General features: G+C 38.3%; 2 protein-coding genes and 1 pseudogene across 2 annotated transcripts; 2 read left to right on the top strand and 1 right to left on the bottom strand.

The window, feature by feature from the left end:
• Positions 1 to 29,203: 29,203 nt before the first annotated feature.
• On the top strand, positions 29,204 to 40,423 carry LOC143656437 (interferon omega-1-like). Its single transcript, XM_077128576.1, has 2 exons — positions 29,204 to 29,317; positions 39,760 to 40,423. The coding sequence occupies exon 2, from the start codon at positions 39,842 to 39,844 to the stop codon at positions 40,421 to 40,423; it is 582 nt and encodes a 193-aa protein (XP_076984691.1). The 5' UTR covers positions 29,204 to 29,317; positions 39,760 to 39,841.
• Positions 40,424 to 65,293: 24,870 nt separating this feature from the next.
• Positions 65,294 to 65,857, bottom strand: LOC143656442 (interferon omega-1-like). The gene has a single exon (XM_077128588.1). The coding sequence runs from the start codon at positions 65,855 to 65,857 to the stop codon at positions 65,294 to 65,296; it is 564 nt and encodes a 187-aa protein (XP_076984703.1).
• Positions 65,858 to 69,190: 3,333 nt separating this feature from the next.
• Positions 69,191 to 71,117, top strand: LOC143673488 (polypeptide N-acetylgalactosaminyltransferase 1 pseudogene; annotated as a pseudogene).
• The last annotated feature ends 972 nt before the right edge of the window (positions 71,118 to 72,089 follow it).

Genomic DNA, 72,089 nt, shown 5'->3' on the forward strand with positions numbered 1-72,089 from the left:
AGAATTGTGAGAATGATAAAACCAACCTCAAAGATTCTAGGAAAACCAAATAAGTTCACCAATGTAATCTCCTCAACATAATGACTCACACATATTAAGTCCCATCCTTAGTGTTAATTCCTTCTTTGGCTTCAGCTTTTGTCCCCCTTCCCTTCTGTGTGTCAACCCTTCTTTCTCCTTCTTCCTTGCCTAGGACTCTCTCTGCTATTCTACTCATTTAATTCATTGTTTGGACAGTAAATGTCCTCTTCATGCCCAATTCAAACACTCCTCCTAGAGGTAGAACCGATTTTAATGAGTTGAAGGTATATCAATATTACCATGGTTTCTCATGGTCAACTGAATAATACTAAATTGGCTTATAAATCACTCACAATTGTGTCAATAGAATATTTATGACATATCACATTTAAAAATAATGCAAATTTGGGTGAGTGGATGTGATCAGGTGGCGTCAAAGGAAATGTGTGTGCCCTTGAGACCAAGAAGGGCCCTTTCTTATGATTGTACTTTGATTCTGGTCCAAGTACTAAATAAATAAATATATTTCTAATTTCCATATTATAGACTGATAATTTAATACTGATTGCCACCATATTGCCAATAGTTTTAGTTTTTCAAGGAGTACAATAGAGAACAAATTATCTTGTGGTTAATAGTTTTGTTTCTCACTTTTGATTTTGAATAGTTTTGACTTTCAAAAAGGTTATGTAAAAACCCTGCGTACTCTCACATAGGCTTCCTCCAGCCTTTTCTAATACTAAACTCTTGTCTTAGTACAATTATCAACATTTAATTAATTCACAGTTTTTTACAATACCATTAGCTTTATATAATTTTGCCGGTTTTTCCTTTTCTAATAAGGTGTGGCTGTATTTCTCCTGTTCCAGGAATCCACACAACATTGAGTCAGATTCCTCTGCATTGTGACTCCTCTGTACTGTGAGTGTCCAAACCTACGTCTTAGTGTCTTGTGACCTTTACACACCTGAAGAATTCTGGTCAGTTATTTTACCCAATGAGCATCACTTGCAGATGTCTGAGAATTACGTGCCCTTTTCGGGTCTCATGACGGGGAGGACACAGTATCTGTTTATCTTGCTGCTGGTACAAGCCTTGCTTAAGTGGCGTCTGCCAGGTTTCTACACTGTAAAGATGTTCTTTCTCTGTTTGGAATGAAGAAGTATCTTGTGGGAAATTCTTTGAGTCTTGGTTAATATCCCGTTTGGTCATCAGAACATCTTGCCCGCAGTGACGGCTGCTATCGCCTTCTAATGATGACTGTTACTTACCGCATGCCTTCTACATTTGTTAATTGAAATTACTTTTCAAGGCAGACCTGTCCTTACATCTTCATTTATTTACATATTCAATTATTTATTTATATCAATGTGGACATATTTAAATATGTGATGTAGGGTGGTGGAATTTTACAGAGCTTTCGAACATTGATTTGAATTTAAGTTTCATTTAATTGTTATTGGAAACAAAATATTTGCATATCAAAGTTGGACAAAATATGTGAAGAAGAAAAATGTGAAGTAAAAAAAGCTGTGAGCTTAATGAGATAGACACAGTAAAAATTAAGGGTGAAAAATTTTATTACAGATTACGCATTATTTATACATAATAATGTTTCATAATAAAAGAGACCTGTGCTGCAGTGCATTTTGTTTAAGTAAAACATTTCCATTCTGAAATCTCAGGCAATTGTTAATAGAGATGAAAGTTTCTTTCTTTAAATCTTATAGTACTAAGAAGAGAATTATGTAGTAACCTTTTCTACTCTTCAGTGGAATCCACCTAGTGGACAGATTGAAAACAGGCAGTTCAGAAACATTGTTGGAGCAGGTAAAATTCAAGAAAATCTGGTTTTGTAGATAACAGATCCTTCCAGAGGCTCCCAGTCAATATTGTTTACTCGTTAATATTTCCAGTAGTGCTAGTTTGAACTTTGAACAGCTTAGAAGCTTTGCCACATTCCAAGCCTTTCATAGATTTACCCAAGAAATTGGAGTGTTAACTAAATGGTTAAGTGCTTTGATATCTTTGTCAATTGGAATAAAAGTCAAATTGTGTAATAGTTAAATAAAAGATGATATTAGTCTTCTCAATGTTTGCCAATGAACTTAATATTCTGTAATAGAGAATATCATGAAGAACACATAATAGTCACGTAGTGATGCAACGTTTTTCTAAATAGAAAGCTTATTTTGTTTTATTTTCAGCAATTGTTCAGAATAAAAATACTTTAAAATAGGAAACAGGTTTTCTATTTTCTTCACATTTATGACTGGAAAACATTTCTTGGGTAGAAATTTTAAATGAACAGATAAAATTATTACTGAGTATTATTACATGATACCTAATCAGCAAAAGATTTTGTGATATTCTACAGTCTTCTGAGCAAATCATTTCAAGACCCACAGTCCAGTTACAAGAGATGAATTTAAGTGACTATGACAAATTTTCAAAGTAACTTTATTATGATAAAACTTGTAAACCATTAACAGGCACTCATTTTAATAATACAATTTAATTCATATTGATATATATATATGACATGTCACATATAAGAATATATATATATGCATATATCTTATATACAAATATATATAAACAATATATCTACCACCCGATCAAGATATAGAATATCTCCATCACTCCAGAAATATCTCCACATACATTTGCAATCAATCCTCACTCCATGGCAATGGAAAAACAAAAACCTAATTTCTATCATATGTATTTAGTCCAATTTAAAACATTATATAAATGAAATCTTGCAACACATATTACTTTGTGTCTGTTATTTCTCACTCATTTTATTGTTTTTGAAAAACATCTATGTTGTATGTAAGTAGTTCATTTGTTTTGGTTGCTCCACAATATTCTATTATGTGAAAATACAAAATTTGTTTATTCATTCACTTAATCATGGACATTTGGGTTGTTCCAATCGCAAGAACCGATGCTAAAATGCAGAAGCCTTTTATACAGAAAATATTTTCATTTCTTCTGGGAAAAAATACTTAGAAGTGGAATTGCTGAGTCATATGGTAGGTTTGCATTTGTGTTTCAATTGCCAAGGTATTTATTTACTAAGGAGGTTTTTATCAATTTACATTCCCATTAGGAACACAGAGATTCCAATTCCTGGCATTCTATCACCTCACATTTTCAGTTTTGTTTAGGTTATTTTACATGTTAGACATTCTGGTGTGTGTGAAACACTAACTCATTGTGATTTTAATTTGTATTTTGCTAGCAACTTATTGACGTTGAGCCCCTTTACTTGTTCTTATTAGCCATATATATATTTGGTCACATGAAGTGTCCATTAAAGACTTCCTCTTTTTTAATGAATTATATTTTTGTTTGTTTGTTTGTTTTTGTTTTTTTGCATGGGCAGTCACCGGGAATCGAATCCGGGTCTCCTGCAGGGCAGGCAACAACTCTGCCACTGAGCCACCGTCACACTACCCTATGTTTAAATACTTTTATTTACATTAGAAAGAACATTCGATATGGGGAAGAAAATTACTACATATAATGTTACAGCATCGCTATATATCTGGGCCTTTTCATTTATGAAAGAGATATTATTATTATTTTTTAAACTCTAATTGGAAATATATTTGAACCTAAAAGTGAGCATCAAAACATTAATTGCGATTATCTCTGGGTGACCGGATTGTGAAACTAACTAATGCATTTTATTTTTTTATTAATTTTTAAATTTTTTTTAAAATACCAAAAAACACCGAACAAACGCAAATATTCTTAACTTTTGATCATTCCGTTCTACATACGTGATCAGTAATTCACAATATCATCACATAGTTGCATATTCATCATCATGATAATTTCTTGGAATATTTGCATCTATTCAGAAAAAGAAATAAAAAGACAACAGAAAAAAATTCTTACATACATACCCCTTACCCCTCCCTTTCATTGATCACTAGTATTTCAATCTAAATTTATTTTAACATTTGTTCCCCCATTATTCATTTTTATTCCATATGTTTTTCTCATCTGTTGATAAGTAGATAAGAGGAGCATCATAGACAAGGTTTTCACAATCACACAGTCACATTGTAAAAGCTTTATCATTATACAATCATCTTTAAGAAACATGGCTACTGGAACACAGCTCTACATTTTCAGGCATTTCCCTCCAGCCTCTCCATTACAACTTGACTAACAAGGTGACATCTGTTTAATGCATAAGAATAACCTCTAGGATAACCTCTCGACTCTGTTTGGAATCTCTCAGCCACTGACACTTACTTTGTCTCATTTTGTTCTTCCCCCATTTGGTCGAGAAGGTTTTCTCAATCCCTTGATACTGAGTCTCAGCTCATTCTAGGATTTCTGTCCCACATTGCCAGGAAGCTCCACACCCCTGGGAGTCATGTCCCATGTTAACTGATGTATTTTAAAAAATAACTTCTAATGTTATAAATGAGCCTGAATGATCTGCACAATTAGAAAACAACACAAAATGTTATTGTAAGGAGAAAATCAATGCACTTGCCTGAAATAGCCTTCCCCTGAGAATTACATTTTGAACAGCAGTCACATATTTGTTCTTAGATTAAACTTGATACCCTTCCACCTTTAGCGGATTCAGTTTCATGGCTGCATTCTAATATTTCTAGGGACAGCCCTCCTTTTTTGCAGAAACTAAGTTGCATACTAGATCTGATCACTTTTCTGAAGATATATTTCCTTGGAGGGTTATAAAGATTTTTTCCCATCCCCTATTAGTATTCTAAGGATCTTCTACTTCCTTCTCTAGACCAGAGGCTTACATGCACATGTACACACACACATTTACACACACTCTATCTTGCAGATATGTACAATTTTTCTTTTGTCTGTTCTTTAAAGAGTTCCAGAAAGCCAGACTGGTCCTTTTTTCATGAATTCTGATACAGCCCAATGGTAAGAAATATAAGAAGGGAAGAGGTAAAACATGCCTCTTATTCAACAACTGAATGGCTGACAGCAGACAGAAAAAAAAAAAGCTGAAAACCTCTTAAACACAGCAAGTCAGGGCCTGGTACTCCCAAATGCAGCAACTGCCAGAAGCAGCTTATCTTTGGAGAAATCATCTTACTTGTAACAAAATAAATTCTCTGTTACTGAAAGTTTTACCTACTTCTCTGTTTCCTGACAGATATTATATTTCATTGTTATCCCGTGTTACTTGCAAAGATCTTACTTCCAAATCATACTTTAAAAAATTAAGATTGCTCTCCTCCAAATAATTAAATATCTAATAATCACTTTATTTTGAACTCACATATTCTGAAACTGAGAATCTGACCAGGTTCCAAAGGCATACATTTCAAATCAGCTCCTTTGTAATTTAAAATTTTTCAACACATAAAATATTAACTTTATAAAAATCAATATCATTCTGAATATTCAATACTTATTAATAATTATGCATAAGAATATGTAGAAATGTTACCTACAAGAGTCAGACTGAAACAGAGAAGGCCTGTGGCGATCAATTAAATAATTGTTAGCCCCTTTCAGCTATCAGGTATTGATATACCCAATATCAATTTGCTATAGACAAGCACTGTGCCAAGTCCTTTACATGGATCATCTCATTTAGCTCTATACCGTATTAATTTCAGCTCACAGATGGCAACACTGGATAATTGAAATTAAGAAATTTGACTCAAGTCAAAGAGAAAATATAAGAGTCAGATTTGAACTCGGGCAGTTTTATTCCAGAACTCAGACTCCTGCTCCTAGTTTGAAGGATAAAATATTGTTAACTTCAAATAGAAATATGAAATAATGTGCTCAAAACTAATTTATTAAAAGAAGGTAGATCCTTAAAAATGCAAAAGCACTGTTTGGAAGTTGCTCAGGATAGAGATCAAAAACAGTGATTATGCAAGATTTTTGTGGGTTTTGGGTAACTGCTCTACAACATGATGATGATAGGTAAATATTAAAAGCTTTAATAATATTATTTCATTTAATTTTCACAATGACCTTGTGAGGAAATTGTATTTATTATATGCACTTCTTAGTTCACCAAATAGGAAATCTAAACCTCCTCTTAACTCTTGCGCATTTCTCCATTATTTATCTCTGCTGTTGCTGTGATAGTGCTGATGGTTTCCTTTTGAACGTAGCTCATAGCATGCAATAGCAGTTTTCCCCCGTACCCTGGACTTAAACACTCTATATGAGAATCATATCGATTGTATAACGATACAGCTTTCACAATGTGATTGTGTGATTATGAAAGCCTTGTGTCTGATGCTCCTTTTATCTACCTTTTCAACAGACAAGTAAAGCTTATGGATTAAAAATAAATAAATAATATGGGGAACAAATGTTAAAATAAATTTAGTAGATTGAAATGCTAGTGATCAATGAAAGGGAGGGATAAGGAGTAGGGTATGTATGAATTTTTTTCTGTTTTCTTTTTATTTCTTTTTCTGAATTGATGCAAATTGTTCTGAGAAATGATCATGATGATGAATATACAACTATGTGATGATATTGTGAATTATTGACTATATATCAAAAATGGAATGATCATATGGTAAGAATGTTTGTGTTTACATGTTGGTGTGTTTAATAAATAAAGAAAAATAGTATCGTTGAAGTAATTCTTCCAAGAACTAATTCATATTTCTAGAGTAAATCAGTGGGATACATAGGTCTATACAACCCTTTCAATCTTCTTCATTCAATATGGTAATTTTACTTCTGGATCCACTAGAGAATCACCTTAACTCCTTTCTATTCTTTTGCATTGGCATTCAACCTCATTAGCTAACGGTTCATCCATCTCTAGTTTCCATGTATCTCTAAGTCCCCTATATTCTACATTATAAGCCTCTGATTATGTCTTTATGCTGGTCATAAAACTGGAATCATACAATAACTATCATTTGTGTCTGGCTAATTTCGCTCAGCATTATGTCCTCAAGGCTCATCCATCTTGTCATGTGCTTCAGGACATCATTTTGTCTTACTGCTGCATAATATTCCATCATATGTATATACCACATTTTGTTGATCCACTCTTCTGTTGATGGGCATTTGGTTTGTTTCCATCTTTTGGCGATTGTTAATAATGCTGCAACAAACATCAGTGTGCAAACGTCTGTTTGTATCATTGCTTTCAGCTCTTCTGGGTATATACCAAGTGTTGCTAGTGCTGGGTCATAGGGCAACTCAATATTTGGTTTCCTAAGGAACCGCTAAACAGTCTTCCATAGTGGCTGCACCATTATACATTCCCACCAGCAGTGCTTAAGTGTTCCAGTTTCTCCACATCCTCTCCAACTTCCTGTTTGTTTAATAGTAGCCATTCTTATAGGTGTGAGGTGGTATCTCATTGTAGTCTTGATTTGCATTTCCCTTATAGCCAATGAAAATGAGCATCTCTTCCTGTGCTTTTGAGCCATCTGTATTTGCTCATCATCAAAATGCCTATTCATATCCTTAGCCCATTTTTAAAATTGGGTTGTTTGTTTTAAAATTGAGTTGTTTGATTTCTTTGTATATACAGCAAATCAAACCTTTGTCCAATATGTGATTTCCAAATATTTTTTCCCATTGAGTTGGCTGCCTCGTCACCTTTTTGACAAAGTCTATTGAGGTGCAAAAGCATTTGATTTTGAGGAGTTCCCATTTATCTATTTCTTCTTTTGTTGCTTGTGCTTTGGATGTAAAGTTTAGGGAGCAACTTCCTATTACTAGGTCTTGAAGATCTTTCCCTGTATTTTCTTCTAGAAATTTTATGGTGATACTTCTTATCTTTAGGTGTTTGATCCACTTTGAGTTCATTTTTGTGTAGGGTATAATATGGGGGTTCTCTTTCATTCTCTTGGCTATTGATATCCAGTTCTTCTATGCCCAATTATTGAAAAGACTACTTTGTCCCAATTCAGAGGATTTGGGGGCCTTGTCCAAAATCAGTTGACCATAGATTTGGTGGTCTATTTCTGCACTCTTGATTCAATTCCATTGGTCAATGCTTCAGTCTTTGTGCCAGTACCATGCTGTTTTGACCACTGTGGCTTTATATTAGGTTTTAAAGTCAGGGAGTGCTAATCCTCCCACTTCATTCTTCTTTTTCATTCGGGGTCTTTTTCCCTTCCAAAGGAATTTGATAGTCATCTTTTCCAAATCTTCAAAGTAGGTTGTTGGAATTTTGATTGGTACTGTGTTGAATCTGTAGATCAATTTGGGGATAATTGACATCTTAACTATATTTAGCCTTCCTATCCATGAACAGGGAATATCTTTCCACCTATTTAGATCTTTTGATTTCTTTTAGCAATGTTACATAGTTTTCTGTGTGCAAGTCCTTTACGTCCCTGGTAAGTTCATTCCTAAGTATTTGATTCTTTAAGTATCTATTTTGAATGGAATTTTTTCCTTGACTGACTCCTCAGGTAAGTCAGTGCTTGTGTATAGAAATGTTATTGATTTTTGCACTCGGATTTTATATCCCACCACCTTGCTGAATTTGTTTATTAGCTCAAGTGACTTTGCTGTAGATTTCTCAGGATCTTCCAAGTATAGTATCATATCATCTGAAAACAATGAGAGTTTTACTTCTTCCTTTCCTGTTTGGATGCCTTTTATTTCTTTGACCTGCCTGATTGCTGTAGCTAGAACTTCTAGCACAATATTGAATAATAGTGGTGACAGTGGGCATCCTTGTCTTGTACCTAATCTTAGGGGGAAAGCTTTCAGTCTTTCTGATTGAGTACAATGCTGGCTATCAGTTTCTCATATATTCCTTTTATCATGTCGAGGTAGTTACCTTTGATTCCTATCTTTTGGAATATCTTTATCAGAAAAGGATGCTGAATTTTGTTGAATGCTTTTTCAGCACCAATCGAGATGATCATGATTTTTCTCTTTCAATTTGTTAATTTATTACATTAATTGATTTTCTTCTGTTGAAACATCCTTGCATTCCTAGTATAAACCCTACCTGGTCATGGTGTATAATTATTTTAATGTGTTGTTGGATTCTATTTGCTACTATTTTATTGAGAATTTTTGCATCTATGTTCATTAGGGAGATTGGCCTGTAGTTTTCCTTTCTTACAGCATCTTTACCTGGTTTTGGTATTAAAATGATATTAGCTTCATGGAATAAAGTAGAGTTTCTTTTTCCTCAGTTTCTTGGAAAAGTTTGAGCAGGATTGGTGTTAGTTCTTTGTGGAATGTTTGATAAAGTTTCCCTGTGAAGCCTTCTGGCTCTGGGCTTTTCTTTGTAGGAAGATTTTTGATGACTGATTGAATCTCTTTACATGTGATTGGTTTGTTGAGATCTTCTATTTCTTCCTCAGTCAGTGTAGCTTGTTTGTGTGTCTCCAGGAATTTGGCCATTTCATCTAAGTTCTGTAGTTTGTTGGCATATAGTTGTTCGTAGTATCCCTTTATGATTTCTTTTATTTCTTCAGGGTCTGTGATAATGCACCCCTTCTCATTTCTGATTTCATTTATTTGCATCCTTTCTTTTTTCCTTTGTCAGTCTTGCTAGTGGCCCATTGATTTTATTGATTTTCTGAAAGAAGCAACTTTTGGTTTTATTGATTCTTTCTATTGTTCTTTTATTCTCCCATTCATTTATCTCTGCTTTATTCTTTGTTATTTCTCTTCTCTTATTTGTGTTAGGGTTCATTTGCTGTGCTTTCTCGAGTTCCTGCAGTTTTGCTGTTAAGTCCTCGATTTTTGCTCTTTCATGTTTTTTAATATAGGCATTTAGGGCAATAAATTTCCCTCTCAGCACAGCCTTTGCCGCATCCCACATTCCAAAAGATCTGATAAGTTGTATTCTCATTTTCATTATCTCCAGATAGCTACTGATTTCTCTAGCAATTTCTTCTTTGACCCAATGGTTGTTTAAGAGTATGTTATTTAATCTCCATATGTTTGTGAATGTTCTCATTCTTTTGTGATTATTGAGACCCCATTGTGATCAGAGAAAGTGCTTTGAATAATTTCAATATTTTTATATTTATAAAGACCTGTTTTGTGCCCCAGCATCTGATCTGTCCTGGAGAATGTTCCATAAGCATTAGAGAAGAATGTGTAACCTTGTGCTTTGGAGTGAAATGACCTATATATGTCTGCTAGGTTTAATCCATTTATCAAGTTATTTAACTTCTCTATTTCTGTGTTGATCTTCTGTCTGGTTGTTCTATCTATAGAGGAGAGTGGTATATTGACACCTCCTACTATTCTTGTTGTAACATCTATCATTCCCTTCAGTTTTGCCAATGTCTGTCTCATGTACTTTGGAGCTCCTTGATTGGGAGCATAAAAATTTATGATTGTTATATCTTCTTGGTAAACTGACCCTTTAATTAGTATATAATGTCCTCCTTTGTCTCTTATGATGTCTTTTTTTATTACTTTTTTTTAAATACCAAAAAACCCAAACAAATGCAAACATTCTTAACTTTTGATCATTCCATTCTACATATATAATCAGTAATTCACAATATCATCACATAATTAAATATTCATCATCATGATCATTTCTTGGAACATTTCCATCTATTCAGAAAAAGAAATAAAAGAAAACAGAAAAAAATGTATACGTACCATATCTCTTACCCCTCCCTTTCATTGATCACTAGCATTTCAAACTAAATTTATTTTAACATTTGTTCCCCCTATTATTTATTTTCATTCCATATGTTCTACTCATCTGTTGACAAGGTAGATAAAAGGAGCATCAGACACAAGGTTTTCACAATCACACAGTCATATTGTGAAAGTTATATCATTATACAATCAGCCTCAAGAAACATGGCTACTTGAACACAGCTCTACATTTTCAGGCAGTTCCTTCCAGCCTCTCCAGTACATTTTGACTAACAAGGTGATATCTACTTAATGTGTAAGAATAACCTCCAGGATGACCTCTTGACCCTGTTTGGAATCTCTCAGCCATTGACACTTTATTTTGTCTCATTTCAGTCTTTCCCCTTTTGGTTGAGAAGGTTTTCTCAATCCCTTGATGTTGAGTCTCAGCTCATTCTAGGGTTTTTCTCAATCCCTTGATGCTGAGTTTCAGCTCATTCTAGGATTTCTGTCCCACGTTGCCAGGAAGGTCCACACCCTTGGGAGTCATATCTCACGTAGACAGGAGGAGGGTGGTGAGTTTGCTTGTTGTGTTGGCTGGAGAGAGAGGCCACATCTGAGCAACAAAAGAGGTTCTCTTGGGGGTGACTCTTAGGCCTAATTTTAAGTACACTTGACCTATCCTTTGTGGGGTTAAGTTTCATATGAACAAACCCCAAGACTGGAGGCTGAGCCTATGGCTTTGGTTGTCCATACTGCTTGTGAGAATATCAAGAATTCAACTTGGGAGATTTGAATTTTCCCTCTTTCTCACCATTCCCCTAGGGGGACTTTGCAAATACTTTACCACTCACTGTTAAAATCACTCTGGGATTTATCGAGGCATCACTCTGGACAAACTCACAAAATCTCATGTCCTACTCAAGGTTCCATGTACTTATGGTGTTCAGCGAAGCTGTCTATATAAGTTATATTAGGAAATACACTAGTCAAAATATAAATTTTGTACCAAATGAACATTTTTTGCTTTAGTCTCTCACATAAGTTGAAATTTTAAAATATTAATTACCATCTATTTTCAGCACCCTGCAGTAATGACATTCCTTTGTTCTTCCTCATGCACAGACATTTTTAAAATTTGTACATTTAGTCACTATCATTATACACTCTAGGCATTCCTAGATTATACCTTCTCAGTTTTTATAGTCTGTCTTTCTTTTTTACTTCATTTGTGCCTCAGCCCTCAGCTTCATTCAGTGTTTTAACATAATTGTATTACAGTTAGGTAGTATTGTGCTGTCTATTTCTGTTTTTACATTCAGTCCTGTTGCACAGTCTGTATTCAGCTCTAATTACCCAATATCTTACCCTATTTTTATCTCCTGATGGTCTCTGTTACCAATGAAATTCTCCAAGTTTATTGACTAATGTCAGTTCTTATCAGTGAGACCATACAGTATTTTCCTTTTGTTTCCAGCTAATCTCACTCAGAATAATGCCCTTAAGGTCCATCCATGTTGTTACTTACTTCATAACTTTATTCTGTCTTACAGCTGTGTAATATTCCATTGTATGTATACACCACAGTTTGTTTAGCCACTCATCTGTTGATGGACATTTTGGCTGTTTCCACCTCTTCGCAATTGTAAATAATGCTGCTATAAACATTGGTGTGCAAAGGTCTGCTTGTGTCCTTGCCCTCATGTCCTCTGAGTAGATACCTAGCAATGGTATTGTTGGATCATATGGCAATTCTATATTTAGCTTTTTGAGGAACCGCCAAACTGCCTTCCATAGCAATTGTACCATTTGATATTCCCACCAACAGTGGATAAGTGTGCCTCTTTCTCCACATCCTCTCCAGCACTTGTCATTTTCTTTTTTATTGATAATGGCCATTCTGGTGTGTGTGAGATGATATCTCATTGTGGTTTTGACTTGCATTTCTCTAATAGCTAGGGACATTGAGCATCTCTTCATGTGCCTTTTGGCCATTTGTATTTCCTCTTCTGAGAAGTATCTGTTCAAGTCTTTTGCCCATTTTGTAATTGGGTTGGCTGTCTTTTTGTTGTTGAGTTGAACAATCTCTTTATAAATTCTGGATACTGGACCTTTATCTGTTATGTCGTTTCCAAATATTGTCTCTTATTGTGTAGGCTGTCTTTTCACTTTCTTGATGAAGTTCTTTGATGTGCAAAAGTGTTTAATTTTGAAGAGCTCCCATTTCTTTCTTTCTTTCTTCAATGCTCTTGCCTTGGGTGTAAGGTCTAGAAAATCGCCTCCTAGTATAAGATTTATAAGATATTTTGCTACAATTTCTTCTAACAGTTTTATGAGTGTAGATATAATATTTAGGTCTTTTATCCATTTTCAGTTAACTTTTGTATAGGGTGTGAGATGTGGGTCCTCTTTCATTCTTTTGCATATGGATATCCAGTTCTCTAGGAACCATTTATTGAAGAGACTGTTTTGTCCCAGGTGAGTTGGCTTGATTGCCTTATCAAAGGTCAATTGTCCATAGATGAGAAGGTCTATATCTGAACACTCTATTCAATTTCATTGGTCAATATATCTATCTTTATGCCAGTACCATGCTGTTTTGGCCACTGTACTTCTTAATATGCCTTAAAGTGAGGTGGTGTGAGACCTCTGACTACATTTTTTCTTCTCAGGATACTTTTAGCTATTTGGGATACCCTGCCCTTCCAGATAAATTTGGTTATTGATTTTTCTATTTCCGAAAAGTCAGTTGTTGGGATTTTAATTGGTATCACATTGAATTTGTAAATCAATTTAGGTAGAATTGACATCTTAACTATATTTAGTCTTCCAATCTATGAACACGGTATGCCCTTCCATCTGTTTAGATCTTCTGTGATTTCTTTTAACAATTTCTTGTAGTTTTCTCTGTATAGGTCTTTTGTCTCTAGTTAAATTTATTCCTAAATATTTTATTTTTTTGGTTGCAATTGTAAATGGAATTCTTTTTTTGATTTTCCCCTCAGATTGTTCATTACTAGTGTATAGAAACACTACAGATTTTTGAATGTTGATCTTGTAACCTGCCACTTTGCTGTCCTCATTTGTTAGCTCTAGTAGTTTTGTTGTGGATTTTTCAGGGTTTTCGACATATAGTATCATATCATCTGCAAACAGTGAGAGTTTTAGTTCTTCCTTTCCAATTTTGACACCTTGTATTTCTTTTCCTTGTCTAATTATTCTGGCTAGAACTTCCAACACAATGTTGAATAGCAATGCTGATAGTGGACATCCTTGTCTTGTTCCTGATCTTAGGGGGAAAGGTTCAGTTTTTCCCCATTGAGATGATGTTAGCTGTGGGCTTTTCATATATTCCCTTTATCATTTTGAGGCAGTTCCCTTCTATTCTTATCCCTTGAAGTATTTTCAACAGGAAAGGATGGTGAATGCCTTTTCTGCATCAATTGAAATGATCATGTGGTTTTTCTGCTTTGATTTGTTGATACAGTGTATTACATTAATTGATTTTCTTATGTTGAACCATCCTTGCATACCTGGGATGAATCCTACTTGGTCATGATGTATAATTCTTTTAATGCTTTGCTGGATTTGATTGGCTAGAATTTTGGTGAGGATTTTTGCATCTATATTCATTAAAGAGATTGATCTGTAGTTTTCTTTTTTTTTTTGCAATGTCTTTGTCTGGCTTTGGTATGAGGGTGATGTTGGCTTTGTAGAATGAGTTAGGTAACTTTCCCTCCTCTTCAATTTTTTTGAAGAGTTTGAGTAGGATTGGTTCTAATTCTTTATGGAATGTTTGGTAGAATTCACATGTGAAGCCATTTGGCCCTAGACTTTTTTTGGGGGGGGGAGCTTCTTAATGACTGATTCAATTTCTTTACTTGTGATTGGTTTGTTGAGGTTGTCCATTCCTTCTTGAGTCAAAGTTGGTTGTTAATACCTTTCTAGAAAGTTGTCCATTTCATCTACATTGTTGTATTTATTAGCATAAGGTTGTTCATAGTATCCTGTCATTAATTCCTTTATTTCTGTGGGATCAGTGGTTATGTCTCCTCTTCCATTTCTGATCTTATTAATTTGCATCCTCTCTCTTCTTCTTTTTGCCAATCTTGCTAAGGGTCATTCAAGCTTATTGATTTTCACATAGAACCAGATTCTGGTTTTGTTGATTTTCTCAATTCTTTTCATGTTCTCAATTTCATTTATTTCTGCTCTAATCTTCATTATTTCTTTCCTTTTGTTTGCTTTGGGGTTAGTTTGCTGTTCTTTTTCTACTTCTTCCAAGTGGAAAGTTAATTCCTCGATTTTTGCCCTTTCTTCTTTTTTTGATATAGGCATTTAGGGCAATACATTTCCCTCTTTAACACTGCCTTTGCTGCATCCTATAAGTTTTGATATGTTGTGTTTTCATTTTAATTTGCTTCAAGATATGTACTGATTTCTTTTGTAATTTCTTCCTTGACCCACTCGTTGTTTAAGAGTGTGTTGTTGAGTCTCCACATATTTGTGAATTTTCTGGCACTCTGTCTATTATTGATTTCCAACTTCATTCCTTTATGATATGAGAAAGTGTTTTGCATGATTTCAATTTTTTTTAACTTGTTGAGACTTGCTTTGTGACCCAACATATGGTCTATCTTTGAGAATGATCCATGAGCACTTGAGAAAAAGGTGTATCCTGCTGTTGTGGGGTGTAATGTTCTATAAATGTCTGTTCAGTCTAGCTCATTTATTGTATTATTCAAATTCTCTGTTTCTTTATTGATCCTCTGTCTAGATGTTCTGTCCATTGATGAGAGTGTGGAATTGAAGTCTCCAACTATTATGCTAGATGTGTCTATTTCTCTTTTCAGTGTTTACTGCATGTATTTTGGAGCATTCTGGCTTGGTGCATAAATATTTATGATTATTATGTCTTCTTTGTTGAATTGTTCCTTTTATTAATGCATAGTGTCCTTCTTTGTCTCTTTTAACTGTTTTACATTTGAAGTCTAATTTGCTAGATATTAGTATAGCTACTCATGCTCTTTTCTGATTCTTATTTGCATGAAATATCTTTTCCCAACCTTTCATTTTCAACCTATGTTTATCCTTGGGTCTAAGATGTTTTTCCTGCAGACAGCATATACATGGGTCCTGTTTTTTAATCCATTCTGTCAGTCTATGTCTTTTGATTGGGGAGTTTAATCCATTAACATTTGGTGTTATTACTGCATGGGTGGGACTTTCTTCTACCATTTTGGCTTTTGGATTTTATATGTCATATCTAATTTTCCTTCTTTTTACCTTTACTCATTGTCTTCGTTTCTACACTCTTCTCCACACCTCTCTCTCCTGTCTTTTCATATCTGTCTCTAGTGCTCCCTTTAGTATTTCTTACAGAGCTGGTCTCTTGGTCACAAATTCTCTCAGTGGTTTTTTCTCTGAAAATGTTTTAATTTCTCCCTCATTTTTGAAGGTCAGTTTTGTTAGATATAGAATTCTTGGTTGGCAGTTTCTCTCTTTTAGTAATTTAAATATATCATTCCACTATCTTCTTGCCTCCATGGTTTCTACTGAGAAATCTATGCATAGTCTTATTGAGCTTCCCTTATGTGTGATGGATTGCTTTTCTCTTGCTATTTTCAAGATTTCCTCTTTCTCTTTGAACTCTGACATTCTTATTAGTAAGTGTCTTGGAGTATATCTACTTGGATCTATTCTCCTTGGGGTATGCTGCACTTCTTGGATCTGTAATTTTAAATCTTTCATAAGCATTGGGAAATTTTCAGTGGTAATTTCCTTCATTAGTTTTTCTCCTCCTTTTCCCTTCTCTTCTCCTTCTGGGACACCCACAACATGTATATTTGTGTGCTTCATATTGTTATTCAATTTCCTGAGTCCCTGCTCGTATTTTTCTACTTTTTCCCTATATTTTCTTTTGCTTGTCAGATTTCAGATGTTCAATCCTCCAGCTCACTAATCCTATCTTCTGCCTCTTGGAATGTAACATTGTAGGATTCCATTGTTTTATTTTTCATTCTTCTACTGTGCCTTTCATTCCCATAAGTTCTGTGATTTATTTTTTCAGTCTTTCAATTTCTTCTTTATGTTCATTCCTTGCCTTCTTTATATCCTCCCTCAATTCATTGATTTGATTTTTGATGAGGTTTTCCATGTCTGTTTGTATATTCTGAATTAATTGTTTCAACTCCTGCATCTCATTTAAATTGTTGGTTTGTTCCTTTGACTGGGCCATATCTTCAATTTACCTAGTGTGATTTGTTATTTTTTGCTGGCGTCTAGGCTTTTAATTGCTTAATTAGTTTATTCTGGAGATTGTTTTCACTTCTTTCACCTAGGGTTTTCTTGCTGGATCAATTTGTTGTCTGTCTGTTCTTCGATATTCAGTTCAGCTTTTTCTGGACCACTAGCTTAGGTTTTGTTTAACAGAGGAGAATTTTTCAGTTCTTGTTTACTTGTTTCTTGCCCTGACTGTATGGTGCCTTCCCCCCCACCCCCCACCCTTAGGAAGGTCTACTTAGGTATTATAGACCTCAGCCAGATTTTCACAGACCAAACTGGCCTCCTGCCAGGAGGGAAGAGTCCTCTGCATCAGTTTTCCCTGAGGGTGAGACCCAGCAGGTTGAAAGACTTTCCTGTGAAGTCTCTGGACTCTGTTTTTCTTATCCTGCACAGTATGTGGTGCTTGTCTGCCTGCAGGTCCCACCAGCATAAGGTGTTGTGGTACCTTTAACTTTGGCAGACTCTCCCTGCTGGGGTGTGGTGGAGACAGAGGAGAGGTTGTAGGCTGGTTTTAATGGCTTCAAATTACCAAGCCTTGGTGTCTGACTTCCTTAAGGGAGGGATTCCACCTGAGTTGGGCCTCATCTCTCCTCTGGGGAAGGCACAGGCTCCAGACAAGACTTCAAACGAGCTTGTTTCTGTCTATGCCTGGGACAGCTGCAGCCTGAGAAGCCTTGCCGCTGTATTCAAAGGTGGTCAAGCTTTGTAGAAACACAGTCACAAATACCTCTCTTTCTTTTTTTTCCTTTTTCCATCAGCCCTGCCACCTTGGCACCAGGGCAAAAATCAGCTATTTCTGCTTTGACCAGGTTCACCTGAGCTGGGGGCCTATTTTTAGTTGTCAGGATTTGTTAATTAATTTCACAATTGGTGTTTGGTTGCATTCAGCCCCTGCTGCTGGTAAAGTCCCTTTCCTTTCCCCTCTGGGAAGCACCCTGTGGGGGAGGGGCATAGGCCACCATGGCTTGGGGAATTCATGGTTCTGGGTGTGCTCACAGCCGGTCCAGCTGGTCCAGACTGGGGTACACTGTGTGTCCAGTCACTGACATGGCCCCAGGAGCGGTTCTGTACTGTTACTGGTTATTTAGTAGCTGTTCTGAAGGACAAACTAAATCATGCACCTTGCTAAGCCACCATCTTGGCACCTCACCCTGCCATAATCTTTTCTGTTATGATGTCTTGACATTAAAGTTGATTTTGCTCGATATTGTATAGCTACTCCTGCTTTGTTTTGGTTACAACTTGCATGGAAAATATTTTCCATCCTTTCACTTTCAATCTATTTGTATTCTTGTGTCAAAATGAACCTCTTGTAAGCAGCATATAGCTGGATTATGTTTCTTAATCCATTCTGCCAATCTGTATCTTTTAATTGGTAAATTAAGTCCATCAACATTCAAAGTTATACTGAAAAGACATTTCTTGATTTCAGCATTTTATCTTTTTTATTTTATTTGTCAGATCTATATATTCTTTTCCCTCTTCCTCTTTGTATTCTTTAAATTACGCTTAGTGGTACTCTTCAGTTCTGGGCCCTCCTCCAGACCTCCCTCTCCTCTCTTTTTTTTTCAGCTGGTAGAACTCCTTTTAGTATTTCTTGTAGCGCCAGTCTCTTGTTGACAAATTCTTTCAGGTTTTCTTTGTCTGTGAAAACTTCACTCTCCTTAAATTTTGAAGGACAGTTTGGTTGGGTATGGAATTCTTGGCTGGAAATCTTTCTCTTTCAGGATTTTGAATATATCAGATCACTGCCTTCTTGCCCCCAGGTTACTAGTTGAGTAGTCTAAATTCAGTCTTATTTGATTTCCCTTGTATGTAGTAGATCGTTTTTCTCTTGCTGCTTCCAGGATTTTCTGCTTCTCTTCAACCTTTGACACTGATTAGTATGTGCCTTGGGAAAGGTCTATTTGGATTTATTCTGTTCAGAGTTCTTTGGGATTCTTTGACTTGTATATTTATGTCCTTTATGAGGTTTGGGAAGTTTTCTCTCATTATGTCCTCAACTACTCTTCCTAGCCCTACACTCCTCTCTTCTCCTTCTGGGACACCAATGATTCTTACATTTATGTGCTTTGTTTTGCCTATCACTTCCCTGAGTTGCCATTCAATTTTTTTCCATCTTTTTTGCCATTTGCTGTTTTGTGTCTTCGAAGTCAATTATCCTGTCCTATATATCACTTATTCTTTCTTCTGTCTCTTCAAATCTGGAGTTGTATGCCTCTAGTATGCTTTTAATTTGGTCAACAGAGTCTTTAATCTCTGTGATATCCTCTATTTTTCTATTTATTCTTTCAAATTCTTCTTTGTGCTCTTCTACTGTCTTCTTGATCTTTATGCCATTTGCTATCCCACTTATTTTATTAAGTGGAGTTGTATGAACATCTTTGATTAGTTGTTCTAGCCTCTGTGTCTCCTCTGGTGCTTTAATTTGGTCACTAGGCAGGGCTATATGTGTCTATATTGTGATATGCTTAGTGATCTCTGCTGTCTTTGTGCCATGTAAATATCTTGACTGATTTACTTTTGGAGTTGATTTCTTTCAGTAATCAAAGCCTTGTGTTTGTGGAATGGTTGTACAGCAGGGAGCAGGGCAGGGGGTGGGCACTCAGTACCGTGATTTGTTGAAGGTCAGGTATAGGCTCAGGTTGGGGATGTTACAGTGAAGTTTGTGATTGTGGGTGCCCAGCGGCCAGGGAGGGTGTAGTTGTGCAAGTGGACTGGTCTGGGAGGTGTAACCCTGGTGTGCACTGGTCTAAGGCACGGGGCCCTTTGTGCGCATGCATAGAGCTGTGGCAGCAGGTTGGCGTCATGCCTTCATGGATTGGGGGCAGATGTGACCTGGTTGCACAGATGGGCACTTTCTCAGAGCTGGGAAGGGAGGCTGAGGGCCATGCGCATGCGTGGTTCTAGAACTGCTATAAAGTGCTGTTTCCAGAGCTGAATGATGTGATTTGGGGCATGTGCTCATGCGTGGGCCTGGCAATGCTGTAAATGAATGTGCAGAGCTCAGGTGGGGTGGAGTGAGGCTGTGCGACTCTATGAGTGGGAGGAGGTTGGGGGGCAGGGGTAGCCTGGGTATGGAAGTTGGTGCCAGCAGCCTTTATGTGCTGCCAATACCCTGCAGGGAACAGGGAGGGGAGGTAGTGCTCAGGAGGGGTGCAGGAGAGGTGGGTTGGGCTGCACTTGGGATGGGGGTAGGGGACAGGTACATGCACTGGGGGCTGGTGAGGTGCCTGGAAATGGGAGCGGATGACGGTGTTCATCTGCTTGGGGTGTGGGGTGAGTTGCAGGTCATGGGGCTGTGCTGGTGAGGGTAGTGCACCCAAGGAACACAGCCTGGCTTACTTCCTAGTCCCTGGCTCCAGTCCATGCACTGCAGCGGGCTCCATGCCTCTGTGCCAGGCTCCAGGTTTCTGCCTCTCAGTTCCTCAGCCTCTGCAACCAGGGCTGCCACATGTGGTGCAGAAGGCTCTCCCAGGTCAGCCACACTCCCGAATTGCTGCCTCAGTTGCCCTCCTGTCCCTTCTCTAAGTTTTCCATGGAACAGGGCTAAGCTCAAGCTAGTCTATTTGGCCATCTTCCCAGAAATCCTCTACCACTGATATTTGAGGAAAATGTATAAATGAACTCTGTCACAGCTCTGTCGCAGCTATTTTTAAGTCTAGTATATAAGATGGCAATTTCTTCTTAGTCATTCTTCTACAAAAGAAAAAAGAATGAAAGCTAAAATAGACATGTAAATCTCTGGATATATAGACCTTTACTCTGGCAAGAGGAGCTTTTCTCACATTAAGGTCTCTCAGAGAACACATTCACAGTGAAAGTGAATTTTAATATCAAGAATTTGCAAACTCTATCTTTATCTTTGTTTTCAAAAATAAAAGCAACATCAGTAGCTATTAGAGAAATGCAAATCAAAACCGCAGTGAGATATCAATTCACCCCCACTAGAATGGCAGCTATTGAACATATAGAAAATTGCAAGTATTGGAGAGGATACAGAGAAATAGGGAGACTCTTTTATTCTTAATGGGACTATAAAATGGTGCACCCACTATGGAAGAGAGTTCGACGGTTTCTCAGAAAGTTAAGTATAGACTATATGGACCTGCAATCCCAATTCTAGGTATGTAACCAAAAGAATTGAAAGCATTCAATTTCAATTTGAGTTGTATTTGGAGGGACTCAAATAGATATTGGCCCCTGAATGTTCACAGCAGTATTAATCACAATCGTTGAAAGATGGAAGCAACCCAAGTATCTCCCATCAACTGATGAATGGGTAAATAAAATGTGGTATATATATATATGCAGGGAAATATTATTCGGCCATATGAAGAAATGAAGTCTATGTTGACATATGACAACGTGGATGAACTTGAAGACATCATGTTAAGTGAAATAAATCAGACACAAAAGGATGTGTTGTATGATTTCACTGAGATGAAATAATTAGAATAAGCAAGTTCATAGGGCAGAATCTGAAATACAGTTTACCAGGGGCCAGGGTGAGAGTAAGGAAGAGGAAGTTAATGCTTGACTTGTACAGAGTTTCTATTTGGGTTGATGTGAAGTATTGGTAATGGGTGGTAGTAATGGTAGCACAAGATTATGAACGTAATTAACAACACTGAATTATGTGGTAAAAAGAAGAAATTTTAGGTTATATGTATGTTACTAGAATAAAAATTTAAAAACAAAGCAAAAATCATGGGATTGAATAAAACAAACAGTGAACCCTATTGTAAACCATGGGTTACAGTTAATAACTCAGTTATAAAAATGTTCCTTCATGAATTGTAACAAATATACCACACTAATGCAAGGTGTTATTTATAAGGTGGTAGATGGGATCCATGTATTTTATGCAGGAGTTTTCTGCAAAGCCACAACTTCTCTAATTAAAAACAAAAATTTGCTAGATAAGATAAACCAGTTCATCTATACTTATTAAAAATAATTACTGAAATGTGCTTTCATTTTCTTGCCTCAAATGCAGTTTTTAGAGCTACTTTCCAGGCTTAGTTCATTCACTCATTTACTCAATGAATAGTGTTAGGCACTTAACTAAAAACTGCAGGGAGAAATGCCTCCTAGAATTTTATAATTAAGTGACATTCTTCGACTAGCCAAAGTCAGAAATAAAATAGCATTTGTTAAGAGGTCTGAAAAATAATCAGATTAATTAAATTTGAATGTTTAGGGAATAAACAGATCCTGGAAAATGGAATAGGGTTAAAATGAATCCATATAACAATTTGATTGTTTCTTTGTCATTGTTTAATCTTTTAACAAAGATATCAACCTCTGAATAAAAAGCACTTGTAAAATTTGACAGAATATGGTAGTTTTACTTTAGCAAATAATGTGGTGAAATGAGACCTGTAGTCACAAATAATTAGTTGTCTTTCTGACGGAGCTGCCTTTTTTTGTTAAAACTCTAATGATAAAAATGTCCATTTGCAACTTTATTTCATTTGCCAGTGAGTTACATCTTTAGTCTCTTTTGTTTTTGTTTTTGTTTTTTCTGGGTGCCTGGTCCAGGAATTAACCAGGGTCTCCCACATGAAAAGTGAGCATTCTACCACTGAATCAACCCCAGGCTGTTTTTATCAACCTGTGAAATAGTATTTTTAAATTTATCATGTATCCCTGATTTACAGAAATTAGATTAACACAGTGTTTAATTCTCAAAAGCACTGGAAAAGGCTGTTTATCAAAAGAAAAGTTAAGATTAGTGGCTACATGTCATATTTTTGCTTTGACTGAGCATCTTTCTGTGACTAGGCAGATGAAAGGATTCAAAAAGGGCCTAGCAAATGCAAGAAAATAAGGTAATATGTTAAATTAGGAAAAAAATGATTATGCATACTTAAAATTGATCTATTTAAAATAAATTGGGTAGATGAAGAAAAAAAGATCTATTGATCCCAACTTAGGCTAAGTAAAATCACTGAAATACCCATATCCAATCCTTCATCCTGCATAAATATTTCATTATTTATTTTCCTACTTGAACTTATTCGAGTGTAAACTAATAATAGCATTTAGAGAAACTTAGGTAAAGAAAAAAAATAAATGGAGCAAACTATGGTTTGTTGAAGGGATAACCTGATGCACATTGTTTAGCAAAGACTGTAGCTCAAGTACAATTAATTATCTCTCCACACCAGTTTATAATTAATCCTTATGAATTAAACCTTATTGTTTTTTCTTACAGCAACATATCAAATAAAAGTGTAGTGAACATGAGGTCAAGACATATAAAAGGAACTGTAATAACACCATGCTAATTTAACAAAGAATATTTATAGAGTGTTATGAGAAATTTACATTAATTCATCAAACCTTCAACAATCACTCTGTGCTAGGCACTTTACCAGGAAATGGGGATGAAATGATAGATATAATCTCTGTCTCCAGGGCTTCCCAGAGTAAGGGAAGCCACAGAGAAAATGATTTCTCTTGCTCTATAATTATTGCTTGAACAACAGTTTGGGTAATAGGTCATGTAAGGCTTCTTGGAGAAAGTGAACAGTTCCTCTAAAATAGTTTCCCAAGGGGAAAAACTATTGCTTAAAACTTACACTGGAGCAATATTCATAATTCCTCAATTGTTTACTAGCATATTTAAAGGTGAATTAGTTGCAGAATTTTCTCTTCTTCCTGCTGTAATGGTTAAGTTTTGGTGTCAACTTGGCCAAGTGATTATGCCCAGTTGTCTGGTCAGGCAAGCACTGGCCTGACCCTTGCTGCAAGGATATTTTGTGCTTGGTTGATAAACTAGAAGGCTGGTGTATTAAATCATCAGCAAGTTGATTGCATCTGTGGCTGATTACATCTGTGATCAACTAAGGCATCTCCCACAATGAGATAATCCAATCCATTGAAGGCTTTTAAGGAAGAAGAGAGACCCCTTCACTGCTTTTTCAGCCAGCGAACCTCTCTGGTGGATTTCATCCAGACCCCTCATCAAATTTGCCAGCTGCACAGCCTGCCCTACAGATTTTGGACTCTTCAATTTCCATGGTTGCGTGAGACACCTTTATAAATCTCATATCTATGTATCTCTCCTGTTGGTTCTGTTTCTCTAAAGAACCCTGAATAACACAGTGGTGCACTATTTTTTCTTATTACGCAAATACTGACAATAGCAGAAGAGCAGACACCACCTTTCTCATATTATAGGAGAATGTGCATTTTAACAAGACAGCAAGCATTCTGTACGAGGCTTAAGAAGCTTAGTTTTAGAGGACATTCTTTTTTCATGAGGGCATTTAAGGAGATTTCTATTTAAAAACACATGGTGAAACTGCACCCAGCTTTATTTTCTAATTAAAGCAAAATTAAATTTACAAAATTTTTTAAGTTGGTAAAGATTGAGAAACATAATTATGTATTAATGGTGTGATCAAATACCATGTAAATAAAATGAGGTTAAGGTTTTTAGAAATTTGTGAAATTACCAAGGTGGAAAAATAAATTAAAATTGTGTGCAATAGGGCAGACCACTGTGTCTCAGCCATCAGAGTTCTCGCCTGCCATGCTGGAGACCTGGATTCGATTCCTGGTGCCTTCCAAAAAAAAAAAATTGTGTGCAACAGCATTAGAGATGCTTGGACTTGAATTCCCTTGTGCAGCTCAGTTTGCAACTCCCTCCTGCACCTTAGCATGAGAATGTTGTGCTCTAGGTAGTAGTATTACTTCTTCTATTTATTGTTTCCTACAAATATGTATACAGTCATGTCTAATTAACATAATGGGAATATATATATATATATTACATATACATCTGAATTAAACAGATTATGGTGATTCCCACCACATCTCCATTCAACTCGCCTATTTGGCTTGCGCAGAAAATAGATGGGACTTGGAGGATGACAGTGGATTATCATAAACTTAACCAGGTGGTGATTCGACTTGCACCTGCTCTTCCAGATACTTGAGCAAATCAACACATCACCTGGTACCTGGTATGCAGTTATTGATCTGGCAAATGCTTTTTCTCAATAGCTGCCAATAAGGACCACCAGAAACAGTTTACATTCAGCTGACAAGGCCAGCAGTCTACCTTCACTGTTCTGCTTCAGGGGGATATCAACTCTCACAATCTTGTCTGCAGGGAACTTAATTGTTTCTGCCTCCCACAAGACATCACACTGGTCCATTATATTGATGATATCATGCTGATTGGACCTAGTGAGCAAAAGGTAGTAACTACTCTAGACTTATTGGTAAAGTATTTTGGTGTCATGGGATGGGAGATAAATCCAACAAAAATACAGGGACCTTCCATCTCAGTGAAATTTCAAAGTGTCCAATGGTGTGAGGCATTTAGAGATCTTCCTTCTAAGGTAAAGGATAAGCTGTTGCATCTTGCCCCTCCTACAACCAAAAAAGAGGTACAATGCCTAATTGACCTCTTTGGATTTTGGAGACAATATATTCCTCATATGGTTGTGCTACTCCAGCCCATCTACTGGGAGACCAGAAAAGCTGCTAGCTTTGAGTGGGGAACAGAACAAGAGGAGGCTCTGTGATAGGTCCAGGCTACTGTGCAAGCTGCTCTGCCACGGAGGCCGTATGACGCCACAGAACCAAAGGTGCTGGAAGTGTCAGTGGCAAATAGGGATGCTGTGTGGAGCCATTGGAAGAATCACAATGCTTAGGATTTTGGAGCAAAGCCTTATCATCCACTGCAGATAACTACTCTCTTTTGAGAAACAGCTTTTAACCTGCTGCTGGGCCTTAGTAGAGACTGAACACTTAACCACGGCCCACACAAATTACCATGAGAACTGAGTTGCCTATCATGAGCTGAGTGTTTTCTGACCCACCAAGCCCGTCCTGTGGATGCAAGTCACTTTCCTCAGCCTCTTCTGCCATTGCCCAATGGACTCATATACAAAATGGGCGCATGCTCAGTGTGGCTCTGCATCCATGGTCCACAAGCCCGTAGTTGATCTGGCATGATCTGGACCTGCTATATCACTGACTTCTACATAGCCAGGTATCAGTAGTGCATATTACTGCCCAACATAAACATCACAGCCACCATTCATTTGTTAGAACGGCCAGCCAACAGACTGCCAGTTTCACACAATTCTTTATGTGTGTGAGCATGGGTGCATGTGTGTATAATATTCACTTCGAAAGCAGACGTGGGCTTAACAAATAAGATCCAGGGTTCTGTTTAGAAGAGAAATGAAGTAACTTTTTTGGGATTTAAAAGCAAAGCAGAAATCTTAATTCTAACATAATAGAAAATCCAAGGAAACAATGAGTTAAGTTTCAGGCTTAGGACTTTCAACACTATTTGTCTCTTGGTTTTGTTGTTTGTATTATATTTTCCTTTCTAGTCCAAGGAATTTTCACTTTTATCACCTTTATCTCTGATTTATTTTCTTCTGAGTTCATTTATTCTTACTTCCTCTAATGCGTTTTAGCCCAATTGTAAGTTTTCTTATCTCACCAACTTTGATCATAATTTAATTCTGTTCTCATTTTATTTAAGCCAAGTCAATCCTCCTGGTTTATTTTCACTGAGAAAGGGAAGCAGTTCTAGAATATAAATCTGCTTCTTAGAATTATTTATTTTGAGAGATGTCTTTACCTTTGAGACTTTAGCGGAAGTATCTCTTTTGTTTTGAACTGAATTATTTTTCATCATCTCTATGATGTTGCTTTTTTCTAAAATTTATTAACAGATGAAATATCCTGATTTCAAGATGCACTGATTGTCTTTGGTTCCTCTCATTGTTTATGTACATACTGGTTTAAGTCTTTTCCTCAGATTAGCAGCTGGAGAGTGGGTTAGTGTTTATAATGTCCAGTTCAATTCTGATTTCTAGCACAAAATTGCTTTTCTTCTGTCTCTATTCCTAGTTCTCTGACACTCTAAATAATGTGCCTGTTAGAATGGATAACTCGCAGGATTTCCACCTCCAGTTCACTTCTTCACTGCTCTCATCAATGACAGAGAAAACCACTTGTTCTAGTGTGCTAGCTGCCAGAATGCAATATAGCAGAAACGGAATGGCTTTCAAAAGGGAGAATTTAATAAGTTGCTAGTTTACAGTTTTAAGGCCGACAAAATGTCCCAATTAAAGCAAGTCTATAGAAATGTCCGATCTAAGGCATCCAGGGAAAGATACCTTGGTTCAAGAAGGCCGATGAAGTTCAGGGTTTCTCTCTCATCTGGAAAGGCACATGGTGAACACGGTCAGGGTTTCCCTCTAGGCTGGAAAGCAAAAGGTGAACATGGCATCATCAGCTAGCCTTCTCTCCAGCTCCTTGGTGTTGTGGGGTGCACCAAAAGAGAGACCACATAATTCAAACCTGCAATCCAATTTGGAGTCTTTATTAGCCGGCCGGCGACTGCCTCAGAAACTTCCAAGAAGGAAGATTCAGAGGGCAGCCCCCAGAGGTTTTCAAGGTGTGCTTATAAAGGCAAAAACTATGTTGTGGTTTTGCAGTTGCTAGCAAGCAAGTGTATCACAGAAGCAGAAAAATGCCGTTAGCCGTTGCCAAAACACATCCTGTTCTCTCAGTTTCCTAACGTTGGTTATTGTTTAACTCTTGGGGACATTCTGCCCCCATGTTGTTGGGACTTTCCCTGCTTGGGCCTGATTGATTGCTCCTGGCCCTCCACATTCCCCACTGGTTTTATGAGAGAATCAAATCATTGTTTCTTTATTTTGATGATAAATTTGCTGATATTGGGTTCCAAGGACTAATAATTTAACAGTTTGTATTTTTCTTTGCATGTATGAGGTTAGACAGTTGATTATACAGGGTCCGAACATTAAGCTTAATAATATGAGAATTAGGGGCCCTGCTATGGCGGACAAGAGCGTGGTCAGCCATGGGGACCGGGAAAATAAGTTTTCATATCGCTGGCTGGGGTACCGTCCGCCCGGTCTCCAAGGTGGCTGGCTGAAGCTTCTTTATCCAGACCAGGTCTCCAGGCTGCACCTGAGCTAGATCTTTTTTAGGTCCCAGATGGGCTGCCTTCACCAGTTCCCAAGTTTGCTGGGTGGAAGACTGCAGAGCCTGTAATGATTTTAGAAGAGAATGGTTATTTAATTCAGCTATTCTCCCCCCCCCCTCAAATTTAGGGATTAGTGGAGGTGGTCATTTGCCGCGTCCTCTTTTTCCTCCCCGGTTTGACACGGTTCCCTGGAAGGAAGGGCGGTAGGCAAGGCCTTCAACGCCCCAAAAGAGGACGAGGCATAAAATGGTGTAATAGAAAAAAACTGGGATTAATGACACTAATTGTGTGTTTCTTGTTGCTGGTTGTGCTCCAAGCATTATATCAAAACGAATCAGAAAGCAAAAGAATTGGAAAAAATGATACAAATTGTACAAATTGCAAAATCTTGTTAATGACTATTTGGAAAAAATTAGGTTGGGACGCCCCCATTAAGCAAGTCATGCTGCAGATACAGCAGGCAGAAGTGCTTTTAGAACAAGTCACAGAAAAGTACCCCATAGAAAGTAAACACTTACAATTAAAAAACCCTGCATTGAGCCATCCTAGAAATTTACTCCCCACCACGGCACCGGTCCATTGCTATAAAACAATAAAAAATCTAAGTAAACAATGTAACCTTTTAATCAAAACAAGCTAACATTTAACCAGATTAAAATAGGTCTTGACATATTGCCTCACCTGTAGAATAATAGGAAAAGAAAGTCTAAACTCAGAAAACTGCAAACACAATGTCTGTGGTTTAAGCCAATATCTTGCTGCTATTAAAATCTTGTGTAAGTGTTCCTAAGAAAATCAAAACGTGTACTTTCGCTTTGCTTCCCTGAACCTGTAACTTTACCTAAAATGTAAGCCATGACACAACCATGATTCTGTGATACCTGTTTCCTTGCCAAAAATAAAGGTATAAAATCAGTTAAGCAAAAATAAATCTAAGCAACTCTTCCCAGAGGAAAATTCTCTAAGCTGTCTCTTGGTGTTCTTCTCGCGCCGACGACCCTCCACACCTTCAAGCCCGTTCCCTCTGCTGCGGCTGGACCGCGGCAGTCATTTAAACATGGTTTTATATAGGGTAATTCCCTTAACATAGGGAGTCCATCTAGTCCTTAGGAGGGCAAATGGAAGGAGACTCACCCAGTTTTCGCCAGTCTTGAGCTTTAGTTTATTCAAAGATTCTTTGATTGTTCTATTCATTCGCTCAACCTGTCCTGAACTCTGTGGTTTACAAATACAATGTAACCTCCGTTTGATATTTAATACTTTTGTTAATAATTGAGTAATCTGGACGATGAAAGCCGGCCCATTGTCGGACCCCACTGCAGTCAGGAGGCCGAATTGGGGGACAATTTCGGAAACTAGTTTTTTTATTACTACTTGTGCTGTCTCGGTTCTGGTAGGAAATGCCTCCGTCCCTCCGGAGAAGGTGTCGATGAAGACTAACAGGTATTTATATCCATATAGGCCAGGTAATATTTCCGTGAAGGCTACTTCCCACTGCTCTCCTGGGGCTCGTCCCCTCAGCCTGGTTCCTGGAGGCATTTCTTTCCCGTGGCCGGAATTTACCTGGGCACAGATGTGGCATCTGGACGACACCTGCTGGGCTTATTGCTGCAATCAGGGATGTAATAATTTTCTCTGTAAAAGTTCAGTTAGTTTCGTACTGCCCAGGTGTGTACTTTGGTGAACCTGGGTAACTAAATTTTTCCCCAGCTGCTCTGGCACTAGGATTCTTCCATCTGGGAGAATTTTCCAACCATCCAGATCTGTTTTAGTGCCCAGGGTCTCGCCCAATCTAATCTCTTCCCCGGTATATTTTGGAGGGCTCAGCAATACACACCCCGGCAGAACAGGAAGTATCTGCAACATCCCCACTGGTTTTTGGGCAACCTCTTTTGCCATTTTGTCAGCCAGGGCATTTCCTCTGGTAATTTGAGTTTTAACAGTCTGACGTCCTTTGCAATGTATAACAGCTGCCCTTTTTGGCAACCAGATAGCCTCTAGCAAGGTGAGTGTTTCTGGTACATTTTTTATTTCCTTTCCTCCTGATGTCAAATGTCCACATTCCTGCTATAGTGCCCTGTGGACATGCGCAGTTGTGAAGGTGTACCTGCAGTCCATGTAGATGTTGATTACCTTCCCCTTTCCCCACTTTACAGCCTGGGTCAGAGCTATTAGCTCAGCCTTCTGGGCTGAAGTCCCATGTCCTAGGGCCTGAGCCCAAATGACCCGGTCCACAGCTACCACCACTGCCCCGCATACCTGGTACCCTTCAAGACGTAACTGCTCCCGTCTGTATATAATTCTTCATCAGGATCTGGCCAGGGGTTGTCAGTGAGGTCAGCCCTCAGGTTTGTGAGAGACTCCAAAATCTCGCGACAGTCATGGATGGGCTCAGACGGGTCATCATCCGGAAGCAAGGTGGCAGGGTTAAGAGCCACCGTTTTTAAGAAGCAGATTCTTGGAGGATCCAGTAGCAATACCTGATATTGAGTTATCTGGATGTTTGAGAGCCATCTCTCAGGCGGGCTCCTTAGTAATGTTTCTACTGAATGTGGGGCCACCATGTGTAAGTCTGTCCCAGTGTTAATTGAGATGCTTCTTTCATTAAAATGGCCGTGGCAGCAATGGCTCAGAGGCAGCTTGGCCACCCAGCCACCACATAATCTAGTCTTTTAGACAGGTAGGCAGCTGGCCTTTTCCACAGTCCTAGGATCTGAGTGAGGATTCCTTTTGCTATTTCTTGGGTTTCAGCAACATGGAGCTGAAAAGGTTTGGACAGGTCTGGCAAGGTTAAGGCAGGAGCACTTACAAGTGCTTGTTTTAGCATTTTGAAAGCTTTGTACTCAGTCTCAGTCCATGTTAGGGCTTCCTCCTTTCCCCCTGTGCTGATGTACAGGGGTTTGGCTATTTCTGCAAACCCGGGAATCCAGAGCTGGCAATATCGAATTGCTCCTAAGAATTCCTGCACCTGCCTTTTTGTTTTTGGTTGTGGCGTTTTTAGGATAGCTTCAATTCGATTAGAAGACAGGGCTCTTTTTCCCCCTTTTAATTCATACCCTAAGTACGTTGCCGTTGCTGAACTAGTGCAGAGTTGGGCCTTTTTGGCTGAGACCTGATAGCCCAGCTGACTAACTCCTGTAACAAGTTTTTGGTTGCTTTTTTACAATCTGACAGGTTACTAGCTGCCAGTAGGAGGTCATCTACATTTGTAAGAGAGTTACCTCTGGATGCTTTTGTCTATAACGAACCAGATCCTGGCTTAAAGTCTCATTGAACAGGGTGGGGGAATTTTTGAAACCCTGTGGCAACTGAGTCCAGGTTAATTGTCCAGAGAACCCCCTCCTCTGGGTCAGTCCATTCAAAAACAAAGATGGGTTGACTTACTGCAGCCAGGAGAAGCGAAAAGAAGGCATCCTTTAAGTCCAAAACAGTGTAGACCTGCTGGCTGGGAGGTAACAGGCTCAAGAGTGTATATGGGCTAGGCACAGTGGGGTGAATGGTTTCAATTTTTTTGTTTATCTCTCAGAGATCTTGCACTGGCTGGAATTTTTTAAATTTTTTCAGTAGGCGCATTGGTTTGTACCTAGGTCCAACCTTTTCCCTTGGTTTCCCTTTCTTTTTTAACAGTTTTCCATTTACCTTTTTGTTTTTCCTGTTCAGCCATTGCAGATATTAAAATTTTGGCTGTTTTTTGGACTGCGTGGTCCCGGGGTCATCTCTGTTATTAAAAGTCTTTTGGGCAATTTCTATCAGTTCAGACAGCACTTTACCCTTAAATCCTTCCAATTTCTGTAATTTTTTTTCCTTATATCTGGGGCCGACTGGGTGACAAATGCTATATTTGTGGCTCGCCTATTTTCAGGCGCCTCTGGATCTATAGGAGCCGTATAAGTGGTATGCCTCCAGGAGGCGCTCAAGGAAAGCAGCTGGAGATTTGTCCGGCTTTTGACGGTTTCGCTTACCCAAGACATGCTGGTTGGCTTCTTGGCCGCCGCTTATAGTCTCTGGAGCAGAGTCTGGCGATACCGATCGAGAGCCTCCTTACCTTTATCAGTGTTGGGGTCCCATCCGGGACGAGTGAAGGGGAACACAGCCTCTAATTGGGTTGACTCAGTAGTAGGTTGTCCATCAGGTCCAAGAATTAACTTCCTCACCTCTCTCCTGACTCATTCTCATTCCTCAGAGGTGAAGAGGGCCTGGAGCTGATGGCAGTCATCCCAGGTGAGCTAGTGGGTTAAAAGACAGTCTCTAAGAGGGAGATGAGCGCTTGGGGCTTTTCGGAGAAAGAGGGATTCTGGTTTTTCCAATTATATAGATTGCTAGAGGAAAAGGGGACATAGACCATGTAAGGTGGGTGGTCGTCCCCCGGGGCAGAGCCAACCTGCCTCAAGGGTAAAATTGGAGCTCCAGAAGAATCCAGTGACTGTGCACCAGGAGAGGGGTGGTAAGCAGAGCCCCTTCTTGTGTGGGGGGGACTGAAGGTCACCTCCCGGCTATTAGAGGGGCTGGTTGCCGCCTCTTGACCGTTTTTCCCCTCTGGTCTTTGAGGTGACAGAGGGGCTGCTGGGTATGGGGGAGGGTCCATCAAGAGTGGATCCTCTGATGGTCCTGTCATTACTGGGATCCCATTAGTCCTTTCTTTTTGAGAGCTTTTTATTAAGAGGGCCATTTTGGCTCGGGGGGGGGGGTTCTTTTTGGGACTCCAGGCAAGACCATAACCACTTGGGTTTTTCTGTTACAATTTCAATCCAAATTAGTATATAGGGAATTTGGTCAGGGTGGCTTAGATTACCAAAAATTGTTCTTTGGAGTTTATAAGCCACAGATAGATCTGTGGTTCCCTCAGGAGGCCACCCGGAACCAAAAATTGGCCACTCCCGTGAGCAGAATTTTTTCAAGTTGAAGGCGTTGACAGGGGCTCCATAGTCTCCAGCCTTCTGCTGAAATTCCTGGAAATTTTTCAGAAAACATTGAAGAGGAGTATAAACAGAAAAGCTTGACTGACCCATGGCAATTATAACAAGAATGACACAGAATGCGACAGAGCAACACAGAATGCGACGAGACCAACAGATGAGAGAAGGGACAAACTAAACCAAGACAAACAAAAGCCTTATCCTTAAATGATTCCTAACCAGAAGCCCCAGGCAACGTTTTGCTCCGGGACCTGACCTTGGAAGTAATGCTGAGTCCAGCCTTCCAGAGGTCCCTGACCTGGATCCAGTAACAGACCTGTACTCACCGGTGAGGTTCCCAGAAACAGATGACTCCACCAGATTTTGTATAATTTCGGAGGGTCCTATAGAACCGGCCTGGTTCCTGGTCCTTGCCTGGGGCAGAGGAACGTCTCTCCAAGGCCTTCCCCTAAGCTGGACCTCAGTTCGGGGGGCGGTCCCCAGGACCTGTGGCCACCAGATGTCCTGTTAGGGATGATCTCGCTGGGGCCTCCAAATGTTGTGGGGTGCACTGAAAGAGAGACCACATAATTCAAAACTGCAAGCCAATTTGGAGTCTTTATTAGCCGGCTGGCGACTGTCTCAGAAACTTCCAAGAAGGAAAATTGAGAGAGCAGCACCTAAAGGTTTCAAGGTGTGCTTATAAAGGCAAAAATTATGTTGTGGTTTTGCAGTTGCTAACAAACAAGTGTATCATAGAAGCAGAAAAATGCCGTTAGCTGTTGCCAAAACACATCCTGTTCTGTTTCTTAATATTGATTATTGTTTAACTCTTGGGGACGTTCCACCCCAATGTTGTGGGGACTTTCCCTGCTTGGGCCTGATTGATTGCTCGTGGTCCTCCACACCTGGGAGGCGTTTTCCTTCTTCATCTTCAAAGGTTGCTGGCTGGTGGGCTCTCTGCTTCTCGGTTCTGCGATGTGCTCTGTTGTGGCTTTCTCATGGCTCGGTCATCCTTCTCTGCTCTCTCTGAATCTCCTGCTTTCTCCAAAATGCTTCCTCTTTTATAGGATTCCAGTAAACTAATCAAGACCCACCTAGAATGGGTGGAGACATGTCTCCACCTAATCCAGTTTAACACCCACTTTTGATTGAGTCACAGCTCCAGAGAGATAATCTAATTAAAATTTCCAACATACAGTACTGAATAGGGATTAGAAGAAATGGTTGCTTTTACAAAATGGAATTGAGATTAAAACATGACTCTTCTGGGGAACATAAATCATTTCAAACTGGCATACCACTCTTTCCAGGTAATGTTTAATTGTCAATCTATTTTTTCCTGTTTTTTAAAGACATGAGTGGAACTATTAAATCCTGCCCTCAATGGCTCCTATCAGGGAGACTACACATAAATGTCACAATCCAATTAGGAAATAAACTCCTGGTTTTCTTTATTGGTATAGGACAGGACTTGTCTATAAAAGGATCATAAATGTTGATAGTTATATGGAAGAAGGATGTCCCCCTATTAACTTACATCTAGTTCTTGGAAACCACACTGAGTGAGGAGTCCAGGTACACTTACTTTCTGGGGCCAAAAAGCAGAGAAAACGTGCATAGGAAGAGAAAAAGGCGGGAACCACTATTTTCTGGGGTTCAGCCTTGACTTGGGTCAATTTGACTAGGTTATGCTGTCCATTTGTTTCATCAAGCAAGAACTGGTCTAATTATTACTGTGAGGATATCTGGTGGCCATGAATCATCTGTAAATTGGTGGTGTCTACTGCTGGTTACGTCTACAGTCAACAAGGAAGATCACCTTCAACAATGAGAGACATCTCATCCAATCCGTTGAAGGCCTTAAAAGAAGTGATGGTTTCAGCAATCAGAAGGAGAATTTCTGTCTTTATTTCAGCCGACCAGCTTCTCCTGGGGTATTCATCTAGAACCTTCATCAGATTTCCCTGCTTGCAGCCTGTCCTACAGAATTTGGACTTCTGCATCCCCGCAGTAGTGTGAGCCAATTCCTATGATAAATCACATAATGTTTACATTATGTATCAGAAATGTCAGAAACATAACCTATAAGATGTATCTCTATCTATCTATCTATCTATCTATCTATCTATCTATCTATCTATCTATCTATCTATCTATCTGTCTGTCTGTCTAATCCATCTCTGGTTTCCCTAGAGAACCCTAACTAATACAGCCAGTTTCTGTTTTTCTGACACAGAAAATTGCCTAGTGGTAAAATGTGTCTCAGGGAATTGTCAAAGAGCAGAGTCAACAGAGCATGCTACAAAGAACAGAAAACTTTACAATAATAACTATGCCCACAACAAACACACACAGCACTGCCAGTAGTTGAGAGGGAAATTCTAAGCAGTAATTCCGTTGAAAAATGAAAGTGAAGTTGTGATGGCTAAAGGGACCCTGAGGGTAATTCTTCCTCTTCCCCAATATCTCATTCGATTGCATCTCTAATACAACGAGATTATGCATGATAATAAGACAATAATCTTACCACTCCAAGAAGAACGATTTTTTGCAGTAAAAAGACAGTTGTCATATTTTCTATAGTTTAGGGGAGGGAGACATGACAAGAGTTCATACTTTTCATTTTTCAGGAGAAGCTGTTTGATGAGCAGAAGTATAATAAGCTATAAGGTAAGTCTTGAATATACTTTTCTCAGTCTGACCTTTTCAGTTTCATAGGTGCTGACAATTCTTCCCAGGTTTTGGTAATAAGTTGCTTTGAATCTTATTTTTTAATGAGAGTAACTATTTCCATCTTCATTGCAATGTTGGTAGAGGCTACCTTATGTGATACTGGTCAATGCTTTTTTATCGTTTTTTTTTTTTTTTTTTTTTGCATGGGCAGGCACCGGGAATCGAATCTGGGTCTCTGGTATGGTAGGCAAGAACTCTACCTGCTGAGCCACCGTGGCACACCCTGGTCAATGCTTTTTTAAACCAGCAGTTTATTATTTATTCATGTAAGAAGGACAGATACATCTGAATGGTTTCACAAATAAGTTAGTTACATTCTTTCCATTGCCATTAATAAAAGTTCTGATAAATTCATTTTAAAAATCTTATCCTACATATTTAGAAATTGGATGGAAAATCAATGCCTTATCAAAGGTGGGTGTGCATGCATGGGCTCACGTGTGTGTGTGTAAATGAAAAGTCATGTTTATGTGAATAAAAGGAAGATAATTGCCTTTCCATCAGAATTTATCCAATAGTTTTATACTACTGAAACACGCAATTCCCAATCCGATAGAACAGATCATAATCTCTATGAGGTTGCATTTATTTGCTTTATTATAACACAAAGCCTAGAACATAAAAGAATTTAGTAAATACTTGTTAAAAGGCAAATGAGAAATGGGTCTATTTTCTGAAAATGTCCCTCTATGGTAGACTATTAAGATAAAAGAGGCCTGAACTAGCAGGAAAAAGAAAGCTGAATTGCTCTTATTGATTTCACGGTTGGTTTCTCCAAGAACATCCCAACAAAGATTGCAATTAGCAGTCAACCTGGTGAAGTGTTTTGTAAGTAGAGTGCAAATACGTGTTCCTTTAATAAAGAAAAACAATACTCAGACTGTTGGAAGAATTTCCATGTACTTCTCTATCTTCCCCCACCCCCCACCCCTAGATCTATAGACAGAGGATAAACAAGATAACCAAGTGAAGTGAGAAAGAATATTAATAGAAAAGCATTTAAAATAATAAGAATAAAAATAAAATCATATGCTGTAACCCAGAACAGTCTTGTAATTAAATTTACTGGGGCAGAAACTTTGCTTCTGGGATTAATATCACCTTTTGGCAACTTAATGTCTTTCGGTATAAATACAAATCTATATTATTTTTCCATCTGTTTTCTGTATCATATTTACTCCTAGCACCTTCTTCAGAAGGAAACCACTACTTGTAAAACCAATTTTATCCTGCGATTATTTTAGCTTTATTTTCTCCATGAACTTTACTCACCCTCCAAACAAGATGCAAACTTAATTTAGTAAAAGCATGAAAAGAAAAAAACCTTGAACAGTCACTAAAAGACTATGTTTTCTTCATATGGGGACTAACTATTGAGTAGCAGTTCAGGAGAATAATGCATTTTACCTCCTTCTCTGAGGAGATTATAATACACCAGACTTCTCTCTATATCTTGATTATGCCTACTAAAGGGAGAAATGGTTAAATATCAGATTGGTAGTTCTATAATTTTATACTTTCCCTTACCCCATGTGTTGGGGATCTCTTCTCTGCTCTTGACCTTGCTTCAAGTTCAGTGGTTACGGTCTCTTCCTGTGAGCAAGGTCTGAGCTTTCCTAGCAGTGTTTGTGATCATGGATAAGTAACTATTTCTGGACTACAACTCTTCTTATAGCTGTACCCTCCTAGTATACAGGTATTGCTTTTGTTTTAGAATCAACAATAATTTTTTAATCTCCCCTTGCCTGACTTCTCTTTTTCAGTGCATTCTAAAGTCATCATCAACAAAAGGGCCATCATTTATTGGATTCCCTCAAATTCCAACATTTAGAAAATGTAATAAATATGTTAATTAATATTGCTCTTATTAAAATTTTAGAAGTAAATTTAAAACGTAAAATGCTAAAAAATAAAACATTTTCTAAGTCATTAATACCTAAGAAATACATCTAAGTCTTAATGCCTAAGTCATCTATCCTTACTTTTAAATGAAGAAATCAGTTCTTTTTTCATTTTCTTTGTTAGCCAAATGAATGAATATTCTTATTCTTTGCCAAAAGCATCCATTCTTGACATAATGGAACTAATGCTAAAATAAGACCAAAACTCCTTGAAAAGAAAAAAAAAAGCCTACATTTTCTTTGTTTCTATGATGATCTCACAGTAGCAAAGTGCAAGTCTTTCCTCACTTTAGTTTTACCACTACAAATTTATAATTCCTAAAAGGATGCTCTTCTTATGTAGGGCCTTGAAAAGCAAAATGGTACATGCTTTCTCTGAATTTTATAGTGTAGATCATATTTGCTGTCCTTCGAAAGTGCTCAATAGCTTCTTCAACCACTATGGATTTAGTTTTGTTCTCATTTATTCATTCAGAAATGTTGATATGACAATATGTTTGGGGAAAGCATGTGACAGTAAACAGCCAACACATAAACTGATCTCATAGAACTCACTTTCTACAATTTGCAAAGTTGAAATCATAATGTCCAAACTGTTTTACAACTTCCTCTTGACATAAGAGGATATAATTAAAATTATGTTGTAAAATAGTATTTGAAAATTTCATTGCATAATATTTATACAATGTTGCATATGGATAAATCATAATATACTAAAAATTTCTTATTTTTAGATGGTCCTCAATTTTTTGAAATTACAAACAGCAGTGTTGCAATGACTATATGAAACTTTAAAGTACATCCTAATTATTATTATTTTCTTTGGGATAAGTTCTTGAGTCTAAATATTTAATCTTTTAAATTGTATAAATATTGCCGAGTGTTCTTGGTTTTCTAATTCACTTACTCTCTGTATTTCTTGATTTCATTCAAAAAAGTATTTATATGTTATATTAAATGTGTAATTTAATAATTAAATTAAATATAATAAATTTATCACACATATTATTTAATAAAAAATTAAAATATGCCATGTAATCTAATATCTTAAATTATTTCTAGATTTTTAAGATATTTTTATTCTCCCAGTTTAAAAAAATTAGATATAGTAACTTTATGTGAGCATTAATATATGTAATTAGTTTCTACTAATTTATAATAGTTATTATAGCACAGTGACTGATTCTCATAATTACGCTACTGAATAGTGAAATTGTTTTCAGTGTATTTGATGTTAAGGTAGGGATTATTTCGAAGCCAATGACTCATGTGAGCAGGCTAATAAATATTTGCTGATTAAATAGTTTATAAGTGATAATTCTCATTCAAGAAAGTTTTCTATCATTTCCAAAGTATCTTACTGATATGGAAAGTGTGTACACATATTTTCCTGAATATAACATATTTTGGCTCATCGCTTATATGGATCAGAGTATGTTTTCAGAAAAACATAGCCAGTATGAAAGAGTGAAACAGAGTGAGAATATGTCTTTGTCACGGTCAGGTTCATGTGTCAACTGGGCCAAGTGGTGGTACCTGTTTGTCTGGTTGGGCAAGTGCTGGCCTGTCTGTTGCAATGAGGACATTTCATAGGATTAAATCATGATCACATCAGCTGCATCTGCAGCTGATTCCATTTGTAATCAGCAAAGGGTAGTGTCTTCTGCAATGAATAATGCTTAATCTGATCACTGGAAGCCTTTTAAGGAGGATTCAGAAGAGACAGGCTCTTCCTGCTTCTCTTGGGGGTGATGCTTAGGCTTAATTTTAAGTAGGCTTAACCTATCCTTTGTGAGGTTAAGTTTCATATGAACAAACCTCAGGATTGGGGGCTCAGCTTATACAATAACTTTTGATCAACTGTACCACCAAGAAACAGGTGAAAGCTCTTATGGGCTGAATGAAGTCTAGAGAGTGCATTCATTAAAGCAGGCTACCAGAGCCTTTGAGGACACAACCAAAAATATAACTAGATCTGTGTACATAAAAGTCATATCTTTCACAGCTGAGATAGTATGTCAACAGTCCCATAAAGGATATCTAGAGGGGAGGAAAGAGGATTTAAAAAGAAGCCTAGAAATGATTCTGTCAAAGTTGTGCTTAATATCTGAAAAAAATGGATGCAGACAGCTCTATCAATTAAAAATTGGTGTTTGTTAATGATAAGCATCCCACTGATTGGGATTTCTAATATTTCAATGTATGAGTGGAACTCTAATGTAAGAACACAGGAAGAATTACAACTGATACATCTTTTCTAGCCCTTGAGGCAAAGGGAAATTCCAAAATAGGGAATAGAAAGATCTGGGATGAATTCAGAAAATGAAATTTTTTGTCTTCAACATTTAAACAGCACACATGGATGAAGTTCCTCAGACAACCTGGTTCAAAAGCTCATGGTCCCCTACCTAAAGCAGAAGCATTAAAAATCACCAATGGCTTTTTCAGTCCCTTCACTGGTGGTGTTGGTGATGATCTTCTCCAGCCCCATCAGCTCCTTCAGCTGTGACCTGCCTCAGAGCCTTGACATGGGAAAGCAGGAGACCCTCACACTGTTGGGACAAATGGGGAAGATCTCTCTTCTCTCCTGCCTGAAGGACAGGACTGACTTCAGATTCCCCCAGGAGATGCTGGAGGCCAGCCAGGTCCAGAAGGCCCAGGCCCTGTCTTTCGTCCACGAGATGCTCCAGCAGATCTTCAACCTCTTCCACACAGAGGCCTCCTCTGCTGTTTGGAACACGACCCTCCTGGAACAACTCCTCTCAGGACTTCACCGCCAGCTGGAGGACCTTGAGACCTGTTTGCTGCAGGAGATGGGAGGAGAAGAATCTCTCCTGGGAATAAAGGACCCCACACTGGCTGTGAGGAGATACTTCCAGAGAATCCATCTCTATCTGCAAGAGAAGAAACACAATAACTGTATCTGGGAGGTTGTTAGAGTGGGAATCAAGAGATGCTCTCTCTTCATTAATGTGCTCACAAAAACCTCAGGATGTAGGAAGGAAACTAATTCCTAGAGATGAACGTCTCAGCTCAAACTCAATTTTTCCAGTCATTTCAAACGTTGATATTTTTTGCTTCAGCTACAAAATAATTTGATTCATGTTTAGCATATTTTATCAGTATTTTTAGGCATATATATGACCAAATATTTTCAGAATCTGGAGAAATGTAACTAGTGCCCTGTAACTGATCTTCATTTCATAAAATAAGTATTTATCTAAAAATTTCAACTAGTTTATACTTTTTGCTTTCATAGTTTCATTTTACATAAAATATATTCACCTTTGCTTTGTAATAAACATATAACTGATTGTTTTAATAGTTCAATAAATTGTTGTAAAATTTGTTTTAAGACATTTCTGTTTTTTAAAGAAAAATGAACATTCCCTTAAGTGTTAATTCCACAAGCTAAATAGGAAAGTAGGCAGTACAGTGCACTCATCCATCCATTCATTCATTTATCCATTCAGTGACCTTTGAGATAGAGCCTTGAGAAAGAGGTGAGCACTCACAGACTTTCTGGAGCTTACATACAGTAAAGGACATGGACATAAATATGTATTTATAAAATTAGTTGCATTTGGAATCTGACTACACAGGAAAAGTAAAAAATGCCTTGGTGTTCAGTATCATAGCAATGGCAAACCACTGGCTCCTGTGAGAATTCCAATGGGATTTAACAGGCTCAACCAAAATCCCCGGGGATGTGTCTTTTCCTCCATGCTTTAGATGATGTCTTTGTATAACATTGTCAAGGTAAGAGTCCTAGACTCAGATTCCATTGCCTTAGTCAACCAGGTAGAAATAGTTTTCTTTAATATTCAACAACAGTCCCTGCTAAAGCTTCAGATTTCTTGACTTTCCCACCCTTGGAGCTCAGGACTGTGGAGCCAGGCCACCCTTTGCCACATAGTTAATATTTCCTTTGTGGAAGAAAGATTTGTTACCAGAGTGATGCAGCTTAGAAAATTCAAAGACAAAACCAATTGATGGTGCATACATTACGACTATTATTTCTATCATCTACAAAGATACTTATTCCCAAATACTTGTAACAATATTATGCAATTATATCATAAGCAGCCAAAAGGACCCTGACCTTTTTTACTTGGAGGAGGATAACAGAAGTCTCATTGGGTTCCTAAATCCAGTGCCTAGTCCAGGATTTTTAAAGGATTTTCACACACTTTGTAAATTCTGAGACCATCAGGAAAACAAAACTATAACCACCTTCCAATTCCTAATATTCCAAAGTATATGGGGAAAAGGATAACTATAGTGAAACTTCACATTTACACAAAGGAAGAACAGTGTTCTAGTTTGCAAACTCCTGGAATGCAATATTCATGAAACAGAACAGCTTTTGAAAAGGGAATTTATTAATCTGTAAGTTTACAATTCTAAGACTGTGAAAATGTGCAAATTAAGGCAGGGCTATGAAAATGTCCAAAGTAAGGCAACCAGGTAAAGATGTCTTAGTTCAAGAAGACCGATAATGTTCAAGGTTTCTTTCTCAGCTGGAAAGGCACATGGCAACATCTGCTAGCTTTCTCTCCAGGCTTCTTCAGTGACTCTCCTGGGGCTCTGTGCATTCTTTTGGCTCTTTTGGTTCTGGTGGCTCTAAAACTTTTTCCAAAATGGTTTCCTCTTAAAGGGCTCCAGTAAGAAAACCCACGTTGAATGGGTGGAGACACATCTCCATGGAGACCATTTACTCAATAGTTATCACCCACAATTGAGTGGGTCACATCTCCATGGAAACAATAAAAAGGATTCTACCCAGTTATACTGAATAAGGATTAAAGGAAAATAGCTTCAAAACGGTACAAACAGTAACCCCTGAAACAGTGATTTTAAACTACCAAATGCATTAGCTTGCTGAACAGGATGGACATTCTTTCTGAATGTTGCTGAACATTCTTTCTGAGCTTTCAAATACTTGGGTTCAAATTGGATATGAGGCAGCAACACAATCAATAATCTTGGATCAGCATCATGTTTCTGTTCGGATTATTATACATTTCTAGAAATTCCTATTTAATGTTTTATTTTATTTTGCACTTTAGTTTCATAACTTTTATAATTTAGTTATGAATTATATTTCTTTCCTTAGTCTATGGATCCTATTTTTCAAGTTTAACACATTTTCATTGAACTCTTGTGACTATTAATCATTATCAAGAGCTCATTGATAGTAATTTTGTGACCTCTACATCACTCCCTGGTATAGTCTTGCTCTATCTCTGTCCATCTTTATTTTTTATTTTTTATTATTATTTGATTTTAGACATTTCCCCCTATTAAGAGTAAGTATGGAGATGTTTTTTAAATGAATCAAGAGTTTTCCTTTTAATGGGCTGTTTAAGCAGTTTATATTTAATACCTTAATCTTTTGTTTTTGTTCACTTATGCTTTAATATACATTTAAAAATCAACTTAAATTATCTCCTAATTTTTTAACTGAAAATTTCACCAATTTTAAGTCATTTCACGGCTCACTGCTAGTTCCTTCTAAGACTGTTACTTTTAGTCAGCCTGGTAAGTGTGGGCAGCAGACATGATATGAATAGATGTACCTGGGAATTTAGGTTCATACATGAACAGGTGAGATGGTTGAGTATGTTAGTGAAAATAAATTGATGCCTGAGTTTATTATTTTGTTCACAAAGTGATATTAATTTTGAATGCTCTTACAATGACAGTAATTTGATGCAGTGTGCTATTATATTAGTGCCATATTCTTAGAAATTTTCAGAAATCTTGTGGTCAGTAAGGCAGTGATCTACTAGAATTAAACAATTCTCATTAAAATAAAGTATATGAGTGTAAAGCAGTGCAACTGACATGCTGGCCTAGTTTGTAAACCCTCTCTGAATGTAGTTCCATTGTGGAATGCAAAATTTTTTGATTGACGATAAGACTGTTGCCATCATTACCACAGCTTCTGCAAGTAGTTAGGACTGTGCATTTGAACCTGTAGTGAGGTATACTTATAGTTAACAGAAGAGTTGAAAGATCTTCTTGAGTGCCATGTGGACTGTCCCTTCCTCCTAGCGTCACCATAACCTTTAACCAAGAAGTGGATGAAATAGTTGTGTCTGAGTGTAGAGTTTAAGGACCAGAGCTGACCTCAACCAGTTATTAAAGTAATAACTGTAAGCCTTTATTGGCCTGTTTCTTTCAGTGATTTGTCATCTGTTTTAGTTTGCAAACTGCCAGAATGTGATATACCAGAAATAGAATGGCTTTTTAAAAGGAGAAGTTAATGTTATAAATAAATGAACGTGTCCAAAATAAGGCACCAACAAGAGGTCACCTTCACTCAAGAAAAGCCAATGGGTCTGGAACACCTATGTCACCTGGGAGGTCATGTAGCTGGCATCTGCTGGTCCCCTGCTCCTGGGCCCTGTTGCTTTCAGCCTCTGTTCCTGTGGCGATTCCTCACTTTGCTTTTCTGGAACCGGCTTTCGTCTCTTGGCTTCCCTTGGCTCTCTGCAGCTTCTGGCTTGATTAATATCACATTGCAACTTTTGCTCAGTTCCAAGCATCTCCAAACATCCATGTCCTTATTCTTCAAATGTTGGCATCTGTGTCACCTCTGCTCTGAAGTTTCTGTTGGCTCTGTCATTTCTTTGGTTTCTACAAAATATTTCTTTTTTTAAAAGACTCTAGTAAACTAATCAAGACCCATCTGGAATGGGTGGTTTCACATCTCCATCTAATCAAATTGTCTCACTCACAATTGGATTTGTCATTAATCCCTGGATACAATCTAATCAAAAGTTTCCAAGCTACGATATTGGATCGGAATTAAAAGAAAAGATTGCCTAAATAAGACCGGATCAAGATTAAAACATGGCTTTTTTTGGATACATAATACCTTCAAACCAGCATATCTCCAACCCCAGACTGAATCAAGCTAAAATAATGAGAGTGCAGAGATTTTAGTCGACATTTCTGCTCTGTGCTCCATGCCGCCTCAGTTTTGGAGTCATGCTTTACTTTGCAAAACATTCCTTAACCAAAAATATGTAAACCTAGAGTTTTACTGCCATCTGCTGGTTGTAGATAAAACCTGGCTTAGAGGCTGGGCTTACTGATCTCCTGCCATGATATCCAGCTGTGAATAGTGCAGGACAGTAGAAATAGGGAAGACAAAGGTCACTTGGATGTCCTGTCCGTTAATAAACAAATACACAAAAGCATAAATAAGAAAAATATTCCCATGACAAATGTGAAATTTATGTTTGTAAATCCCCATCATCTTCTTAATCTAAAGCCAATCTTATTAATTGTGGTTAAATAACTCAAGGACAGAAACTAAGATTTCACATATAAAACAAGGCAGAATAAATATGTAGTGTTTGCTTAATGTGAATTTATAAAAGCAAAAATTGCTCCTGACGTTTGTCAATTACTTACAATAGTTCAAATTAATGTAAAGAAAGGCCCAACTTTGCCTCTGAAGGTTGACTTCCTCAGATTTTTGTAAATGTAACTAGAGAGAAGTGACACCATTGAAAACGGCGGGGTAAAAACCCAAGGAAATTTGTCTTCCTATAAATTCAACCCCCTAGAAACTGGCAAAAATAGCCAGAATCTACTTTTTCAGGAATCTGGAAATTAATCAGACTTACAAAAACATAGGAGCATTTATTCAAGTAAAGCAGCTGAATCTCAGTAAAGAACAGCAAGAGTTGCAGCATTTAACTTGCGCTAGTCTTCTCCCTACACCCAAGCACAGTAGGAGCCTTGAAGAGTAACAGACTGCACCCCAGGTACTGGAGGCAGAATAATGGAGCAGGAACGCCTTCACACCCTCTTTCTCAATGATTGGTATTATTTGACCTGCCAGGTGCAAAGAGCCCACTGGAAAGGGGTATCTTTATTTTATGTGTCTCAGAGCTCACCCAAGGCTATAAACTTCTCCCTGGAGAGCATTTTTCAAAAACACTTTCAGGCAAGTATTTTAATGTATTGGCTACCTGAGGCAATGGATAACGAGAACAGTAGGGCCAACCAATATCCTAGTCTAAAAGCTTAGAAGAGAAAGCTGAGGATTAAGATGTCCATAGGGGCTTTGAAAAACTCCATTATATTCCTGGGAATCTAGAAGGGCCTGCCTGTACAGTCGTAGAGCTGTGCAAATGCTCAGGGAAAACCTGAAAATGACCCAATCTCCTGCTCTGGCTGATCTTAAGTCTCGGCATAAGTAGGAAGTGAAGACTAAGGCAAAGTTGTGAGTTGCCTGGCTGAGTATTGAGCATGTGCCCCAGCATACACACACACACACACACACACACACACACACACACACACACACAGCTCCTTGAGAAAGACCAAGAGATGCATTGTTTCAAGGCAGTGAAGGAAACTTCTATTTTATCATTAATGATCTCTATCTAACTGATTAAACATTTCAGTGGTTTCAAATAACAACACAGACTTTTCAGAATTAGAAAATCCACTAACAAACAAAGAACAATATCCTACATAAGTAGCAACAACACACTTTGGGGAGGACTGATTTCTAGAGTTGCCACCTTGTATTAATCTTAATGTGAAGTTTTCAACAAAAAATAAAGAGAAATTGAAAAAAGAACCAAGAAAGTATGGGCCATACACACTAAGAAAATAACAACAATCAGTTAAAACTGTCCCTGAGGAAGACCAGATTTAGACTTCCTAGACTAAGACTTTAAATCAGCTGTCTTAAATATGCTGAAAGAGCTAAAAGAAACAATGTCTAAGTAACTAAAGGAATATGAGAAAAATGTCTCCCCACATGGGGAACACCAATAAAAAGATAGAATTGTGAAGAGAAAACAAATAGTATTGTGGAACTCAAAATTATAACAGTTGAAATGAAAAATTCACTAGAAGGTTTCAACAGCAGATTTGAGCAGGCAGAAAAAAAATCAAAGAGTTTGAAGATAGATAATCAAAATTAAGCAGTCTGATGAAAGGAAAGGAACACGAATGAAAAAACATGGACAGAACCTGTCACCATCAGAAAACATGGTCTTAAGTAGTCAGGCCCACGTGATCCTACATGAAACAGAGAAGCAAGTATCTTATCTTGGTGAGAAGGTGAGTTTATCGAAGGTGCATCATCAAGGAAATGAAGGAAAAACTTTTCAAGATCAGTTCCAAGTGGAAAGGATGGTTTGGGCTTTAATAACCCCAAACAGACACACACACACACACACACACAAAGGCCAGGATCCAGAAGAAAACAAAAAAGAAAAAAAATTAAGGGGAAAACTGTTTTGTCAACATGAATTGTACTAACATATGCATAATGGCAGTCCCAGAAGGAGAGGAGAGATAGACTGGGGCAAAAAAATAGATGAAGAAACAATGGCCAAAAAATGGAAAAAAAAAAATCCCAAATTTGATGGAAGACATGATTTTACATATCAAAAAAATTCCACAAACTCCAAGAAAAGAAAACTCAGAGAGAGCCACAATGAGACACATTATAATCCAACTGCTGAAAGACAAAGACAAAGGAGGTTCTTGAAAGCAGCAGGAAATGACTCATTACCTACAAGTGATCTTCGATATGATTAACAGCCAATTTCTATTCAGAAAGTATGGAGAACAGAAGGGTTGGGAAAATATGGTTAAAGCACTGAAAGAAAAAAATAAAACCAAAAAAAAAAAAATCTGTCTGCCAAGAATTCAATGCCTAGCAAAACTATCCTTCAAAAATGAGGAGAAATTAGCACATACCAGGTAAACAAAAGCTCATGGAATCCCATCACTAGTAGATCTGCCTTATAAAAAAAACTATATGGGGTCCTTTAGGTTAAAAGAAAGAGCACTAAACAGTAACTTAAAGCCTTCCAACAAACAAAGAACACTGGTAACGTTAATTATATAGAAAAATATTAAATTCAGCATCATTACATTTTTGGTTTATACCTCCTATTTTCATTCCCTATATGATTGAAAAGACAAATGCATAAAACAATAATCATAAATCTATGTTAATGGACACACACTGCATAAAGTTGTAATTTCTAACAAAAACAAAAAAGACGGAGACAGATCTGTATGGGAGCACTATTTCCGTATGCAATTGAAGCTAAGTTATATTAATTCAAGCTAGATTATTATAAGTTTAAGATGCCTGTTGTAATCACCAAAAAATAACTAAATATATATAGAAAATGCATTCGCCATTTGCTTCTTTGCGCAGGTCACCTTGACCAAAGGTGCAAGGAAGAAGGAGCCCAAGTGGAGGTCCACAAGACTGTCACCTAAACCTGCTCCTGGGAAAGTGCAAACAAAGCCAAAGGAAAGGATTGGTCTTCAGACAACATGTGCAACCTAAAGGGAAAACGGGAGCAAAGGGAAAACAAGCTGAAGTGGCTGACCAAGAAACTAAATATTTACCTGCAGAAAATGGAGAAACTAAAAATGAGGAGAGTGCAGCCTCTAATGAAGCAGGAGAAAAAGAAGCCAAGTCTGATGAATATCATATACCATGTCTTATCGGGGGGTCCCTGTTAAGGCATTTCTGTTTTTTAAAGAAAAGAGAACTTTCCCCTAACTACTAATACTGCAAACTGAGCAGAAAACTATGCAGTGAGGTGATTTGTCCATCCATTCCTTCATTTAATGACCATGGGGATCGAGCGTTGAGAAAGAGGTGAGCTTTCCCTGACCTTCTGAAGCTTACACTATAACAAAGGACTTGGATATTAAAAAGCATTTATAAAATTAATTACATTTGGAATCTCAGCTATGCAGTAAAAGCAAAAATGCGTTGGCAGTGAGTATCAAGGAAAGAGCAAACCATTGGCTGTTGTGGGAATTCATTGGGATGTAACAAGCTCAACCAAAATTCCTGGGGATGTGTCTTTTTCCCTATCCTTTAAATGATGTCTTTATACATCATTTTCAAGATGGCCCCTAGGAATCCTAGAATCTGAAAAGTCCTCACAAAAGAGCTTTCACAGAGGAGATATTTCACAGCCTTTCCCCCAGGTCTTGTCCTGCTGTCCTTTGTCATCTATTGACTCAGGTCTCTTTTCATATATGAGAAATGATCTTTCACTATATCTTTGGTTATTGATTCTTTTGCAACTTCTTATTTATTCCTCGAGAGTACCTACACTCTTATTAGGAACTCCATTCATTGTTTTCTGTAAAGTCTTCTTTTCTATCATTCTTTTCATCCCTTTCAATTGCATTTCTTGATTTTCAAAAGTTTCTTTTTATAAGAACAACTTTACTGATCTGCTATTTCTATTCTTTCTCCTTACATTTGGGTTCTAATTCTGCTGTTATATTTTTACTTTCCTTACTATCTTCACCTCTTAGATCTCTACTGTTACCTCATTCTATTTTCAGCTAATGAAAATATCTGTATATGAATGCAAATAAAAGGCTTACCATGCCCTAACATGCTTTGGATTGATCCTTTGAAGAACAAATTAATCCTTATATTGCCTTCCTTCCATAAGAAAACACACCCGATTCCTAATGCAATTTTATCTAAGGCGCAATAATTTCTAAATTTTCAGCTACGAAGACCACAATACAGAGAAGTATTGGCAAACAATCCCAGATTTGCAAAGTCAGAAGTCTTGCACATGCAGTGTTTGTAATGTAAAGCACAAGTTAAGGCAGCTTTAGAGCAAATTCGATTGTTTCAAGGAAAAGCATATCACTGAGAATGTCATTTGGGACCTCTAGGTGTGTGTGTGTGTGTGAGTTTGAGTTAATATTTACATTCTGCATGATCCAAAATATCATATATTCAGCATCTCACACAGAGGTTGGGATTCTAGAAGGATACTTGAAATGCCAAAGCTCTCTCTGGACTGTCTTTATGAAATTTTTTCCTTGCTCACATCTCCAACTTCTGTCTTCATCTAGCCTTGTTATTTTTCTATATTCAATAATTCCAATTCTGGAGGGGGAATCTCCTGGTAATTTCTTTGTTGGGTGGACTGTATGGGGGCCAAGGAGTGAGGAACTTAGGTTTAGAGCATCCCCTGTGGCTAGGGAGCAAGATTTCAATTACGTGTGGTGAGAGTGGGTCCCTTGGTAGAGATGTGAAGGAGACAATTTTTGAAAGGAATAAATGATAGTTATTATTATTTACCAGCAGGCAATAAAGAATAAGTTGTTGTAATCTAAGATGTGATGATTTTTATTGATGATTTATAGATATTTTCAAGAGGTTGTATTTCCTATTACACTGCCCCAGCACCATAGCCACTAATTTACTCTTTAAATAGTATTTCCAAATTATTTTCATCCTTCTTATTTTCCTATATTATTTTTAGAAAAACTAATAATTTACTGTGATGAAATTTCAGTAATGCATCATGTTTCTATTCACATTTTATATATTTCTAGAAATTATTGTTGAATGCTTTATCTTATTTGCACTTTAGTTTATGACTTTTATAATTTAGTTATGAATTATATTTGTTTTATTTGCATATTGACATTATTTTTCAAATTTAACACTTTTTCATTGAATTCTTATGATTCTTATGACTATTACTCATAGAGTCTTGTTCTATCTTTGTCTATCATTTGTTTTTTTTTTATTATTTGATTTTAGGCATTTCCCCCTATTGAGAATAATTATGGAGTTGTTTTATAATGCATCAAGAGTTTTCTTTGTTTAAGCAGTTTAATATCTTAATAATTTGTTTTTGGTGCTCAGTTTATACATGTATGCTTTACTTTTATGTTACCTTTATATGTGTTTGACACTTGTCATATCACCTTCAATTTCCAATTGTCATTAAAGACAATATATTTTAAAAATCAACTTAAATTATCTCTTGATTTTTTAATTGAAAATTTCACCAATTTTAACTCATTACATGGCTCACTGCTAGTTCCTTCTAGAACTATTACTTTTAGTCAGCCTGGTAAGTGTGGGCAGCAGATATGATATGAATAGATGTGCCTGGGAATTTATGTTCATATATGAACAGGTGAGATGATTGAATAAGTTAGTGAATAGAAATTGATTCCTGATTGTATTGATTTGATCACAAAGTGATATTAATTTTGAATGCCCTTACAATGATGGTAATTTGAGACAGTTGCTGCTGTATTAGTGCCATATTCTTAGAAATTTTCAGAAATATTGTGGTCAATAAGGCAGTGATCTACTAGAATTAAACAGTTCTCAAAGTAAAATGAAGCATATGAATGTAAAGCAACGCAACTGACGTGCTGCCCTAGTTTGTAAAGTGGCTCTGAATATAGTTCCACTGTGGAATGCAAAACATTTTTCGTTGACGATAAGACTGTTGCCATCATTACCACAGCTTCTGCATGTTTTAAGACTTTACATTTGAAACTGTAGTGAGGTTCATTAATAATTAGGCAAAGAGCTGAAAGGTCCCCTGGAGTGCCATGTGGACTATTCCTTCCTCTTCGCTAACCAGGGCTTTTAAACCAAGAAGCAGATGAGTTGGTTGGGTCTGAGTGTAGAGTTGGGGGACCAGAGCTTCCCTCATCCATCTACTACTATAAACCTTTAATGCCTTTTTTCTTTTGGTAATTTGTCATCTGTTTTCTTTTGCAAGCTGCTGAAATGTGCAAGTGCCCAAAATAACGCACCAACAAGAGGTCACCTTCACTCCAGAAACGCCATTGGGTCTGGGACATCTCTGTCACCTGGGAAGTCACGTGGCTGGCATCTGCTGGTGCCTTGCTCCTGGGCTCGCCTTCTCTCATCTTCTGTTCCTATGGGGGTTCCTCACTTTCAAACTGGCACATGATCCAACCTCAGACTAGACCAAACTAAAACAAAGAGAACACAAAGATTTTAGGCAACATTCCTTTCTTGTGCTCCATGCCCCCTCGATTGGAGTCTTCCTTTACATTGTGAAACAGCCCTTAACACAGAAGTGTAAACGTGGAGTTTTACTGCCATCTGCTGGTTATAGGTAAAACCCGGCTTAGAGGATGAGCATACTGGTCTACCATGATAGCCAGCTGTGAAGAAAGCCAGACATTAGAAACATTTTGATGTCCTGTCCATTATAAAATAAATACACAAAACCAAAAATAAGAAAAAAGTTCTCATTAGAAATGTGAAATTTTTGTTTGTAAATCCCCATCATCTTCTTTCTTTAAAGTCAATCTTACTAATTTTAGTTGAATAAATCAAAGATAGAAAAGAAAAGTTGCTTAGAAAAGTAACCTGAATAACAAGGTAGTGTTTATTTAAGCTGTATTTATTTATTTTTATTTTTTATTAATTTTTAAATTAAAAAAATTACAAGAAAGAAACAGACATTCTTAATATATGATCATATATTCTACATATATAATCAGTAATTCACAATATCATCACATAGTTGTATATTCATCATCATGATCATTTCTTAGAACATTTGCATCAATTCAGAAAAAGAGATAAAAAGACAACAGAAAAATAAAACGAAAACAGGAAAAACAATTATACATACCATACCCCTTACCCCTCCTTTTCATTGATCACTAGCATTTCAAACTAAATTTATTTTAACATTCGTTCCCCCTATTATTTATTTTTATACCATACGTTCTACTCATCTGTTGACAAGGTAGGTAAAAGGAGCATCAGACACAAGGTTTTCACAATCACACAGTCACATTGTGAAAGCTATATCATTATACAATCATCATCAAGAAACATGGCTACTGGAACACAGCTCTACATTTTCAGGCAGTTCCCTCCAGCCTCTCCATTACATCTTGACTAACAAGGTGACATCTGTTTAATGCATAAGAATAACCTCCAGGATAACCTCTCAACTCTGTTTGGAATCTCTCAGCCATTGACACTTTGTCTCATTTCCCTCTTCTCCCTTTTTGTCAAGGAGGTTTTCTCAATCCCTTGATGCTGAGTCTCAGCTCATTCTAGGATTTCTGTCCCACATTGCCAGGAAGATCCACACCCCTGGGAGTCATGTCCCACATAGACAGGGGAAAGGTGGTGAGTTTGCTTGTTGTGTTGGTTGGAGAGAGAGGCCACATCTGAGCAACAGAGAGGTTCTCTTGGGGGTGACTCTTAGGCCTAATTTTAAGTAGACTTGACTTATCCTTTGTGGGGTTAAGTTTCATATGAACAAACCCCAAGACTGGGGACTTAGCCTATAGCTTTGGTTGTCCACACTGCTTGTGAGAATATCAAGGATTCAACTTAGGGAGTTGAATTTTCCCCCGTTCTCACCATTCTCCGAAGGGGACTTTGCAAATACTTTTCCACTCACTGACTGAACCACTCTGGGATGCAGCAGGGCATCACTCTGGACAAACCAACAAAATCTCCTTCCTACCCAAGGTTCCGTGTACTTATGTTGTTCAACCAACTATCTATATAAGTTATATTAGGAAATCACTAGTCAAAATATAAATTTTGTACCAAATAAACATTTTTTTGCTTATGTGTCTCACACATAAGGTGAAATTTTAAAATATTAATTGCCATCTATTTTTAGCACCCTGCAATTCTGACATTCCTTTGTTCTTCCTCATGCAAAAACATTTTTTTTAATTTGTACATTTAGTCATTATCATTATACACTCTAGGCATTCCTAGATTATACCATCTCAATCTTCATCGTCTATCTTTCTTTGTGATTTCATTTATGCCCCCAGTCCTCCTCCCTCTATCATTCTCACATTTAGCTTCATACAGTGTTTTAACATAATTGTATTACAGTTAGGTAGTATTGTGCTGTCCATTTCTGGGTTTTTATATTCAGTCCTGCTGCACAATCTGTATCCCTTCAGCTCCAATTACCCAATATCTTACCCTATTTCTATCTCCTGATGGTCTCTGTTACCAACGAAATATTCCAAGTTTATTCACTAATGTCAGTTCATATCAGTGAGACCATACAGTATTTGTCCTTTTGGTTTTGGTTAATCTCACTCAGCATAATGTCCTTAAGGTCCATCCATGTTGTTACATGCTTCATAACTTTATTCTGTCTTACAGCTGCATAATATTCCATCGTATGTATATGCCACAGTTTGTTTAGCCAACCCATCTGTTGATGGACATTTTGGCTGTTTCCATCTCTTGATAATTGTAAATAATGCTGCTATAAACATTGGTGTGCGAATGTCCATTTGTGTCCTTGCCCTCATGTCCTTTGAGTAGAGACAGCATATAGATGGGTCCTATTTTTTAATCCATTCTGCCAATCTATGTCTTTTGATTGGGGAGTTTAATCCATTAACATTTAGTGTTATTACTGCATGGGTAGTACTTCTACCATTTTGGCTTTTGGATTTTATATGTCATATCTAATTTTCCTGCTTTTTACCTTGACTCATCGTCTTCCTTTCTACACTCTTCTCAACGCCTCTCTCTTCTGTCTTTGTATCTGTCTCTAGTGCTCCCTTTAGTATTTCTTGCAGAGCTGGTCTCTTGGTCACAAATTCTCTCAGTGATTTTTTTGTCTGAAAATGTTTTACTTTCTCCCTCATTTTAGAAGGGCAATTTTGCTGGATATAGAATTCTTAGTTGGCAGTTTTTCTCTTTTAATAATTTAAATACATCATCCCACTGTCTTCTCACTTCCATGGTTTCTGATGAGAAATGTACACATAGTCTTATTGGGCTTCCCTTGTAGGTGATGGATTGCTTTTCTCTTGCTGCTTTCAAGATTCTCTCTTTCTTTTTGACCTCTGACATTCTGATTAGTAAATGTCTTGGAGTACATCTATTTGGATCTATTCTTTTTGGGGTATGCTGCACTTCTTGGATCTGTAATTTTAAGTCTTTCATAAGAGTTGGGAAATTTTCAGTGATAATTTCCTCCATTAATTTTTCTCCTCCTTTTCCCTTCTCTTCTCCTTCTGGGACACCCACAACATGTATATTCGTGTGCTTCATATTATCATTCAATTCCCTGAGTCCCTGCTTATATTTTTCCAATTTTTCCCTATATGTTCTTTTTCTTGTTGGATTTCAGGTGTTCCATCCTCCAGTTCACCAATCCTATCTTCTGCCTCTCGAAATCTACCATTGTAAGTTTCCATTGCTTTTTTCATCTCTTCTACCATGCCTTTCATTCCTATAAGTTCTGTGATTTGTTTTTTCAGACTTTCCATTTCTTCTTTTTGTTCATTCCTTGCCTTCTTTATATCCTTCCTCAATTCACTGATTTGGTTTTTGATGAGGTTTTCCATGTATGTTCTTATATTCTGAATTAATTGTTTCAGCTCCTGAATCTCATTTGAATTTTTGGTTTGTTCCTTTGACTGGGCCATATCTTCAATTTTCCTAGTGTGATTTGTTATTTTTGGCTGGTGTCTAGGCATTTAATTACCTTAATTAGTTTATTCTGGAGATTGTTTTCACTTCTTTCATCAAGGGTTTTCTTGCTGGATGAATTTGTTGTCTACCTGTTCCTTGACATTCAATTCAGCTTTTTCTGGACTACTAGCTTAGGTTTTGTTTAACAGAGGAGAATTTTTCAGTTCTTGTTTTCTTGTTTCTTGCCCTGTCTGTATGGTGCCTTCCCCCCCCACCCCACCCTTAGGAAGGTCTACTTAGGTATTATAGACCCCAGCCAGATTTTCACAGACCAAACTGGCCTCCTGCCAGGAGGGAAGAGTCCTCTGCATCAGTTTTCCATGAGGGTGAGACCCAGCAGGTTGAAAGACTTTCCTGTGAAGTCTCTGGACTCTGTTTTTCTTATCCTGCCCAGTATGAGGTGCTTGTCTGCCTGCAGGTCCCACCAGCATGAGATCATTCAGTACCTTTAACTTTGGCAGACTCTCCCTGCTGGGGTCGTGGTGGAGACAGAGGAGAGGTTGTAGGCTGGTTTAATGGCTTCAAATTACCAAGCCCTGGTGTCTGAATTCCTTGAGGGAGGGATTCTACCTGAGTTGGGCCTCACCCCTCCTCTGGGGAAGGCACAGGCTCCAGACAAGCCCTCAAACAAGCTTGTTTCTGCCTATGCCTGGGGCAGTTGCAGCCTGAGAAGCCCTGCGGCTGTATCCAAAGGCAGCCAAGCCCCTGTAGAAACACAGCCACAAAAACCTCCATTTCTCCCTTTTTTTTTCTTTTTCCATCAGCCATGAAACCCCCCCCCCCACCCCCCCACCCCCCCCCAAGGGCCCAATTCTGTCTGTGGAAGTTTGATTTCCTCAGATTCTTGGAAATGTACGTAGAGACACGTGACACCAATGGAAATGGCAGAGTTAAAAAAAAACCCAGAAAATTTGTCTCCCCATAAATACAACCCCCCAAAACCGGCAAAAGAGCCAGAATCTACTTTTTCAGAAATCTGGAAATTAACCAAAGACTTACAAAACCTTGGGAGGATTTATTCAAGTAAAGCGGCTGAATCTCAGTGAAGAACAGTAAGAGTTGTGACGTTTATCTTGCCCTCGTCTTCTCCCTACACCCAAGCTCGGTAGGAGCCTTGAAGAGTAGCAGACTGCATACTGGGTACTGGAGGCAGCAGAATGGAGCTGGAATGCCTTCACACCCTCCTTCCCAGTGATGGTCAGTACTTGACCTGTCAGGTGCAAAGAACTGCTAGAAAGAGGTCTTTGTTTTACGTGTCTCAGAGCTCCCCCAATGCTAAAAATTTCTCCCTGGAAAGCATTTCCCAAAAACATTTACAGATAAGTGTTTTAATGTATTGGCTACCTGAGGCAATGGGTAACTGGATGAAAGGGAAAATTAAATTTGTAGAGTCTGTTTTGCTCAACTGCTGTTGCCGTTGTGTGACCTTGGTAATAAATTGTTGAAGTGTACACTCTGGCTGGGGAGACTGGCTAGCCTCCCAGAGGGAGACTTACTTTGATAAGGTTACCTAGGTCCCACAAAACTCCTCTCAGTTCCTCGCCAGTTCCCAGGGGACCACCTGGGCCCATTCACATAAGCTAATTGGAATTCGGCCACTATTGTGTAAAGATACCACATAAACGGCATGCAAGCAGTTAGACTGGAGAGTCTCATGAGAGAATCTCATCTGGAAAGAGGATGCTCTGCTGTGGATTTTTACTAGTCAAACTTTGAATGCCGCCTCCGAGATTCCCCAGAACTCCTCTTCAGGTGTTGGTGCTGTCCCATCTGGTGATGTAACTATGTTTCATTTCTAACAAACTTTTAATTACTTTCCTAATAAATTTTGTTTTTTTATCACTGAAATCTGTGCTGTTGGCGAATCCAAGCCTCTAAATTAAGTGGCCACAAATATCACATTGCCTTTCATAAAACACTGGAACAGTTGGGCCAAACAATATCCTAGTCTAAAAGGTTAGAAGAAAAAGTTGAGGAATAAGATGTCCATAGGGGCTTTGCAAAACTCCATCATATTCCTGGGAATGTAGAAGGGCCTGCACAGTTGTTGAGCTGTGCAAATGCTCAGGGAAAACCTGAAAATCACCCAATCTCCTGCTCGGGCTGATCTTAAGGCTGGGCATAAGCAGGAAGTGAAGACTAAGGCAAAGTTGTAGATGACCTGGCTGAGTATTGAGGGTGAGCCCAGCACGCACACATGCTCACATTGTTTCCAGGCATTGAAGGAAATCTCTCTTCCATCATCAATGATCTCTAGCTAACTGATTATAGACTTCAGTGGCTTCAGATAACAAATAATACAGACTTCACAGAATTAGTGCAGAAAATTTGCTAACAAACAGAGACACACCCTCAATACTCAGCCAGGCAGCTCACAACTTTGCCTTAGTCTTCACTTCCTGCTTATGCCCAGCCTTAAGATCAGCCAGAGCAGGAGATTGGATCATTTTCAGGTTTTCCCTAAGCATTTGCACAGCTCAACAACTGTGCAGGCCCTTCTACATTCCCAGGAATATGATGGAGTTTTGCACAGCCCCTATGGACATCTTATGCCTCAGCTGTTTCTTCTAACCTTTTCGACTAGGATATTGTTTGGCCCAACTGTTCCAGTGTTTTATGAAAGTAGTAAACTACAATAAGCAGCAACAACACACTTTGGGGAAGACTTATTTCTAGAGTTCTCACCTTATATTAATTTTAATGTGAAGGTTTCATAAAAATATAATGAGAAATAGAAAAAAAAATGGAAGAAAGTATGGCCCATACACAGTAAGAAAATAATAATCAACTAAAAACTGTCCCTGAGGAAGACCAGATGTAGACTTCCAAGATAAAGACTTTAAATTAGTTGTCTTAAATACATTGAAATAACTAAAGGAAACAATGTCTATATAACTAAAGGAAAGCATGAGAAAAATGTCTCCCCATGTGGAGAATACCAATAAAGAGTTAGAATTTGGAAGAGAAACCAAATAGAATTCTGGGATTTAAAATTATAACAGTTGAAATGAAAAATTCACTAGAAGGATTCAACAGCAGAATTGAGCAAGCAGAAGAAAAAGAAAAAGTCAGAGAATTGGAAGATAAGCCAATCAAAGTCATGCAGTTTGATGAGCGGAGAGGAATATGAATGAAAAGCCATAAACAGAGTCTGTTACTGTCAGAAAATATGGTCTTTTTTTTTTGTATGCTGTATGGCAGGAGTAACATTTTATTCTTTTTCCATGTGATTATCATGTTATTGCAGCACCATTTGTTGAATTTTTGTTTTTTTTGGTTTTTTTTCCTTGTTTGTTTGGTTTGGGAAGTGCACGAGCTGGGAATCGAACCCAGGTCTCAGGCATGGCAAATGAGAATTCTACCACAGAACTACCCTTGCAGCCCCAGAAAACATGGTTTCAAGTACTCAGGCCTACCTGATCCAGCATCCAACAAAGAAACAAGTCTCTTCATCTTCCTGAGAAGATAAGTTTATTGAAGATGTATAATCAAGGAACTGGAAGAAAAATTTTCCAAAATCAGGACTGAGTGGGAAGGATGGTTTGGGCTTTTATAAACCCAAACAATCAAAGTAATGGCCAGGATCTGGAAGAGAAGAAAACAAGAGAAAAAAAATAGAAAGGGAAAAACTGTTTGGTCAACCTATGTTATACTAACATATGCATAATGGCGGTTCCAGAAGGAGAGAAGTGAAAAGAATAGATGAAGAATAATGGCCAAAAAAAAAAAAAATCCCAAATTTGATGAAAGACATAAATTTATATGTCAAACAAACTCAATAAACTCAAACCAAGCAGAGAAAACTCAAAGAGATCCACGAGACGCATTTTAATCAAACTCTTGAAGGCCAAAGGCAAAGGAAATTCTTGAAAGCAGCAGGAAATGATTCATTACATACAGGTGATCCTCAATAAGAGTAACAGCCAATTTTTACTCAGAACTTATGGAGAACAGAAGGGATGGGAAGATATAGTTAAAGCACTAAAAGAAAAGAAAAAGAAAAAAAAAACCCTGAGTGCCAGAAATTCAATGATTCGCAAACCTATCCTTCCATAATAAGGGGAAATTAGTACATAATTTCTGGCTGCAGGAACACCCCATATCTATGGTACCACAATGTGTTTGTTTGCTAGCTGCCAGATTGCAATATACCAGAAAGAGAACAGCTTTTAAAAAGGGTATTGAATACGTTGCAAGTTTATAGTTGTAAGGCCGTGAAAATGTCCAAATTAAGGCAAGGCTATAAGAGTGTCCAAATTAAAATGTTCAGGCAAAGATTTCTTGACTCAAGAAGGCTGATGCATCCATAATACCTCTTTCAGCTGGAAAGGGACATGGCAACATCTGCTAGCTTTCTCTCGCGGATTCTTGTTTCAAGAAGCTCCCCTGGGGGCATTTTCCTTCTTCATCTGCAAAGGTCTCTGGCTTGTGGACTCTGTCAGTTCTGGTGGCTCTAAAGCTTTTTCCAAAATGGTTTCCTCTTAAAGGGCTCCAGTAAGCAACCCCACCTGGAATGGGTGAAGACACATCTCCATGGAAACAATGCATCTCTTGATGTTTACTCAAGGAGCTCTGTGTGTGTGTGTATGTGTGTGTGCATGTGTGTGCATGTTGGGCACACACTTAATACTCAGCCAGGCCACTTACAACTTTGCCTTAGTCTTCACTTCCCACTTATGCCCAGCCTTAAGATCAGCCATAGCAGGAGACTGGGTCATTTTCAGGTTTTCTCTGAGCATTCGCACAGCTTGACAACTGTGCAGGCCCTTCTACGTTCCCAAGAATATGATTAAGTTTTTCAAAGGACATCTTATTCCTCAGCTTTTTCTGCTAAGCTTTTAGACTAGGATACTGTTTGGCCCTACTGTTCCCGTTACCCATGGCCTCAGGTAGCCAATACATTCAAATACTTGCCTTTAAATGTTTTTGAGAAATGCTCTTCAGAAAGAAGTTGTAAGCATTGGGTGAGCTCCTTGACAGGTAAAATAAAGAAAACTCTTCCCAGGGGGCTCTTTGCACCTGGCAGGTCAAATAATACCAATCATTGGGAATGAGGGTGTGAAGGCGTTCCAGCTCCGTTCTGCTGCCTACAGTTTAGGGTACACTCTGTTATTTTTCAAGGCCCCTACTGAGCTTGAGTGTAGAGGAGACAACTATGGCAAGTTGAACTCCACAACTCTAGCTGTTCTTTACTGAGATTCAGCTGCTTTACCTGGATAAGTTCTCCCAGGCTTTTGGAAGTCTTTGGTTAATTTCCGGATTTCTGAAAAAGTAGATTCTGACTTTTTTTGTTGCATTTATAGAGAGACAATTTTTCTGGGGCTTTTACTCAGCTGTTTTCATAGGTGTTTCTGGTCTGTACATGTTTCCAAGAATCTGAGGAAATCAACCTTCACAGGCAAAATCGGGCCTTTCTTTACCATTTATTTGAACTGTTGTCAGTAACTGACAAGTGTCAGGAGCAATTTTGCTCTCACAAATACAGCTTAAGCAAACACTGCCTTCTTATTCTGGTCGGTTTTGTACATGGTGTTGTATTTTTCTGTCTTTGAGATATTTAATCAAAATAAGAATGTAGATTGGTTTTAGAGTAAGAAGATGACGGAGATTTACAAACAGGAATTTCACGTTTCTAATGTTGTTTTTTTCTTTTACTTATGTTTTCGTGTATTTGTTTTTATTTTTTTTTTGCATGGGCAGGCACCAGGAATCAAACCCGGGTCTCCGGCACAGCAGGCGAGAACTCTGCCTGCTGAGCCATCATGGCCCGCTCGTGTATTTGTTTTTTAATGGCCAGGGGACTTCAAACTGTCCTTTTCCTCCCTATTTCTAATGTACTTTATCCATCACAGTGGGATATCATGGCAGGGAAATGAATTTTCCCTGCTTCTAAGCCAGGTTTTACCTACATCCAGCAGATGGCAGTAAAACCCAGGTTTGTGCATCTTTGGTCAAGGGATGTTTCACCACGTAAAGGAAGATTCCAAAGCTGAGGGTGCAGGGAGCACAGAGAAGAATGCTGCCTGAGACCTCAGTGTTCTCATTGTTTTACCTTGATCCAGTCAGGGATTGGATGACAAGTTTTCAAAAGAAAAATGTCATTAAAGGATTACAATAATAGATGGAGGAGATCAGCTCCGGTCCTTCAACTCTACACTCAGACCCAACCAATTCATCCACTTCTTGGTTGAAGGTCCTGATGAACCAAGGGAAAGGGACAGTCCACACGGCACTCAATAAGATCTTTCAACTCTTTCTTTAAGTGTAAGTGTACCTCACTATGGCTTCAAATGTAAAAATGTAATGTCCTAAAACATGCAGAAGCTGTGGTAATGATGGCAACAGTCTTATCATCAACCAAAAGACATTTGCATTCCACAGTGGAACTATATTCAGAGCCAGTTTACAAACGAAGTCAGCATGTCAGTCGCATCACGTTACATTCATCAGCTTCATTTTAATATGAGAATTGTTTAATCCTAGCAGATTACTGGAATATTGATCATAAGATTTCTGAAAATTTCTAAGAAAATGACAGTAATATAGCAGCACACTGCATCAAATACTGTCATTGCAAAAGCATTCAAAGTTAACATTATTTTGTGAATAAAATAATACAAGAATCAGTTTTATTCACTAAATTATTCAGCCATCTCACCTGTTTCTGTATGAACAGACACTCCCAGTTATACATCTAGTCATATCATATCTGCTGCAAAGTCTTGCCAGGCTGACTAAAAGTATCATTCTAGAGGGAACCAGCAGTGAGCCATGGAGTGAGTTGAAATTGGTGACATTTTTAATTAAAAAATTAGGAGATAATTTAAGTTGATTTTAAAAATATATTTTCTTTAAATTAATGACAACTGGAGAACTGAAGGGGATATGATAAGTGTCAGACAAATATAAAGGTAACATAAAAATAAAGCATAAATCAATAAAATGAGAAGCAAAAACAAAACAATAAGATATTAAATATAAAGTGCTTAAACATCCCTATTAAAAGGAACACTCTTGATTCATTTAATAAACAACTCCATAATTACTCTCAATAGAGGGAAATAATAATAATAAATAAAAGCAAAAAATGGACAGAGATAGAGCAAGACTATAAGAGGGAAAGATGTAGAGGTCACAATATTGCTATCGATGAGATCTTGATAATGAGTAATAGTCATAAGAATTCAATGAAACAGTGTTAAATTTGAAAAACTGTGTCATATACAAAGGAAACAAATATAATCCATAATTAAATTATAAAAGTCATGGAACTAAAATGAAAATAAAATGAAACATTCAACAATAATTTCTAGAAATATATAAAAATGTGAAGAGAACCCCGATGCATTATTGAATTTTGGCACAATATTACTTTTCTAAAAATAATATAGAAAAATAAGATGGATAAAAATAACTAGGAAATACTATTTAAAGAGTAAATTAGTGGCTAAGATTATGGGTACTGAAACTAAAAACAAGTAAAACAAGCTCTCTAAAATATTTATAAATCATAACCAAAAATCATCACATATTAAACTACAGTTATCATTTACTGAGCACCTACTATATGCAAGATCAAGGAACTGTAGATGCTGGTACATTGGAGTACTATCATTCACACCCAACCACTATTTCCCCAAGTCCATATGCTTTACAGTGCGTTATAATTAAAATTTATAATTTAGGCTAATTCATCAAGTGTAAGAAGATTGATCTTAGAAAATTGAAGATTGCATAACAAGTCTTCTCCGTATTGATGTACTCACAGCTGAAATTTTGAAATTATCATGTTTTTGCCCCTCATGAAAATTGCATTATGAATCAGGGTGTGTGCGCTCATGGAAGGAAGACACTATAAGGATTAGCTTGTCCAAAGGATCAATCCAAAGCATGTCAGTAAATAGGGTACCTTCCATTTGCATTCATATACACATATTTTCATAACTTGAAAATAAAACAGAATGAGGTTAACCATAGAGATCAAAGAAGTGAAGAGCGCAAGGAAACTAAAAACATAACAGCAGAATTAGAACCCAAATATAAGGGAGAAAGAATAGAAATGGCAGATCAGAACTGATGTCCTCCGATGAAAGACGAATGCCAAATTTCTCTAAATGAAGAAATGCAATTACTAAGAGATGAAAAGGATGATAGAAAATAAGGTGTAATGGAAATTAATGAATGGAGTTCCTTATAAGAGTGTAGGTACTCTTGAGGAATAAATAAGAATAGTCGCAGAAGAATCAGTATTCAAAGATATAGTGAAAGGTCATTACTCATATTTGATTAGAGACCTGAGTCAGTAGATGAGCAGAGACCAGCAGGACAAGACCTGGTGGGAAAGGCTGTGAAGTAGCTCCACTGCCCAGCGGGACTCTAGGTGTTCTAACCACTGTATACAAGTCCCCTAAGAGGCTGACATCCAACTGCAAGACGTTTTTCCCCAGTAACTAGGTTCATCTCATAACACAAAAGTCCTCCTTCTCATGGGACTGGTTAGGCACTGCCCTGAGGTCCCCATAAAAAGAGAGAGCAGCAGGGTGGGGGGTGTGGATTTCTTCCCCTGGAAATGATTCACTTCATTCCAGCTGTGACCTGTCCTTGCTTGCTTCCCCCAGTAAGAGGAGAATGGAGACAGTGTGTGCCTTACTGACTCTCTGCCTGTGAGTTCTACCCTGTACTGGGTGATGCTTGCAACATAGGAACCTTTCTCTTGACAGCAATCAAAAGGATTCAAACTGTGTGAGTCTTACTCTTTTCTTGAAAGAAAAATTTTACATGCAATCTGATAGGGACAGTTCATGTATAAGAGAGGGCTAATAAAAGATTATTGATTGTGTTGCTGCCTTGATGTTCATTCCAAACACAATATTAGAAAACACAGATAAATTTTTTCCATCCTTGTTCAGCATGCTAACAGATTTACTAGCTTAAAAGCTCTATTTTGGGGGGTTACTGGCCTTTCATTGTTTAAGTGTGAAGTTTCATTACAGTTATCCTGTTTCCATCCACTATGGAATATTAGGAACTTGAAAGTGGTTATAGCTGTGTTTACTTGAAGCTCTGAGAATTTACAGAGAATGTGAACATCCTTAACAAATCCTGCACTAGGTCCTGGATTTAGGAACTCAGTGAAACTTCTGTTATGGCCCTCTGAGTGAAAAAGGTCAGGGTCCTCTTGTTTTGTTATGATATAATTACATTGCATTGTTAAAAGTATGTGGGAATAAGAATCTTTGTAGATAATAGAGAAATAATAGTTATAACATATGCACTATCAATTGGTTTCGTCTTTGTGTTTTATCTTCCACATTACTCTGGTGACAAATCTTTTTCTCATGGAGGAAATATTAACCATGTGGGAAAGGGTGGCCTGCCTCCACAGTCCTGAGTTCCAAGGATGGGCAAGTCAAGAGATCTGAATCTTCAGCAGGAATTGCTGTTGAATATCAGAGAAAACTCTTTCCACCTGGATGGCTAAGACAGTTGAAACTGAATATAGACTCTACATGGCCGTCTTGATAATGGTGCACAAAGACATCTTCTAAAGGATGGAGGGATAAGACTCATCCCCAGGGATTTTGTTTGAGCTTATTAGATCCCATTAGAATTCCCACAAGAGTCAATGGTTTGCTCTTGCTATGATACTCACTGCTAAGGCATTGTTTACATTTTCTGTGTAGCCCAGATCCCAAATGTAACTAATTTTATAAGGACTTTTGTACGTCCATGTCCTTTGCTGTATGTAAGCTCCGCAAGGTCAGTGAGCACCCACCTCTTTCTCAAGGTTCTCTCTCAAAGGTTATTGAATGAATGAATGAATGAATGAATCTACTGCACTGCATAGTTTCCTATTTAGTTTGCAGAATTAATACTATGGGAAACTTCTTTATCTTAAAAGAACAGGAATGTCGTAAAACACAATAATAATTTATTAAACTTCTAAAACAGTAAGTAATATATTGTTTACAAAGCAAAATCGAACATATAATACAAAAATTAAAAGTTACTTTAAATGTTTAAATAAATAAATAAATGTTTTATGAAATAAAGTTCAGGTACAAGGCTTAGCTTAGTTTGCCAGATTCTGAAAATATGTGGTCATATATATGGCTCATAAAACTGATCAAAATATGCTAATTTTAAATCCAATTATTTTATAGCTGAAGCAAAAAATATCGCCTTTGAAATGACTGGAACAATAAGTCTCAGCTTGGATGATCATCTCTGGGAATCAGTTTCCTTCCTAATTCCTGAATTTTCTTGTATGGACATGAATGAAGAGAAGCCATCTCCTGATTTCCACTCTGACAACCTCCCAGGCACAGTGACTGTTTTTCTTCTCTTGTAGATAGAGATGGATTCTCTGGAAGTATCTCCTCACGGCCAGTGTGGGGTCCCTCACTTCCAGGAGAGATCCTTCTTCTCCCATCTCCTGCAGCAAACCGCCCATCATTGCACTCGATCAAAATATGCTAATTTTAAATCCAATTATTTTATAGCTGAAGCAAAAAATATCGCCTTTGAAATGACTGGAACAATAAGTCTCAGCTTGGATGATCATCTCTGGGAATCAGTTTCCTTCCTACATCCTGAGTTTCCTTGTGAGCACATGAATGAAGAGAAGCCATCTCCTGATCTCCGCTCTGACAACCTCCCAGGCACAGTGACTGTTTTTCTTCTCTTGCAGATAGAGATGGATTCTCTGGAAGTATCTCCTCACAGCCAGTGTGGGGTCCCTCATTCCCAGGAGAGATCCTTCTTCTCCCATCTCCTGCAGCAAACAGGTCTCAAGGTCCTCCAGCTGGCGGTGAAGTCCTGAGAGGAGCTGTTCCAGGAGGGTCGTGTTCCAAACAGCAGAGGAGGCCTCTGTGTGGAAGAGGTTGAAGATCTGCTGGAGCATCTCGTGGACGACAGACAGGGCCTGGGCCTTCTGGACCCGGCTGGCCTCCACCATCTCCTGGGGGAATCTGAAGCCAGTCCTGTCCTTCAGGCAGGAGAGAAGGGAGATTGTCCCCATTTGTCCCAACACTGTGAGGGTCTCCTGCTTTCCCATGTCAAGGCTCTGAGGCAGGTCACAGCTGAAGGAGCTGATGGGGCTGGAGAAGATCATCACCAACACCACCAGTGAAGGGACTGAAAAAGCCATTGGTGAGTTCCAAGGAGACCCTTTTCTGGCTGAGATGGGGGACCGTGAGCTTCGAACCAGGTTCTCTGAGGACCTTCTTCCATGTGTGCCATTTAAGTACTAAAGACAAGAAATTTCATTTTCTGAATTTCACCCAGACCTTTTTATTCCCCATTTTGGAATTTCCTGACTCCTAAGGGGCCTGAGAAGATGTATCTGTTGTAATTCTTTCTGTTTTCTTACACTGAGAGTTCAGCTTACCCATGAAAATACTAGAATTTCCAATCCAGTGGGATGCTTACATTTTAATAAACATCAATTTCTAATCGATTGAGCTGTCTGTATCCATTTTTCCTATGTTAAGAACTACCGCAAAGATTATTCCTAGGCTTCTTTTTAAATCTTCTTCCTCACCCTCTAGATATCCTTTATGGAAGTGTTGATATACAACTCAGGTATAAAAGATATGTCCTTTATGTACTTAGAGCCACTTGTGTTTTCTGTCATATCCTCAATCAGGTACTTGGTATCTCCTTAAACAAAAGGGTTCCATAGACTTCCTCAACCCATGGGAGCTTCCACATGCTTCATGCTGGTGTGGTTAATGAAAGATTGTAGATCTCAGAACAGGAAGAGAACTTGGTTCATCCTTATCCCTATTTTCTATTGGGGTATCTTTGTCCTCACTTTAAGAGGAGAATGAAACCATGCAAAGGGAAATTAGATGTGTGTGCATGTATTCATGCGTGTGTGTGTACGCACACTTGTGTGGTTTGGTAGGATGGGGAGAGTTATGTGGGTTGGTTGGATAATTGTTTCTAACTTCAAAGAGATATATTATATTTAAGTGTACAATTATTACTGTCTCCAAATAATCCCCTCACCTCACCTGTATTCCCATAAATGTAGTACACCTTGTTCTCATAGCCTAGACTTTTAGTGTTTAGTTTAGTCTTCTTAAAACACCCACAAACTTCTTAGAAGAGTTCCCTGAAGGAACATGTCAGCATACCTGCCCTAGAACACTTTAGAGGATCCTGTATTTTGCGATGGTAGGTTGGGGAATGGAATTGCTGTGCATATGCGCCTATATTATTTAATCTCCCAATTTTCCTTATCTTATTTCAAGCATCATTACATAATGTAGTCTGTATATGAATGGCTCAGAGTGTTCCATAATGACGTACTCTTTTTCTCAGGTGTACAATTAGTTTGATAGCCTCCTGTGTTCATAAGGGGAAGAGTTCTCCATCATAATTAAATCCATATACCCTAAATACCTTTATGATACGATTTTTTAAATTTGGTTTTCTTTATTCTACTTAATTGAAATATATACTGAATTGCCCATCATTGCACTGAGCCCAACTATCCCAAGATGGTTAGTCTGTCTTTAAAATGAGTAAAGTGCAGCAGTTAATAATGTTGAGACGTTCAGGCAGTTGGAATGTGAGCACTGGATTTCACTGAGGTTTGCGGCAGAGACGTTGTCCAGCCCTGTCCATTATTCTAGTTGTATCAGAATAATGACTAAATGATCCATTTTATTCTTTCTCATATTTTGCATAATTTAAAAATTGCTCCCTTTTCTTTTGTATTTGATTTTTCAGTGATTAAAAGATTTCCTAAAAAAACCTTCTCCTAATGCCCCTGTAAGGTTTCCAATTCCACACTGAGGTTTGCTCGGGAAGAGAAAACGCAATAATAATTAAAAAAAACTTCTTCTCTGCATGATTTTCGTGATATCATAAGATTTGTATCACTTTTGATATGCCTAGAAAGTAAAAGTAAGCAGTCAAGGAAAAGTAATACACATAAACAGAAGGAAAGTAAATGCTGATGATTCAAAAAGAGCAAGTGACATCTCCCCTCCTGAACACTGAAAAGAAACATGACACAGCTAACACCACCACCACAATTTTGGGGTGTTATACAGATCGACAGGTTTCAATGTAGTAGGGGGATGAGAGTGTTGAAACCGGAGATAGGTCCAGAAAGAGGGCATCTGGATCTTTAAAAGATGCTTTTGCATAAAAGGTTAATTTTTCAGCTTTGAAAGACCAGGGTATTTGCTTTTCCTATTTCTTCCCAGTTCTTTTCCCTGTCTTAATCATCGCCCCCATACGCCATCTTTCTCCCTCTCCTTCTTTTCCTCCTCTTTCTTTGTTTTATTTTTCCACTGGACACAGAGATGATCCAGCTCTACGGATTTAGTCACACGACTGATATTCAGAGGCTTGTACACTGACTGGTCTCCTCCATCTTCCCCTCCACACCCTCTCCCTCTCCTTCCCTCTCTCTCTCTCTCTGTCTCTAGGCTTTATTTTTCCACTGACCACAGAGATGCCCCAAACCCACGGATTTAGTCACAACAACTGATTCTCAGCCTAGACTGGCTGCACACTGAACGGCCATTTAAAGAGTGAGAGAGGTCAGGTGTCTCGGGAGCGAGCAGATGTTACGTTTAGACAGGACATTGCTTCCATCCACATATTCAAGTTCACGCAGAGAGGAAATGAGAGACAAAACTTGTGTTTTATTGGACTGAGAATAAAGGCGTGGATGCCCGTGATCTCGGGACGCATCCATCTAGCCTCGCAGCCGGCTGGGTGGTTTGCTCCGCGCCAGGAGTGGCCGACAGGCTTTGTGCGGACTTTATCCCGGTGTCGTTCTTAGTCCATCGCACAACCGTCATCAGGACACCCCAGGGCAGCGGGAACGACGGTCACCTCCGCGTAACGGGAGCGAGGTGACAACGGTCTCACAGCCGCTACGAACGGGAGCTGCGCCTCGCCCCAGGCGCCCAGCTGACGACACCGGCGGCCCTGCGGCTCGACCCCGCGCTGACGCGGTGGCGGCGACGTGCGCTGCGGCCCCGAGGAGCGGGCCGAGCCCGCGGAGGCCTGGCGCGGTGGCGGTGGCGGGGGCGGGGACGGGGGCGGGTCCCGGGTCCCGCGTCGGCCCCTTTGCGCGCGGGGGGAGCCGCCGCCAGTGGGTGAGGAGGCTGCGGGGCGGAAGGCGGCCGGAGGGGGGCGCCCGCGGGACCTGCCGCCCCTGCCCCTGCGGGCCCAGCACCCTCGCCGCAGCCACGCACTGACCCAGGTTGTGGACGTATTTTCTGATGAAACTGGATTGCAATGATTTTCATGACATTTGTATATTTAGATATGTACATATATATGTTTTAGTTTTGCATTTGCCTTAAAGTGCCGTGAGAAAATTTGCACATTTCAAGGTGGTCTTAGCCACCTCCTTGATTTGGGTGCTCTTGGATTTTTTTCCTGCTGCTTTACTTCAATGAATGCAACAAATATGATGAAAAAAGGGAAAGAGGATTTCCTGCTGGAGATATTCTAGCGGCGGTACAGAAGCTCATGAAGGTCCTGGAGAAATGGGGAAACCAGTCGTCATTCCTAAAGAAGATCAAGAAAATATGAAAAAGATGTTTGAAATCGATCAGTTCAACTTACTGGCGAGTGAGATGATTGCCCTCAGCAGAGCTTCACCAGATGTGAGGTTAGAAGGGTGTAAACAAAGGTTTATCGGGATAATCTTCCTACAACAAGTGTGGTGATTGTTTTCCACAGTGAGACTTGGAGCACATTTCTGCGAACTGTCCATATGGTGATTAAATTGCTCACCAAGACATATGTTAGAAGAAATTGTTCTGGTGGATGATGCCAGTGACAGAGACTTTTTGAAAAGACCTCTAGAGAGTTCTGTGAGGAAATTAAAAGTACCAGTTCATGTAATTCGAATGGAAGAACTTTCTGGGGTGATCAGAGCTAGATTAAAAGGCAGTGCTGTGTCCGAAGGTCACCTTCTTCGATTGTCTTGTGAACCTGTAGTGGCATGGCTGGAGCCTCTCTTAGCCAGGATTAGACACGACAGGAAACCAGGGGCATGTCCAGTCGCTGATGTGATCAGTGATGATACTGTGGAGTCCACGGCGGGTTCTGACATGACCTAGGGTGGATTCCACTGGAAGCTCACTTTTCGCTGGTATCCTGTTCCCTAGAGAGAAATGGACTGAAGGAAAGGTGATCGACTCCTCCTGTCATAAAACCAGCAATAGCAGAAGGGCGTTTTCAATAAGCAGAGATTACTTTCAGGAAATTGGAACATGTGATGCTGGAACAGTTGGGGAGAAGAAGACCTAGAAATGTCCTCTAGGACTTGGCAGTGTGGGGGTACTTCAGAAATTGGTACCTGTTCACATGTTGGACATGTGTTTCGTAAAGCTACACCTTACACATTTCCAGGAGGCCCAGGGCAGGTTATCAATAAAAAATAACAGATGACTTGCAGAAGTTTGGGTGGATGAATTCAAGAATTTCTTCTATATAATTTCCCCAGGTGTTACAAAGGTAGATTATGGAGATATATCATCAAGTCTTGGTCTAAGACAAAAGTTACAATACAGACCTTCCTCTTGGTACCTGGAGAATATTTATCCTAATTCTCAAATTCCACATCACTATTTCACTTTGGCAGAGAAACGTAGTACGGAAACACATCAGTGTCTGATAACATGACTAGAACAGCAAAATAAAAAGTTGAAATAATTAACAGTCATGGTATGGGAGGTTATCAGGTTTTTTCTTATACTGCCAACCAAGAAATTGGAACAGATGACCTTTGCTTGGATGTTTCCAAACTTAACGGTCCGGCATAATGCTCCAATGACACCCCCTAATAGCAGCCACCTGTGGGAGTGCGACGCAGTGAAGTTCAGCCTGCAGCAGCGGACATGCGTCAGTGCCTGGGGAAAGCGCCGGAGGAGGAGAGCCGGGGGCCGGGCGTCAGGGGTGTGATAGAAGCTGGTCCCAGCTGTGGTTTCTCAGAAACATCGCCCTTCCAGAAATATCCTGAGACCAAGTTTACGAAAAAAAGAACAAAAATAAGGATTGATTGGATTACTTCAACATACGTTTCTGCCACATTCTTAAGTAGCAAAAAGGGAAAAGTACTTCCCTACTCTGCGGGATGTAAGGCTTATCATCCATTAAAACTTAAGACTCCTCTAGCTTTTCCCTACTGTGGACCAGCCTTCCTGTCCAAGGCCGTGAAATACATACAAGTGAGCACACTGATGTTTACAAGACTGAAAGAGTCTCTCATCAAGAATCATTGTAAAGAAAATTTAGACTGTGAAACAACCAATAAACTGTACTTTCTGGAGAGCTGCACTTTTTATGGTTTGCTTGCACATTGGTAGTTTCTGCTGAATGTGCTATCATGATGAAGAGAGTTCCAAGATTTTTTTTCCTGATTAGAACTGGTAGCCAGTGTATTATATTGATACAAAAAGAAACATAAAAGAATTGGATACTGATTCTAAATCATGTAAACAACATCTTTACAATAATTTAAATAAACAGTATTAAACAGCATTTAAAGAATATTAAATCAGAACTATGGGATATATCATTTGGTATAGTATAGTTTCAGATTTCTATATAAATTTTATGCTTCAGTGGGGAAAATAACTGATTCCAATGACATTTATTTTGTTTCTTTTGTGATAATCATGGATGCCTTCCTTGTGGTGATGAAATTGATGTGGGAAAATATGGTGCTTTGAGAATAGTTTTAATGTTTCTCACAGTTGTTTTTTTAATTTGGTCTGTGAGGGTTGGAATTATAATTTTTTCTGGTTTTCTAAAAAAAATGGAATTTTAATGTAATGTGTGGTCTCAGTAAAGAAGTAGATATCTCAGTTGCTCTTGAGTCAAGTGGCTTGTAGACTTTTACACTCAAAAAAGTTATTAAATTAAAGAAGTATTTGCAAAGTCCCATTGGGTTGATGGTGAGAATGGGGGAAAATTCAACTTCTCATTTGGAGAATTCCTGATATTCTTGCAAGCAGTGGGGACAACCACATCAATAAGGCAAGCCTCAGTTTTGGGGTTTGTCCCTATGACGCTTATCCCTGCAAAGGATAGGCTAAGCCTACTTAAAATTAGACCTAAGTGTCACCCCCACAGAACCTCTTTTGTGGCTGAGATGTGGCCTCTCTCTCAACCAACTCGGCAAACAAACTCACTGCCCTCCCCTTTCTACAAGGGACATGACTCCCAGGGGTGTGACCCTCCCTGGCAATGTGGGGCAGAAATCCTAGAATGAGCTGGGATTCAGCATCAAGGGATTGAGTTAACCTTCTTGACTAAAAGGGGAAAGAGAGAAATGAGACAAAGTAAAGTCAGTGGCTGAGAGTTTCCAAACAGAGTGGAGAGGTTATCCTGAAGGTTAT

The sequence above is a fragment of the Tamandua tetradactyla genome, chromosome 2, assembly GCF_023851605.1.
Source record: "Tamandua tetradactyla isolate mTamTet1 chromosome 2, mTamTet1.pri, whole genome shotgun sequence".
Classification (NCBI taxonomy): domain Eukaryota; kingdom Metazoa; phylum Chordata; class Mammalia; order Pilosa; family Myrmecophagidae; genus Tamandua; species Tamandua tetradactyla.

Bases quoted from the DNA above. Each gene is read 5' to 3' on its own strand.
- LOC143656437 (XM_077128576.1), top strand. From the start codon at position 39,842: ATGGCTTTTTCAGTCCCTTCACTGGTGGTGTTGGTGATGATCTTCTCC.
- LOC143656442 (XM_077128588.1), bottom strand. From the start codon at position 65,857: ATGGCTTTTTCAGTCCCTTCACTGGTGGTGTTGGTGATGATCTTCTCC.